Source organism: Catharus ustulatus, chromosome 6, assembly GCF_009819885.2.
Source record: "Catharus ustulatus isolate bCatUst1 chromosome 6, bCatUst1.pri.v2, whole genome shotgun sequence".
Lineage (NCBI taxonomy): Eukaryota > Metazoa > Chordata > Aves > Passeriformes > Turdidae > Catharus > Catharus ustulatus.
In genome coordinates this window covers 14,051,924-14,124,012 of record NC_046226.1, presented here as the reverse complement: position 1 = coordinate 14,124,012, position 72,089 = coordinate 14,051,924, and positions in this window count along the sequence as shown.

Sequence of the window (72,089 nt, the reverse complement as noted above, 5' to 3'; positions counted from 1 at the left end):
AAATCACCTGAGACCATCCAGGGTATCAGTATTCAAGATGTTTTTTGAGCATGGGAGAAAGCCATTTCAACGGAAAAGGATTGTAGAGGTTTGTAATGGAGGTGGTATCTGAGGATGTTTGCCAAATGTGCCAGTTTCACCAGAGGAAAATGATGACAAAATTGAGGGTGCAATCAAGAGACACCAACTCTCTCTTGCATTAATGTAGATTAAGAGGTCTGGCTAACTGAAAAATACAGAACAAAAAATGGAAGCATGGTGATGTTGTCACTGTGTCCAGATGAGTAGTTTTCATTAATGAGTAATCAATTGCTCAGAGAGTAGCATATAAAAAAAATCCGCAAAAAACAACCAACCAACCAACCAAAATCCTTTTCTTTTGCACTTGGGATAGTTTGGAGTACACAAGTGATGGGTTACCAGGACTCAGCTGGTGGATGGCAATGTTTGGAACCATAACTCAGCCTGTATGCTTTCACACAAGTTACTACTAGATTTATTTCTTTACTTGAGCATAAAATCAGAATTAAGCTTTCTTATCCATACTTGAAAGACACTAATGATAGTCTAGGGACTGATTACAGTTCAGATTAAGAATTTTCTACCACCTTCAGAAAGATAATGAAGATTTCAGCTGAATATAAATATAACTCATTCATTGTGGAGTGTGGTTATCTGAATACAGGACTTTGTATGTTGACTGTATCCTACTGAATAAATGTTGAAAGATTTTCAGGCTACTAACTGAGACCTTTTATGGAATATGTAGAGTCTGAGGTTGGAATTTTTCCTGTTACTGTTCACTGCAGACAATAAAAAATAAAATTGTAATTAAAGAATATCAGCCTTTAGAAAATACCTTTATTTGATGTTTAAAATAGTTCTGGTCTCAGTGAAAGTCAGTGATAAAGTTATAAAGTCAAATTAACATGGATTCAAAATTTTTTTATGCTCTTGAAATAGAAAACCATCCTCTGAAATCCCTCTTATCTCAACATTAGCAAAAGCACTGTCTTCTAATGTTGGTTTGTGAGATTTGGGGAGGATGCAGCATTCCTAGCTACCCTAGGTTCACAGATTGATTTTCCCATTCTGCAGTCAGTCCCCCAAGAAGAAAGGTTTCATTCAAGCTAATCCAAGGAAGCTTTCTCACAAAGAGAACATTGGAAGTCATGAAGGACCTGACACATAATAGCCATTTTCTGTCTCTAAAATGAAAGATACAACTGAGTTCAACCAATACTTGGCTTTTCCCTGCAATCACTAGAGAGCGATTGTATGGTATACACACAGCTGGTACTAATGGCAGATTCCTCTCTCAGTGTTCTGCTGGGAATCCAGCATCGATGAATCCCCTGGAATTATGTGATTTGCTGGTACAGCATTTTCCTTGCATCTAAGGAAACACTTCCTAAATGTGCAAGGACAGATTGACGGGTGCTGCAATTTAAAAAGAAGTTATGATCAAAGAGGAAGCACAGACACATGGAAGTAACTTTCCTAAAATTAGTCATCTTATTTTAATCTCTGCTCGTGTTTTTATTTTTTTCTCCTTCTGTCTCTGTCCCTGCTTTAAGACGTCCATCTTTCTTGGAATTCCCCAGAGCTCAGAAATCAGTCAGAAGTTGTTCTGACTTAAGTTCAGAAACAAGTCACTGCCTCCCCTAACATTTCCTGAATATTTTTCCTCTATTCCTGACTTCAGGCTAGTGTTGTAGTTTTGGGCCATAACTCCCACTGGAGTATTAAGGTGTACGGTGATAAAGAATCAAGACAAGAGATAATTGATGTTCTTAATAAACTCCTAGTCTCCTTACTATTAGTAAAAAATTATTTTTAAAATTATTTTACTGTATGTCAAATATATAACATGTCGTACCTTGGTGTATAATTGTTGTTTAATTGGTGTTTTATTCCTTGCATTGAAAATTATGTCAGGAATAATATGCCAATATTTCTCTCGTAATTGACAGCTCATTTCTGTCATATATTAAGGAGGATTAAAACATCAATTTAATGATGATAGCGTGACATTTTAGATATTTGACCCAAGCTTCAAATGATAGAACAACTTGTGGGCGGAGGAATTCTATTCCTCTTATAGAAATGATGTTAATTAGTTGCAATATTTATATGAGAAGAGGAATAAAAGAGAGAAGGGGAACTTGCCCTGTCAAAATGTTTGCAATTTAATATCAGTGTTTGGCAATTATAAAAAAGGCACAGACACAGAAAAGTTTGCAACAGTGGAAATTCAATCAGTGTAGCAGTTGGTACCTGGAAATTGTTGGCTTTTGTCCACCAATCCTGTATTTGTTGAATCCTCTGTTCTTTCAAGTGACAAAGTTTGCAACTTTTAACCCCTGTTGCATAATCAGATGGAGGAGCTTATGACAGGTAAAACAGAACACATCCTTACATGTGTGCAGAGGAGATTTCATTATCTACTTCCATGAAAAGTGCTCATGAGTGTGTAGTGTACCACAATTTGAACAGCTGAACCTTGCTGTCCAGGACGTTAAACATCTATAAATCATAATCTATACCAATTTACCTCTGAAAATGTTTGATTATGAATTTTACATTTAAAATGTCTGAAGGTAACTAGTGCAGCTTTCCTGATTAGCTTCAGTGTTTGCCCAGTCTGAAGGTAGAAAAGATGGAGCATGGGTGATGAGAAAAAGTCATAGTAGACTTCTCACAGAAGATAAAGCAGTTCTGTGTTGGACACTTCTGATGGGTCTCTCCAGCTGTCTGAGAACTACAACCTAAATATAGCTACTGCTCTCCAAGCCAAGTCGAGATGTGATGGAAGGCTCAAGCTCATGCACTGATTTCCATTTGCTGTATTTGGAAAACCTGGTGAAATGGCAAAAGACTGGAATTTCTTCCCTGTGTTACAACAGCATCTCAGTTCCCTGTTGTCACTTAAACTACTTGAATTCCAAATATTTTACAAGTGTCAGATAGTGATATTCTGGTGTTCTATACTATCCGTGTTTTACCCACCTCTGTATGTGAACTCCTCCTCTGCCTAGATCTTATATTCTCCCACTTCTTGTACTGTATTTTCTACCAGAGTGCCACAATCACATCTGTCCCTTTTCCCCAGGTGGTCTCTGCATGGTACAATCTTACCAGATTAATCCTTGCACATTACAACCTGACTCAAGATGTGGGGTTCTGTGCTACATATACTGGAGCCAAATGACCTAAGCATCAATTGCCTATTGTTGTTCCATCTCTTCAACTTCTGCAGTGGTCTGCTGTTGGATGAGGAGCAGTGAGAAAAGAAAACCACTGCTGACAGTATTAGAAAAGCAACCAATCTCTCACAGGTGCCACTCAAACCCAGAAGTCAGTAACTAATGATGAAGGTAAGATGAATTCCCGATCATACCTGATCCTCATGTATGTAGTGAGTTAAACTGTCCTTGCTCGTGCAAGCAGTTCTGTAGATCTGAACAGAATGCACAGCTGTGTGGAACCCCATTTTCCTTCAATGTGTGATATTCCTACAGCTTGATCCAGAGGTCACTGGAAATATTAGGAGTCTTTCTGTTGGCATAAATGATTTCTGGTTTAGATTAACATGAATAAACAAAGTATAAAGGGCAAAGTTCTTATTTGGTAATTCTTGTTGATACAACCAATCCGATTGCCTACCTGAAGCTGAGATGTAAACAAATGCAAACAATAGCTGCATATTTTTGGAGTCAACCTCAAATGCTCCAGCTGCTTACAAGCTGAATTGTTATTTGCAGACCAGTACTGAATTACGTCTGTCTCAAGAATATCTTCCACAGATCTTACTCTCACTGCAAGCAGTGTTTCTGTTACCTAGAGCCCAGGCTGTAAAGGTTTTGAGGTTCAAACAAATGATTGCATGATTGCATGTGCTCCCCAAAGGCAGGTGGCCAGACTAGCTCAGTGCAGAGATGCTGCAAGTCTCATGCTCTGAGAATCACTCTGCTGTATTGCAAATGACACCTTTGTAAAAGACTTATAATTTTTCCCCGCACAGAACTTACATTCTGAAGAAAGCTTGTCAAAACATAATTGTAATTATGTAGCACAATATTTTGTAGATTTAAAGATGTTTTAAAACTTATTATATTTCTGAAGCTTCCAGATTGGAAACTACAGAAATGTGGAACTACATTGCTTTTGTCTTTTTAGCTCTCACGACAATTGTTTAACGTTTTGTTTCACACCTGCACTAATCCTCTGATTCTCCTTGTGGTACTTCTTCTCAATAAACTCTCATCTTTTAGTAAAGTATTACAGTATAGATACAACCTTGTGAACTCCACCAATAAAGCACAGACTAAATCATCCCAGAGTTTAAAGACTGCTAGCTGCATATCTTACCTTTTCTGTACGTACATTGAAAAACAAGTGTCTAGATAATAGGAGGCAAAACTAACTAAAAAGAAGAGAGACATATCTCTAGTCTAAACAAAACAGTGTATTTTTAATTGAAATAACATTCAGTAGAACTGAACATCAAAACATTTAACTTTTTCAAAGTTTTCAGCATTAAAGAATTAAGATGAAACACAATTAGGAAACAGAAAACTGCAACATTGTAGAGGATGGTCACTTTTTGTATGTCATGTGGCTTTAAAAACAAGTCAGATAAATGATGATGCCATTAAAACTGAACTAATTAAAGAAAGCTTCTTTTAAGAACTCATTAACTGCAACCTCATTTGCATAATGATGCATATTAATTAAGTTTTAATGAATCTGAATTTGCACCAAGCCTATTCATGTTGGCTTTGAAACAAATTGAACAAATTAGTTAAAAGCTTTTTGGAATCTACTTTTCACACCAAACAGGATATGAATGCAATCATCTCCACAAAAAAGAAATATTTTTCTTTTAATTTAATTCAAAGGTATGCAGACCCATCTATTAATTATTTTTAAATGCAATAATTTCCACCTTTTCTTTGCAAAATCAACAGTATTACTCATTCTTGAGCGGCATGTATTATAAATGTATGTTGTGGGATAAAATCATTACAGCCAATTTATTGAAAATAAGGTGGAAACATTTGACTTCGGGGTGCATTTAGTTTACTTAATACATGGATTTCAATTTTGTTGGTAACCTTTAGGCATTTTGGCTGTCTGCAGAACAACCACTAAAACTGTATTTTTTATGTTGCTATCAATTTTTCAAGATATATGTAAAATGCTAAATTGCTCTTATAATACCCATTTCCTAATGTAAGATTTCACAGCATCATAAGTCTTATAAGTATTATAGGAAAAAAATTATATGCTTTTAAAAGCTGCATGCTCTTGCTTTGGTGTTGTTGGGTCCTAATTTCTTTTCCCATACACACAGGCATACACACACAAGCAGCAGAATCCAATTTTAACAAGTTTGCTTTCAGCTCATAATAAAAACCAGAATTACAGCAGAAACACTATTGATTGCCTTATACTCCATTGTGTCTTCATCAAGAATGAAGAGATTTATGTAATTACTGCTCCATCTTTTGTTGTTAGAAAGCACTTTTTTGTAAGTCAGCAGATACAAAGGCTGGAATGCTTTTATTGTTGAGATTAAAAGATCATTTTTTTCCTCTTTCTGTTAAACTGTTTTTCTGTGATAGGTTCTTCAGGGAGGCTGACAGTTAGGAAGATACTATACATTGAAACCTCACAGTTTTAACATAATTTTTCCATCATTTTATCTTGTCACCTTCTTTTCTTATCAGAAAAGCAAACAAAATACACTGAACACCAGCCCCAAACAAATTCCTCTCTTTAAATCTCTTTTGTTTCATTGTCCATAGTGCTATCCTCTGCCACTAAGCTAATACCAATGCAGATTTCATGCAGTAAAGTACTTTGAATCCTTTTATATGTGCTTGTACAAATTGCAAGATGTTGTATTATCATCTCATAATGATTTTACTCTTTAGTTTTCATTCCTCTTTCATCAACAATTTATCTTTCCTATTTATTAATAAACTTAAACTCGAATATTTAATATCTGAGAGATTCGAGGACTGTGTTCTAGAATTGTGCTTTTGGCAGTGTAAATCTCTCCTGAGTGTCCATTTGCCTAGTGGGAACTATCTATACTGTAAAAGGCAATGAACCTACTGCCAAGATTTTAAGGAATTGCATGACTGGATTATGGAGGGAAAGAAATGTCTGCTTATATCGTGGTTATTTGCCTCAAAATTAATGAGATAACTGTATGGAAAACTTTGGAGTAGAAAAATAGATTTATATAACGATTGTCAAATTGGGGGGGACTCACTTTGATTTTCTTCAAATTTGTTATCAAAATTTCTACACTATAACCCTCAAATTTGAGAAACACAATGTGCTAAATTTAATTCACATTGTCCTGTCATTCTCTAGGGTAAAAATGTCATCCAGGCTAAGAGAAATGTAGACTTCTCTGTAATTTTGAGGACAACGATTATATTCTACAGTCACTTTAAAATATTTCCCCATTTTAAATTTTTTTTTTTTTAGTTCTTGTGCTTTTATAGTGTACTGTAACTTGAAAACAAAATGAAGCTATTAAATATTTTAAGTACCATCTGATTTCCAAATAGGAATAAATTTTTATGAGATCACAACCTGGAATAAAGAAAAAGAATTGCTCTAAGTTATAGAGTCATAATTCTTCTGAATTTTAGGATCCTGGATTAACCAGTGAACATTAACACCATTATAATAACCTATAATTAAAAAAATAAGAGAGGCAGTGGGGACCTTCCATTATGGTCTCTATTTAAGCAGACAGATATCATTACAGATAATAGTTTTATATTTGCCAGAAATGCAGTCACCCTAACCTATAGGCTGCTACTGTAACCTGTCATGTAACCCATTGCTTTGTATATTACACTTGAATATTCATGTTTCTGGCCTTAAAGATTTTAAGCTTCTTGGAGACATAAAGCACAATTTGCAATGGATGTTTGCTTTGTTCAAGATTACTTTTAATCTTATTTATCTGATTGCAGGAGGCTTTTCCTTTGGGAAGTGTTTTGTGGATTTTTTTTTTTTTTTTAATACAAATTTAGAGTGCCGAGCTGGTTTCTTTTGGGGGAATTTTGACAGAAAGTGTCTTCCTTGGGGGAGGTCAAGAGTCATTGGTATTAAACTAGACAAGCTGGTAGTGCAGTGTTAATGGAAATGGAAAGCAGATGTTTGGTAATTAGGGGAGATGTGAATGACAAGGCTTGAGAGGTACGGTACATGCGCTGGCTGGCACAAAGCAGCTGTTGTTACCGATTTCACTGTCAGAAATGTACACAAGTCAGACCATCCCCTGTGAGTTTGCCATAGCAGTGACAATTAGAAAAAATTGTATTTGATTAAAATAAGTAATATAGCGTACAGAGTAATTTTTGTAACATTTAGGAATGGCCTAGGTTAAAGTCCAGGAAAATGATCTAGATGTAAATGAAGCTTGGTGACTTGACAGTCCTTAAAAGTAGTCGAAGTCAGGATGAGTATTGACAATTGTTTCTAAAGCTCTCTAGCATTCTTTTTTCCTGAAAGAAAAGGAAATTATTTTGCCCTCTAAAGGGTGCAAAAGAGAATATTAGAAAATTGAAAATTAAGAAATAAATTCATTTTTCTAACAATTCTGTATTTAGCAGAGAGTATTCTTATTTTATTTAAGTGGTGCTAATGCATTTATTTAACAGAATTTTCATTAATTTTTAAATTCATTTTCTATTAACAGAATTTTTGTCCCTCTTTTTGTTGTGAACTGTTTAATAAAATTCTATGGAACAATTTTTTACTTTTTTTTTTTTTTTTTTAAACTATCAGAAAGCGACTCAGTTGAGATGGACCAGCATAAACTGTGATAATAGTATAAGTATTATGGCTGATCTTAAATAACTCTTCTCCATCAATTTAAATGAGAAGTTTACCTTGTTTCCATTAGTCATTTTCAAAAATATCCGTGGTAGGTGCTGTGCAAATATGAAAAAGTCATCGTCTCTCCCTACTTTTACTGGATTCAGCATATTTATACCAAGATGGAAGGGTTTTCACATGCAACATCAAAAAAGACTGGGCTTATCTCAAGTTTACTACAGCTTTCATTCTTCCACCATTTGGAGTCTGAGATGTTGCAAGCTGCATTACAGGAATAAAACGTTCCTACCCCTCCATCAGTGCCTCAAATAAAGAAAAAATCCTTCCTTTTTCTTTAGTGTTGAGCGGGAAATTTGAATCTTCTTGGTGGGGTTTTCCCCATATGATAAATTAAGCTATTATTTTCAAAGCAAAATTCTGGTGATAATAATTTCCAGTGTCCACATATGCCTAAAATACTGGCTCATAAAACACTTTGGGGAACACTGGATATGAAAGATATTGCAAGAAAGGGTACATCGTTTTATGAATAAATTCTATTTCAAGAATTCATTTGACAATTGTAGAAATATATTAGGCCAAAGCCAATAGAGATGATTCCTTGATGCATTGTTTTAAACTTGGTACTTGCATAAGGGATATCTGAATTAGATCTCTTTGAATACTTGCAATTAAAGTTAATTATGTTTTAGTATGTCTAATTCATCTGTCCATTTGTGAATGAAACTTTCTTCCCATCCATAGTAGAGTCTATTAAAAGCATTAGCTTTCATAATTGGGATTTAAAGATTTTAGAGCATCTAGAAAAAAATTTCTACTCCCTGACACATACACACATGCAACTACATGCACACATACTTCCCATGTAGTAATGTTACCATTTTATTTAAGGGATCTCCTGGGAAATAAAAGCAACAAAAAATTCAGTATAAAGAAACAATCTCTTCTTTGAGGAAAGGCTCATATGTGAAGTTTGTTATAGCATAAATTTTAAGTGACATTAAAATACATTCCCTGAGTTGAAAATAATCACTTTTCTTTGGACATGTCAAAGAACATAATACATTTGCAATCGTAGACATTCAAATTCTGATAGAAATTGCAACCTCTACTTTTAAATTACTTAATTCCTTATTTTAGTTTTTCACCTTCTTCTGCTGTATAATTTTATGTTATCATGTAGGGGAAAATTCTGCCTTTAGATGTGCCCCTGTAGCTTCCATTAACTTGAATGGTGTTCTGTATCTCCAATCAAAGTCAAATTTTGGTTGATACTATATAACATTTTTCCTCTTATGCCTTCACCAAAATTCAGTTTTAATTTAAAAATAAAAGTGGATTCAATACACCTGAATGGAGTATACATAATTTCATGCTGGTGGGTCAAAGAAAAAGCTCAAATGCCTGGTGAGTGATATAGGACTGTATTTTGTTCAGTTAATGACGATTTTGCCTGAAAAATACTTCACTATTGAACATTGTAGGACTGCCTTTAATATGGGTATGCTTTGTTAAGCCAACTGAACAATGGAATCAGAGATTACAACTGGAAGGGATGTTAGATCATCTAATCTTCAGTGTGGCCTATAATCCCTTTTTAAATATATCTACAGATGGTGTTTTAACACCTCTTCTTAGTGGTGGTTTAGCTGTTGGATTGTTCTTACTGCTGACTGAGCTTATTTCCTTTTAATTTTGAGCAGTTTGCTTAAAGAATTATTGGTCAATTTGAAATTAATTTTAAATAAGAATGAAATCAAAGCTAGAATACGGCAAATTGGATCCAAATCCTCCCTCTCTAGTCATGAGAGCAGAAATTCTGAGATCAGATCTTCATGGAGTGCAAATTGCAGAGTAGTGGCACTGCATGCGAAGAAGGTGCTGTACAATGACTGAACTGGAGAAACTGGTTCTGTGAAACAGCGCAGCTGCTGACAGCTGGGTTTGCAAAGACTTTGCTTGGAGATGCTGTGTTAGCAGTGTCTGCTGCGGGAGAAGAGACAGGGACTGGATGAGAGTGTTTGGGAAGGGGGGTCTACGATTGATCTTGTCCTGCCTAGAGAGCTGTAGCTTACAGGTTTTACTTTAGACTGTAGCTTTTAGTATGATCTGATCTCATGGCAAGCTTGGGTCAGGAAGAAGGAAACTCAGTTCTTTAATTCCTGAGGAAATTTCTCTGTGATCGAGAGTAATTTCCTTTGTGAAGATGCATGGGATGTTTTCTTTTGACATCAGTGTGTAATGTAGTTTTTGGTTATTCAGACTATTTTGTTACTGTAAAATGAGCCATGACAAAGGAATGAAAGCTGAGATTTCAACACTGCCAGTGGTAATTCTCAGTAATCTCTCAAATTAGAGAAGTGTTCAGACTGACTAGTTAGCTTTTGTATATGACATTGCCTCTACATCTGTTTAATACAAAATAGTTGGAACTTACTCAGAAATACAGTCAACATCATTTGTAGAGGAGGGGTAAAACCAGAGAGACTGAAACCTTCTGTTTCTAAGATCAGTATTACTGTTCTGTATCTAAGTGTTCTGCTGGTGCAATATGAGTGTTGAAGTCACTGACTGAAGATTCATCCCTTATCCTTATAAGGGCCAAGACAGGCTTTGGGTTTTCCTGTGAACATAGGAGACACGGATTAGGATCTTAGTGCTGTGGTTTGGGAAGAAGCAAGTGATGTGAAGGACTCACAGTAAGAACAGGTGCCACCACTCCATCCATTACACATTAAACAAGTCGATGAAAAATACTGAAATTAATCATGGGATGTTTTGTTTGAAGGATTTGGGTAGGAACTGGTAAGAGGAGGGGGCTAAGTAGAGCATATGGAGTGAGATGTGCCTTACTATTGAGAACTGGACTCTGACCCTGCTTGCAGTTGATGAGTTGGAAAAAGGCCAAAATGAATATACTGAATTTTGAAAACAATTGCTCTGGTCAACTATAATAAGTGAGAGATTATTTTCAGTGCATTATCTGCATAGCAATGTTCTTTTTAATTGTTGCTTTGAACTCATTCTAGCTACTTTTAATGGTGTGTTGGTTCAGATTTTATTGGAGCCAAGCATACGTACATTTCTTGAATTTTGGATTGACATTTTTCTACCCAGTGGGAACTCGGAAAAAAAAAATCCTAATGTATTTAAAATGTGATATGGTGAAAGGAAAACATAAAGAAATGATTCTCAGTTGGCTTCTACTGCTGTATAAATATGGTTTATTTACTTGATTTCTATAAGAATTAAACTCAAATGTTTTAAAATGCATGCAAATTCTTGCAGAATATATATGAAAAACTCACTATAACTGTAGAAGCACTTCTGCTCCCTTGATAAATGGGACTTCTAGACCACACTTTATTGAGTCTCAGATTTTTAATAATTTGAATCCTGCAAGATTTAATTCTGCATAATTCTGGCTGAAATCAGCTTTTGATTGAGTTGTAATGGCTGTGTTATTGTAAATATCTCTTCATGCTAATGTTGTGCTGGAATTCAATAATATTTAGATGAAATTTCTAGCCTCAAGCAGTGTGGAAGCTGGATTTAGAAAGCCTGAAAGTTTGTGTCAAAAAGTCATTTATTTTGGGAGGCCATAACATGCACTGTAATAAATGGTCATCCCAAGGTCCAATTTAAATATATACAGTAGAAGAGAGAATGGTTGATATGTGTATTTTTTACACCCTTGAGCTGCTGGACTGAATAGTATTGATAGAGCAGGGTTTTGTAACCTTAAATGATTTTGTGCTGTAATCATCTGCAGTGAGGGTAGAGTTGGTGACACCAGATGTGCAGGAATAAATCACGCTATCAGAACAGGCAGCCCATAGCCTGCTGCATTGTACTCTGATGTTATAGCCAAAATAACCTGTCTCCCAAAACCCTTATTCCAGATGTGGCTTTTTGTCACATCTTTTTGCTTCTCAGGCTAGAAAATACTCCATATTAGCACTTTTATAGTTTGTATTATTATGTTTTATTTCTGTATAATGGTGGAAAACCTTAGCATTAGCAAGGGAGGGGTAGAAATCAGATTAAAAGAACAAGTTCAAACAGCCTAGTCAAAATCGCTGAGTATTTTCAGAAGTAGTTATGAGGGGGACAAAAATAAGTCTGAAAATTGGTTGAAAAAGAAAAAAAGAAATGGAGATTTAACATGAAATTCTAGAGAATCAGGATAGTTTACTCTATGTACGCATATATTTGTTCTCACATATATCTGCTTTGGTTTTTGTGTCTCATTATGAACTATGGAGTTCCAGAGGGGCCTGATTCCCTTATGGTTAATGGTCCTCCTTTCTGTAAACTGAGCCTAAGGAATAAAGATTTTCTGCCCCAGTCCTAAATTCTGAGAACAATAAATACATGCTGTGTATGCATGAACACTGAGAAATCTCACCATTAGTATACATACAGAGAATAATAACAATCAGATTTGTACGAGCAATATATGCTTAACAGGTGGAATCCTGGTCAGCTGATATCAGTGAAGCTCCCTCTGATTTTTCTGGAGTCAGACTCTCTTTGTCCCCTAAGTTCTTATTCTTAGTGTTTAAAGAATAAAGTATTCTGATTTATGTGGTTGAGGTTTTTTGATTTTTACAACACAAAGTGCATTTCCTGACATTTTTGTTGAGATTTGCAGTTGATCGCTTCAATTAGGACCACATAATTTTGTCATCAATCGTTTCAGAATATATATTGAATGACCAGTGCACTGCTTTCCAAGAAGGATGTTATTTTGTTTTAACAAACTCTCAGCTGTGTTGGTTAACTCGGATTTTTGTCTCCTCAGTCAAATACCACATATATAATTCATATGTGTCACTACCTGGCTTGTTACGCATCAGAGAAGTTAACACTTAGTACAAAAAGAAAGGAAGCAATTCTCTAAACCTTTCCTCAAGTTCAGATACAAAACCTGACTCAGCAGCAATATTCATACCATCAAACATGGGCAAAACCTGGACATTTGTGGGCATGCCTACCCTGAAGTCACTGCTCTGACACATCCACTCAATCCATTCAATCTGGCTGCTTTGGCTGCTGCTGGCTGTATAGCTGCAGCAGTGTGCAACTTGGCGTGGTCTCTCCAAATCTGCCTTGCAGACCTCCAGGCTATTAGCAGCATTGAGGCTTGGCTAGGTACACCAGATCCATCTGAAAGACTGTCAGAACAAGGACTGCAGTCCAGATCTGTGCTTCAAATAGCAGCTAGCTTTAGTCCAGGCTTTTTACTGGATGAGAGATGTCTTTCATGTACAGTTATTTAAAGGGCTTATAAACTTAGAAACTATTGAATCTGTTGATACTCTTGCCCTAACATTTTGATTGATTTGATTGAAAAGCATATGAAGAGATGAAAGGCAAATTTATCTTCCTTATAATGGGTACAAGTATCTCAGATTAAAACTGCACTTAATATTGCAAGGCATCAGAAGAGAGTTTGCTTCTGCTGTGGAAGTTAATGGCAGAGAAGGAAAGTCACTTCTAGTTATGTAGTGGTCCTAGTCTGGGAAAAAAGAAACAGCACTTAGAACTTCTGTAGACAATGCTAATTTAGAAAGATTATCCGTCTTTCCTTGTTTTACATGGACTTCCAATTTCTCTTTATTTCCCTTCTCCCCTTAAAACCTGAGGTGAAATTTAATCGTCAGCTTTGGTTGTTTGTAGTGGGTTTTCCTAGCCAGCTAGTGTCTAATTTCCTTCTTTTTGTCTGCAAGCAAAAGGTGAGACTCTTTACAAGACTCATCCTAGTTCTTATTCCCTGTATGTTAGGCAGCCCTTGCTGATTATTTTTGCTGTATCAAGCTATAGTACATTAAAAGTGCTCTCCTCTCAAATGAAATGTCTTACAATTTAAATCTCACTAGGAGTGTCAGCATTGCCATGGGACATCTCCATCTTCCCAAAGCAAACAAAATTGACACAGTTGATTTGGTGTATAAATGTCTGCAGCTTTATTAAATATGCATTAAAGTGCAACAGTCATAAATTACATGCACTCAGCTCACTCAGAACATAATGTGTACAGCTAAATAACTTTCTGACTCTACAACCTAAGCAATAAGACCAACCTAAAGATGGACGGGATGCTGAAAGTCAGTTCCCTAAAGTGTTTGCCATCGGAGTATCATTTTATCATGCTGTTAAGCATCTCACCTCTCTTGTGTGGTGTATATATGAGTAGAGGAGGGAGGGGAAGGGGAAAGTGAGATTTCTGCATTGCTTTTACTTTAAATTATCCATTTCATTTGCTTATATGCACTTTCCTTGACATGGAATAATGGGTAGTTTGTTTCTTTGATATTTCTTTGTTTCAGAGAGAGAAAATCTTCTCAAATAAAGAAATATTTGCTGATTCTAATAATATTAATTTATATCTTATATGTCGATTTTATCATATGTTGTTAATATATTTCAAAAGCTGGACATACATAGGATTTTCCTGTGGTATAACACAATGTAAATTGTATGTACTTCTCCACCAGAGTGTATTCTAGGAAAGAATGATTTCTCAGCATGAAACAAAAGGGACACTGTTTTAGAGAAGACAGAATGTAATTACTTGCATTTCTGAATACATGCCTATTATACAGTAAAGTGTTATGATTTGTTGATGTCTGCATCTACTGGAGTACCTTTCAAAATTCTGTCTGAAACCTGACTTTAATGGCCTTTCTGCCTCCCAATATCATGATTTTTCAAGCAGGATGCAAATTGTACTGATGACATTAACGATTACACTTTGTAGTACCTGTGATTTTCTGAACTTCTTTCTTCTGATAACTGCCCAGATCACTTTTTGGTAGTGCTCGATACTACATAAGCATCAGTTGGCCATAGAGAGAACTACACATTGCAGCCTTCCCATTTTCACTCAATTCAGTAGTATTTGGTAGTTTGTTGTTTTTCTTTTGTTTGTTTGTTTGATTTTATCTGGTTTGATTTGATTTTTCTTAAACACTGTATTGAGCAGAAAGAAGATTTAGTTGCCTTTTTCTGCTTCTTCTAACTGAAGTCTTCTCAAATGTCCTTCGGATCAGTGCCATTTTTTCAAAAAAATATTCCTTTGCAAAAATAGCTGAAACATTTATAAGAAACCGGCTTGGATTATGAAAAGCAAGATATCAAGACATTAACGTTCTGACAATATCTCTAATTCGTGTTTATTTTATTTCTCATTGATTTATTGCCATAAGTCTCTTGGCTCTCTCCCAAACATCTCCTGGCAACAGAGTCAACCAAATTAATTTTGTCCAAGAAAAGATCTACTACGGTAAGTTAAAGTCTGTCTTCATCATCTGTTTAATGATCTCTTGTGTGCTGCTCTATACTTGCTTTATTTTCCCTTGCTTGATAAATACAAAAGGAAGATCTTGGGATACATGTTATAGCTGTGACCTTGCTTCTGTCTTTTGAGAGCACTTTTAATCTTCCATGAGCTGTCATGTTGGAAAGGGTCCTTCCTGAAGAATTTTTGTTGTTTATCCGCTGTAGACTAGTTTTTTACTTGTCTAGTTCTGTTTCATAGCTAATCCTTGTTCAGCATTTACAATTTCCTGTATACATTGCATAATATAGAGCAATTTGTTTCTTTTGGCAGTTACTAGCTGAATTTGCATAGCTACTCTGTTCTGAAGTGTGAGTTGATCCAGTAGCTTTAAGTGTATTTCCTTAGTAGTTTACTTTTACTTTCTTGACATTTAAAACTTTGTCCATTTTTTTTCTTTTTAATTACAAATCAAAAGAAGTGATCCTGATTTATAAATTAAGGAATAAGTTTTAGCCTTCTTTCTAATTCTTCTGATCACTTCTAAAATGAAGAAAACACATTCTATCATAGCATCCCTTTCACATCTTGTACTGGAAAGATAGATAGTCTAGAGTTTATTTTAAACTCTGGTTGGTTGTTGAATGGATAACACTGCTTAAAATTAAATCCTTACCAGTTACTCAGTGACAATAACTATACTGCTGTAAAATTTTTTAATAATTTAAGCAGTGAGATACCATTTTAGCCATCTATGCATTATTCTTTGCATGATATACCAGGCTACCATCTCTGTTTCTATTTCTACAGACTTAGTGAAGCACAGTTTTCTCTTCATGAAACATAACTGATAATAAGTAAGTTTTTGGAAATTTTTGTCACTCCACTAACACAGATGCTCTCGGCATTGTAGCTGGGAAACTGAAGGAAATATTCCAAAGGCAAGAAAAGTAGTCTCTGTGGCTTCTGACTATTTTCAAAATCTTTTATTGCCAGCCCTGTACTTTACTACTCTTCAGCTTGCAGAAGTCCATCTGTAACTGTTTGAAGAAGACATGCAAAAGGGTGTTCTCTAAGAGATGACCCAACAGACAATTTGAAACCATGATAATTAAAACTAATCCTGAACCAGATTTCATTGAACACAGGCTATTATGAAGAGTTTGAAGTGGAAAAAAACCAAAACTGCTAAGAAACAGATTTTTTATGAAAAAGGTGTGGTTTACGGATGTTTATAAGGTGTTTTCAGATCAAATCTTTTCATACCTTGTCTTTTGCCAGAAGCCTCACAGTGATGCCCTAAATATATTAAAAAAACCTGAAGAATTTGTGACAGACCCTCCACAATTATACTCCAACACGATAGCCATTGCTGTTCATATGATAGCCATTGCAACCAGTGGTGATGTGACATCAGGAGGTCTGAGAAGACAATTACATCCTTCAGGACCAATAAGGTCCAGTTACCTTTTTACCTTTGTTTAGAGTGTGTGCTTTGTGGTGGGAAGAGGGACATTATTTGACTAAAAGTTATATCTCCTAAATGTACCACTGAGCTGATCTTTCCCATTTTCCTTTTAAACTTTTTGTCAGATTACCTCTGCTGAGTTCTGTAACATTGTGACCAATCAATCCCTAATGTCCAAAAATCTAAGAGAGAGAGGAAAGACGGCATTCTTTGTGTGCAAGAATGTATAACTCATGTTGTATCAAACTATTGAAAATAAAGCACAGTTGCTACACAACTGTTATGATTCTCTCCTGGAAATATATACCTTTTTCCCTTTTTTCTCTCTTCTAACAATAACATTACAACCTGCATGATATTTTCCAGAAAATCTGTGTGCCCAGACTTGGCAGAGTTGAATTATTGTCCTGCTCTTTAAAGAGCTAATAAACTATTTTCATGTATGATGTAGCAGAAAATGAATTCAGGAGGGAGAAATATATACAGATACGTTCAGGCTGCTAGATAAGACTGAATATGATTTTGGGCCCAGAAAAAAAGAAAACTATCTTGCTCCTACTATCATAATATGCTAGCCAACTATCTATGGCAAAAAAGAAAAGTACAAAATTTTGTAATTGCATATTTCAGTTTTGTAATTTGGGTGTGCACGGATGTCCCTGTGGAACATAGCTGCATATATAATACCATTTTTGGCATGGTTGTTGACATGGAAGTAAGCAAGTCATTCAAAGTGGTGAAATTTGCAGAGTGACAGATTACTGATAAAATATGCTTCAGATGGGAAAAACAAACAGATGTAAAAGTTAAGTGCAGGATCCATTTCAATGGCCAAAGGCAGTTTTGTGTATCTAGGAACAAAGAAGTGTAGGACAAAGTTGTGTGAGAAACAACTTCAGCAGGGATTTATTTGTGTTTTTATTTGTGTGTGCTCTACTCTTATTGAAGTTCCATGTATCAACATGTTAATGATACCTTAAAGGCCCAATATAGAAAGTTTTTTTAGAATAAGGGAATACATTCATTTTATATTTGATATAGAAGCAATGGCTCCTGAAATAATGTGTCCAGATATTAATGATTAGAAAGAATACTGATATATGGAAAACTTGAGATAAAAACCACTGCAGGATTGGTTGCGATAATGAAAGACATCTCCCACAGAACGTAAACTAGAAATATTTCAGACTGGTTTAGATATGTGTTTGGGGAATATGACAGGAAGTCTTGATCTATTGAGTACAACTAGAAAAAAACCCCTGTAATTGTTAATTGTTAATAGCTGGACAGAAGATGACAAGGAAATGCATACTCTTCAGCAGCAAAGGTACTCAATCACAAAAGAAAAACCAAGGAGGAATATTTTATTCAAAAGATTATCTGTGAATCTAGATCAGCAGATATGTGGCTAAAGCAGATTTGAATATTAAAAATGCATCACTATAAAAATAATTTTTTTAAATTGGAAAAATTATGAAGCAAAGGTGATAACCAAAACTGATATCTTAGAGTAGCATTTGAAGGTGATTATTCTCTTTTCTTGAAAATATTAAACTACTGCCTATAATTTCAAAGCAAGTCACATATCATTAATGGAATACTGAAACCTATATTAATGAACACAGTGCAGTTTCTTTTTGTGTATACTTTGCATTGATTTATCAAATCAGTAAAATTCATGCTCATCTTGTGTGTTTAATGCTTGCTATATTGGTATCAGAATACTTGGATAAACAAATTAGCTTAAATGTATAGTGAATAATAATTTTAATTATTTAAAAGGGCACGGATATGATGAGCAACAGAATTCTTGTTTTGTATCTGGGACAAAGTTCCAGGATTTTAACTGAGAACCAGCAGTTTCTTGAAGCCATTTACACCTTGCTTCCACAGCTAAGTGTTGCCGCACCTAAACACCTTCAAATTCTTTTCCTGAATCCTGCTGAATTTCCTGAATATCTTACAAATATTTGTTCCTTGAGTTCCTTGATGAATTAGTTCCAGATACTTAAAAAAACCTAACAGATTTTGGAAGGTTTTCTTTTCTGATATATCATTTTAAACTAAAGATTAATTTTGCCAAAATGCATTCTTGGGTTTGAATCCTTTCTCAGCTTGGTTCTCTAATTTAGTCCTTCTAATTAGTCCTTCTAATTTAGTCCATTCACTAACTTTCATACTTTTCTGCTTAACAGGGATGACTACAAGGTGGATTTTTTTGATCAAAGGCAGCTGGACATTTTTCTGTGTTATTTTGGTGAAAAAGAGTCCTTAGACTGAATCTCTACAAATAAGAGTTCCCATAAAAAGAAATGCTACCCACTTTTCACTAAGGCTTCCATGTTTGTATTCTTTAGAAACACGGTTTAATGTTTGTGTGTTATCATAGGAAATGTGTAATGTGTAGCATCGTGTTTCCACAAAACCCCTGTGGAGACAATAATAAGATATAAAGTTGCAATTACCTGTATTATATGGGATCGATTAGAGTAGCTGGGAACACATACCTGCATTTAAAACAGCTCAACCTCATTTTGAGTGCCCTTGATGATAAAATTTCTATAGCATTTTTAATCAATTGATTTCAGTGTAGTCTATCGTTTAGAGTTTCATGTTCAAAAGTGTACTAAGAAAATGAGTTTCAAAATTATAAAATCCCTGTAGCATGGGGTATGGTGGATACTTCTGAAGTTCATGTGAAGGGGAACCTCAGATGATATCACAAGTCAGGCCCATGAACTTGCTGCCAGGAAAGCCAACTTCACCTACACAGGAAACAAGCTGTTCTTGCACTCTGCCTTTGTAATATTTCCGTCTTGTAATACTTGCCCCTTGTAATGCTTTTTTGCCCTGCTCAGATTTTTGTGGGTTTGTATGTCTTTCAGGTAAATATTTTTTACAGAAACTGGAAGCAAAAGAGATGCCCCCTGCAGTGGAACTGCCCAGAAAATCACCATTCAGTTTTAGTCAGAAAATAGAGTTATTTTTCTGTGTTAGAGAGAGAGACATATTCCCTTGAGTTTTGCTACTCTGAGTAATATGGGAGAAAACACTCCAAACAGTTGTAATTGAAAATAAGAACAAACATAGGAATATTTTCAGTACTAATTCTCTGAGATACTTGATGGAGAAAGCCAGACATAAGACCTGATAGTCTGGATCAGAGATGTGAACATTTTACTGCCTGGTCTGTTGCTTATGTATTAAATACAAGGGAATCAAACTTTGGTGTATGTTTTGGTAAATGCATATTTTTGTCATTCTTAAGAAACTAAAATGGTACTGTGGATATATTTTCATGGACTGGATCATAATTTAATTCAAAATATCAGTGGACAAGTAAAGAATGAAAACAGGAAAAATCAACAAAAACAGTAGCAAAACACATGACAGAGACATCTTAAAGAACTTCTTAAATTGTTCTTAATCTAACTCCTACAATTATTTTTTCTTATGTCTCAAGTTTTTTTCTATTTTATTTAAATGCTAATAGATAAACAAGCCATCAAATAAATATGGTAGCAAATATTTTTATGATGCTATTTAGTGCTTTTTGAACACATGCATCATGTATGCTTTCTTTGTGAGAGGGAATGGGAGATGTTTCTGAGGGAAATTTCAGTCATATTTGTAAAATGAGTACAATGTAAGTCCAAAACCTGTTGCAGACGGGTAAAAATTTCAACCAGAACTGGCCCAAGTTTCAGAGGAAACACTAGACTAATATTGTCTTTTAAAAGCTGAAAAGAGGTAATATGAGTTATTTTGTATGTAGTGGCTGCAAACAATGTTCCTGCTCTGTATTTTTATTTCACATTGAGCCTGGAATGACCACAGAACATTACAATAAATTGTATCTTTGCACATAATTTTGGTGGTTTTTTTTTTTTCCCCACTTAACAAAAATAATTATTTTGGGCAGTAATCTCATGAAAATTATAAGTAGTTTGGTTCTTGATGCCGTGGTTTAATAGGGAATATGATGAATCTATAGGTTTTAAAATAATGTAGGATTTTTTGAATTTGTCAGAATGCATTGAGAAAAGGCTATTCCTTGATTTGTTGGTGGTTTGTTTTGTTTGCCTGAAATATTGCACTTGCAAGAGTACCCTTCAGGTCCAATTTTTTTTACAGAAAGCCTTCTTAATTAGCTGCATAGTGCACAAAATATGTTATAAATGTATCTGATTGTTTTACAAGATAGATCAGATACATTTTCACCATCTAAGTGGTAAAATGTTTGGGTTCTAAAAGTCGCATAGAATACTGTTTGAACAAGTATTTTACAGGCATTAGTAACTTATCTGTCACATATAACTGAATTTAGAGCTATTGGTGTGACACAGAATTACAGCAATCTTATTATTGACTTAGCAAAGGAAGATATTTGAGTGACTTGTACAAGATTTTCCTGGAAAAGCAGAATTTTCATTCCAGCATGGGGCCTGGAACTATCTGAAGGAAGATGAAAATTTTGTCTAAGAGCCAGGTGAGAATATTTCTTACAAATTAAAGTAAAATTATAAAAAACTCATAGACCAAGGAAGAAGTGTATTGATGAAACAATTATTTCCTCATCCTTATAGAAAATTAAAAAAAAATTCTTTTAGGGCTTATTAAAGCACTAATTTTAATTTATAGAAAAGTACTTGTTCCCAACCTGCTCATATGGTGACATCAGACTGAAACCTCTTGCACCTTGATCTCCTACAGAGAGTACTATGATAAACGAAGCATATATTTCTAATTAAGAGTCAATAAAACAAACTGGTCAACATGTCCCTCTATTAGTGTACTGGATATAATTGTTTTTAAAATACCGAGCTTGATCCAGTATTTTAATATGATCTGGGGTTTAATCAAAATCACAATTACAGCATATTTTATGATAATGTCTCATTTACTCCAGATTTCAAAACACAGTAGGATAGTACAGGAATAAAGGCGACATGACTGCTTCTGTCTCTACCACAGTTTCCCTGTGTCCAGGGAAAGATGTTACCCCTCTGAACCTCACTTGAAAGATCTGTGAAATAATTGCACCCTTTCTGAACAGTTGCTTTGAGTACTGTCAATGTGCCACATATTATATTATCATCCACTTCTATTTTGTGATGCTATTCATTAGAACTTGGAATTGTTAAGCAAGTTATTAGGTGATAATTAAGGAAATGGTGTCTGAGTATGCAGAGGTCCAAGTGAAGCCTTATGCAGATAGCTAAAAGTATTTTCTAAAGATTTTTAGAGTTCAAGCTGAAAGTTTGTCCTGAGGCTGAACAAGCTTGGGGAAGATTCCTAGATGGCTTTGCTTTGACAAGAGCAGAGAGATGGCTTTGACAATTAATGAGACTAATAGCTTGACTGGTTACTGAAGTAGGTTTATCCTACCCAGCTACATTATCTCTCTTGCCCAGTTTAAGAAGAATCCTCCCATTTCTCTTCCATGAGTATTTCTGATGCCTAAAGACGTGCATATTAGATATGTTTTCTAGGGTAGTATGTAGCAAGCAGTGTGCAACCATTTTTTCAGGGACAGTATTTTTTCCCCCATGTGTGGACAGGGATGGGTTTGCCTACTGTGTCATGGTCATATATGGTCAGCTCATAATCATTCCATAGTATGATTTATTTTGTATGTATAATGAGTTTTTCTCTGAACCTTACAGCTGGCATCTTGTGAACAGTCATGAAATTATATATGCTTTTTTCCTGAGAAGGGAACAAAGTCATAGCACCGTTATGTGTTTGTGCTCTGGTACACTCCTGTGATCCACTTTGTTTTGAAGACAGCTGATAGATCCCACAGTGTCAGTGCTGATGTGAGTCTCCTTCCCCTGGCCATAAGGACACCATCCATCAGTGCCATCAAAGCTATCATCCTGCTTCATGTTTGTGAGGGAGTTGTGTGAAGTGTTTACACCTCATAGTTTCCCAGTAAATGACAATAGACATCAGTTTGTATCTATCTCATGAGTTTGAAACTTTCATGAAGATGAATGGAGTGTGTCACATCAAATAAGCTCAGTGCCCTGCACTACTGTATTGGGATCCTTTCAGAGTTCCACCTTTCTGGAGTGCATTTCACCTGTGTTGAGCATGGATATTGAAGTAGCTGTGCTGTTTCAGTCAAAACTTTCATTGTTAGGAGAACATATTAGCATCATTTACTGCCGGCTAGTGCACTTTTTACAGGTGTCTGTTATCTTTAATCAAGTGGAATATTAATCAAATTACATTCTTTTATAGTCCTGTGTTTGCAAAGCTTATGCTGTTTACCTTTTCAAAAAATAGAAAAGACTGTATTGAGTTAATTTTCTTTTGCATGTATGATTTCACACATTTTTCTGTCAATGTCACATGAATAGATTTGGGTCAAAATTGTGTTAATTTGCTGTATTGGAAGCGAACTTTAGGAACTTTACACAGTGGGAGCTGGTGGGAACATATCTACACACACTGAAACCTTTGCTGCCTTTTTTTAAAACCTCTTGACTTTGGTGTAGTTTAGTTGACCTTGTCTATAATATAGAACACCGTTTTAGTGTGTGAATAGAAAAAATGGTTAAAATTTAAACACTGTTTCTGAGTGGTTTTCTTCTTCTGCATAAATGTACACATAGAAAACCTAGGAACTACATATGCTGTTTCTAGCCACATGATCTGTTAAGATTTTTCAGAATCAGTTTTCTACAAGGCCTTATTTTTAAAGCAGAAACACTAAGCAGTGAGTCCTACACTGAAAACTGAAAATCATTTGGCTGGTAGCATAAACTGAACAAAAATGTTCCCCTCATAGTATGGAAAGCTTGCTAGCAACTTCCTTTCATTCAGAGTCTATCACCCTTTTTCATGACGGATTCTCAGACTATTTTAAGAGCAGATTATAGCTGCACATTTTCTATTTCCTTCTGTGGTGCATCTTTTCTTTCTCAAAGTACAGTTAAATCTTGCCCTTCTGGTTTTGCTAACCCTTATTTTGTCTCACACTTGAAATTGTATTATAAATTCCATGTGGCAGGGCCTATTCCTTCTTATGGTAGTCTAAAGTGCCAAGAAGAATTTCATGTTGCATAGAGGTGATAAATGGTTAAAGACTTTTAAAAAGATCTTTTTGGTTATATGCAATTCAGTGGATGGCTTTGATGCTGAAATGCATGGTTTAAATGAACAGGCTGTGTGACATATTCACATTTTAAATAATCCTAAAAGTGAGATTTTCAGGCCAATATAACAAGCCAAAAGAAAGTAGGAATGAAATTATATGTTTTCATTATAATTAATAGCAAGACAAGTTTGAATTATGATAGTGTTACCTTGCTGATGGAGTGATGTGCTTCACTCATAAGAAAGAAGCAGCAATGTGTTTATTGATGCAAACAAGCAATTTGACAAATTTTGATGGTAAATGCAATAGGGGTTTAACAAGATTCATTGGCAAGGTACATTCAATTTTTTACTGCATGGAGGATAGGGTCAGACAAAACTGCCAGGGAGACAGCTTTCTCTACTGTTGAGCCATGAGTTTCAGAGCAGATCCTCTCAGAGAGCCGTCTAGGTGCATCTGCATCCTCTTCTAGTCTCAGATTTGGTCAGCAGTCTATGGCTAAAGAATTAGATGTGCACAGTGAATCCTCTAGACCGCTTAGCTAAGAGGTTGAGGTTTATCATGCTGTTAATCACTCTGAGGATCTGTTGTGGGGAGGTGTTGTAACCCAATACCCTACTGCTTTAAGAATGGTACATCCCTTTAACCCTGTAACCCCTACAAGACCAGTGGACTGACCCCTGCGATGGGATTGGCCTGAAGCCAAGGCTGACGCCTCCCCTTTCCTGACCCATAGAAAACCCTGAGCCCGCGTGTGGAAGCTCTCTCTTTATCCTGCTCTCCCGCTCGGACCACATGGAAGCCTAAGAATAAAACAGGATACCAACCCTGGGATAAAGAGCCTCTAATATCTTTCTGTTCTACATGAAACAGCATCCCAGGCCAGCTCTGCAAGGTAATTGGGGAGCAGGCGAGGCACAGGGTGCTGTTTCAGGGAGGGATCTCTCAGCTGCAGGAGTAACCTTGAGAGGTGTGTCCCTGCTCCAGGAGAGATCCTGGCGTGCAGCCCGCTGCTGTAAAGGAGAGCTCAGGGGCCGGGGCTACCCGCTATTTATAGAGGAGGATGAGTGACTTATGGCCATATTTGCATTCCAGCAGGACGTCTGGGTCACCATTCCAGAGAGCCCCTGGCTGCCATGTCCAGAGTAAGAGGATGCAGCTATCACAACACCCACTGGTGGTTATGGTTAAGCTGGGAGGCAGGAGCACACCACAATTAAGGAAAGTTTATAGCGGAGAGAGGAAAAGATCTCAACTCCTCTAGATTTCAACTAAGATAAAAACTTTAAATCTTTGTGCCTTATTCTCTGGTGTTCTGTTTTGCAGAAGGGTTTCACTTTGAATACTCTGATATTTTAAATACTTCTACAAATATTTTCCGTTGCTCTTTTACTGAAAGAAATTTGTATGATATTTTTCATGTCTTTAAACAGGAGAAAACAAAGAAAGAAAACTGCTGTAATGTAAAATAATGCTAGTGTTCATGCATTTATTAGCAGTATAAAAATTCTTGGTTCATCTTCTGGCTACATGTGGAAATGTGGTTTGGTAACTCTGGAAAGCCCACACAGAATTGAAATGCGTCTTGGCTATGTGTGTACAACATGGGTCTGCTCTCTTAAAAACCTGAGGTTTGAGTTGTGCTGCACAAACAAATGACAACTCCTGAGTTAATCCTTCTGCAAAATATGGCAAATGATACTTGTCTCTTTCTTAATGAGGCCTTGCTGCATAATAAGGGTTATGTAGTGCACAGAATTATTAACGTTAGATGAAGAGCTGCAACTAGAACTCGTGGCTCACTGCCCATCATATTTTTGCTAGGCCAAAGGGTGCTTTACAGATGTAATTTGCTTGTATACTCTGGATCTCTATATAAATTTTTGCAAGGCATGGAGTATAATGGATGTGATTAACATATAAGGAGTGCCATGGAGCTCCAGGCATGCCTAATGCAGTTATGAGCTCAGTGTGCCAGGAACGAAAACTCAGTTGGCGTGCCAGGAGCTGAGGGGCTCAAGTACCCTTTGTGCCGATTGAGTTCATTCATGGGAATGACTGACTCCTGCTGTAAATGAAGTAAGGACAGAGAAGGGGTTACTCAGACAGTTATTGGAGGATTGTAGACCAAAGTAATAATGTCTGGCAAAATTAAAAATAGAAATCCTGAATTCTATGAGTTGATGGACATCTACTGAAACAGCTCATTCTGAGGCATTTTATATGATTTCTTTGTAGGTAAAATGTCCATGAATATCAATGGTATTTTTTTCTGTGTAAAGAATGCTGGAATATATTGTAGTTAGTAAGAACTGTTTTGCATCAGATTGTTGAGGAGTGGTTTTGATGGGCAAGTTCAATTTCTAAGGACACTCATAAGTGGTACAAGTCCCTGTTAAACAGATCCCTTGTTGGTATGAATCACCACAATTTTGGCAAAGCTGATGGAGATACAATGTACATGCCAACTGAGGAACTACTCCCATGAGAAAAATTCCATCTGAACTCTGCTAATGGGGGTGGAAAGAAAATGGGGGCCACTTCTACTTATGTCTCCCTTGCATTACCTCTTGGATACCTGACATGGTTGATGGTCAGAAGAAATGTGACTGAAGCTGAACCATGTATCTATGGAGAGGGCCAGGATATGAACCATTTATACCTGCTCTCATTTGTCTTCATGAATCAGTGGTAACTGCCTGGCCTTTCTGAAGATGTAGGGTTAAGGAGCATTCAATAGTGAGCATCCAGTGTAATTAAATATCTGCTAGTATGTTGCACCTATTTTGTTTTCATTGGAATTATCAGTAAAGGCCCACATTTCATAAGGTACTAATACAGTATGGCAGAGATTAGTGCATCATAGAGGGAGGAGGAGAACTAAAGTATTATCATATTTAAGCTATTAGTGTAATTGTATTTTTAAAGTGGCACCTTAAATTGGTTACTTGAAGTGAGTTTCCAGTTTGTGTAGAGGCAGCAGTAGAAAATAATTTATATATGAAGGCCTCAGTCTTTTGTTTAAGTCAACAGCACATAAAGCATTTTAAGTTTGTTTTTTTATTGTTGAAGCCCCTTAATCTATGAACACTTGGTCATGAAGTAGCTTGTTATTAAAATATAATATCATGTTCATCTGTGATTATTATTTTAATTCAGTGCTTGGTTGACTTATACAAAGCTGCCTGAACTCTTTCAGTAACCACTCTCCTTTCGCCTACATTACATTTAATTTATACCACGATGATAAAAAATTTGATTTATTTTACAACAGATCAGTAATTGTGCTCTACAAATAAGTCCGTAATGATAATCAACAGCATTTTCAACATAATTTAATTTGTCTTCTCCCGAGAGGAAGTTAAATGCAGTAATAATAACACTACTGTTATGGACTCTGCTGCAGTTAATCATGGCCTGAATATGCAGACAGCCCCAATATTGTATTGACAGAAATTAAATTAACCATCAGCTTGGGCAATCAGTGGCTGTACAGCTATTAAAAGTAATAAAGGCAACAAAACCCAACCATAGCCAATTACATTTTGACATACAAACGAAAAAAGACAGATGTTTTTGATTTGAAATTTTTATTTCACTGAAAGTAAAGGAGATATATCTTTTCATATGCATTATTTCCCATACCTTAATTAACCCATAATACATATCAGAGCCTAAGAATCATACTGACATAGTGCAATATCACAGGTGTATTCTGCATGCCTCCTAACCCAAACATTTAATTATCTCCATATACAGGGGATTTGTATAGCATGTTAATGCAAAGGTATATATCAAAATGCATGGATAAGACAAAGTGAAATCAACATTCCAAAAAGATTTCAAGAGATTAGGAAAAGAAGTGTCTCTGTGGGTTCAGTGTGGCACATTTTGCTTAAATTTCTGCTGAGGTAAGAAGTAAAATCCAAAAATACTGAAAACGTCAGTGACTTGGGTTGGGTTGTGTATTTTCACTATACGTGTGGTTAGCGCTTCATAATTTTTTCTTGTGCAAAATCAAGCATCCATACATTGGTAAAAGTTACTTTTATGTTGTGTTCTCCTTAATATCTCTTTTGTCTAGGAAAAATCAAACGTGTATGTGCACACAAAAGTGACTAGTTACTAATATATTAAATTACAAGGTAAAGTTTAAATATTTGCACCTGTATATGTATTATTAAATTATAAATCTTATGTATATTTAAGGGAAAATAGAGAAAATAGTAATCACAATTAAGGTTTATGGATATTTTATCAGGGAACAATGCTTTTACTTAACAAATCAGAGGAGTTACTAGGTAATAAAATATAATATATGAATTTGTTTTTAATTTACCTTGTAGTAGTTTCTGTAGGTTTACAGCTTGAAAGGTATGTATTTCAGTCTATTGTGATTTATATCTTGTGATGAAAACAATATTTCAGGTGAAACAAGTGAAATAAAATAGTATAATGTGCCATTCTTAATCAAAATCAAACACAGCATATATAAGATTATTTTGAGAACTACAGTCTTATCTGTCTCTTTAGACCGTATTTCGTAATCTTATGTAGCAGTTACCTGGTCTATCAATAACTTTCTGGAGAGTTTGAAAAATTTGGCATTTTTACTACCATGTCATGAATTGACTTTTTTTCAGACTGATGACTAAAGACATTGCATTTTAGAAGGCTGCAGCTTTATAGATCAGAAAGGAATTCACTTGCCTAATCTCATAGGAATCCATAAGCTTAGTTCAGATCCATTGCAAAACATAAATACATGTTTAATTTGACACATACTATTACCCAATGCATATGACTTTTGCAGTTCCAGAGCTCTTCACTGGAAAGAACCTTAGTCAGGAGAAGAAAATAATCTTTCATCTCCAAATCTTTTTTGCTCTGTAGATTTGTTAAATTCAATATAGTTCACTTACATGGGAAAGGAGAATAATCCTGCAGGAACTAGGAGATAAAATCATGTGGCTTTTGTTTTGCAGGTCAAGCTAGGAGCTCAAGGGTTTTAGAAATTCCCTTCTGGCCATACAACCCATGAACTGAAGTTCTTAAAAAGAAATTTGCCCAAGACAAAGATGGGTTTTAGAGAAGCCCTGACTGTACAACTGGAGTGACAGAGATGTTTCCATTTTTTAAAAGTTGAAGTGACTGTGAGCAGTAGAACATGTAAGGCCAGGTTTCCCAAAGCACCTCTTGGATGTTACTAGGCCCTAGTGATGCCCCAGATTCTCTGTTGTCACACTCCTGCAGACTTCAGATCACTTGTGGCAAACCCCCTTGCACATGTAATAGCCAAGTTCCCCCTGCTATTCCTAGACAAAGTAACGAGAAATATTCTTTCTTCAGCTACTGAATGTCAAAAAACATATAGGAATTTAGGAATTTAGTGATCTTTAAAAGTTTTACTCTTCCAAATGTAACTGCAGTTGGCCAGTGGTTTGAAAATGTGCAGAGAGACTGACAAGTATGAGGGAGGGATTTCTCTCATTCCATAAGAAAGCAGCCAGAAGCAATCCTTTCCAGTCATTTTGAAGACAGTGATTTTGTAGTATGTGACAGACCACAAAGTTATAAAGGCTTAATTGGAGCACCTGTGCAATCTTTGCAGACAACATATTCTAGCCTCACCCATTAACAGGCTATCTATAATTAAATTTCTTCAAGGATAACATTTTTGGATATAATTTTGGTGTATAATACACATAGCATGTGCACTCACTTCTAAATATGAATGTACCAATATGCTGTCGGATGTTAATGTTTATATGTAGGATGGGTTTAGATATGTAATGATGAAATTCAGTCTTCTTTAAGTTGTACAGAATTGAAAAATTCATTTTCTAGCTATATTTCTGAGCTTTAACTTTCTTAGTCTTTATAAAGAACTTTCTTTCCTGAAGAACAATGATTTTGTAAATAAATATTGGCACTTGAGGGCCAATACCTATTATGACACTTCTTACCAGGAAAGACAGATGTATCATTCATGGCTATTTCAGTGATGAGTTCTTTCCCCTCTGTAACCATGAAGGTACTTGTCACAACAGAGATCAACTATCATTGTAATGCAATTTTCCTTTATGCAGCATGTGTTGGAAATGGTGTTGATTGCTGACAGAAACTCAGAGGGTGGGAGATATGACTGGTACTCACAGGGCAGGAAATACAACTCAGGGAATATTATAACTGATGCATATTTGCTTTCATCCTACAACTTTCTTCCAGGTTGTCTCCAAGTTTCCATAAAAAAATCCATTGCTTTCAAATGCAGTCTGGAAACATTTTTCCTTCAGACATTGCTGTATGTTCACTCATATTTGTTCAAAAGAGTGAGATACACATTAAAGTAAGCAGCAGGTTGCCACTGTATTAATTGAAAATTGATTCAGCAGGATGGGAATCCTAATATAATTATAAGGATCTTGAGGAAAATAAAACCAATCTTTAACTAGCATACCAAAAGAAAAGGTTCTTCTGGCTCTTAAACTGTAGTAATCTAGGCCAACAGAGATTTTAATATTAAGAGTAACCAAGTAAACTAAGCCAAACTCAAACAACCTAAACTTAAACCAAAAGCCTTCCAACATAATTCTGCTAGCTTTTCATTGTGAAAATTTTCTCTTAACTGTTTTTATTGGATGTGTTACTCATCATAATTACTATTTATGGATAAATAAAATGAGAAAATTGACATTGAACATCCACTACTTTCAACTTTTACCTTCATTCTTTCACTCTGATATTGACACTCTTAATATTATTACATATTCCTCTATCTGAAGTTGTCTTGGACAATTAGTAACTGTTTTAGAAGAACTTATCAAGAAGCATACATGCTGAAAATATTATGCTTGTACGCTTTTCATATACAAATGCACATATATGTTATGTAAATTTCCTGGTTTTGAATTAAAAAATATTTAAATTAACAACATTCAAGAGTGTACCTATGCAAAGAACAGAAAGGTTAGTGTGAAATGAAATATATCATGAGGAAATTGTGAGTCAGAACAGAAAATGATCTGAAATTAAATGATCTGAAATTTTCACTGAAAAATAAAAGCTTTTTTTGTGTTCCTTCTTCTCTTATTTTTTTTCTAGTAGCTAAGTTGTAAATGATACTTGATTTTATTGTGAGAATATAATGAGACCCAATTAATATGACTTCAGTAAAAGGAAGGCTGGGGTTTTTTTGTTCAAAAGGTTTCTAAATGTTCTTACACTTCGCATTAGTTCCTACACTTTATAGTTCTATGATGTTTTAAAAAATAAATTATTTTTTTTATTTCTCCTATCCTTTCTGGAGTTGAGAAGCAATGACCACATATTTGGTCTATGCTTTTGAACTTTGACACTTTCTCTCAATTCAGTGACACAAGGTAGAATCCACCAGACTTTCCTGAATATCCTGGAAAATTGTAGACTGGAAGAAGCAATTGCTTCAGGATGTATAACTTGTTCACATTACTGTTTCTGTCCAACAATTTGTTTTGGTCTAACATTAATGAAAACATGCTGAGGTACATATGTAAGGAAATTCAAAAGCTGTGGACACAAACTGGTACCAATATTTCGCATTGCACCCTCTCAGAGAGATAGGACATAAATCCACGAGTGAACTGCAGTACTGGAGTAAATCAGGCAGTAATTTGGGGGTCAATTTGCTTACAGTAAATGAAGAATCTTATCACACTTTCCTTGGTAGTGAATTTGTTAAGGCAGGTATCACAGCTGCACTTTCTGCTGTCTAGACTGCACTTTTGAGATATCCAGTTACTTGCATTAATATTAACACCTACATGAATGCACCTACCCTGGTGCTCACAGGACAGGAATGGGAAATGGCATTTGACTGGCTCTAGACCTGCAGGCTGGCTGCCCAAAATTACATATAACTTAACTAGTGTGAAGAAACAATTCATTTGTAAGCAACAGTTGAACACTAAGCATCACCCTTGTTATGCTGGTATTGTCTGGAAACCAGAGTGGCAACCAATCAAAACAGAAAACCGTAACTTGAAGAAACAACATGTTATTTTGATAGCTCTTGTTTTAAGAATACAAGCACAGAGCAGCTTGATTTTTTAGTGTGTTGTTGTGTTAAAACTATAAAAGCTAAATGGGGCCTTCTCTGGACAAGATTTTTGTATTACCTGTCAGTTCTGTAACTTCCGTTCACTTCCAAAAAGTATTAATGGACGTGCATCCTTGATAATCTTTTATGGCTAAGGAGTTGCTAGACTGAAACATCTGACACAGGAATCTGATCCTTCTCTGGTATAAATTTTGCCATAACTATGAAACTGTGTTTTCCAATTCAAAAGGCATAAACAGCAGATTTTTCATGTAAACTGTGGAATCTTATAAAGAGGGTTGAGAGACTAGAAATCAAAATATTAAAGGTAACATTCAATGTAAGGTCTTACTTATGGTTTCTGAGTATGAGACTTCCCTGGGGAAGAGAAGCAATGCAGAAAATGCTATGTCAAGCTATTTAATCATTCTTCTTGAAACCTTTTGTTCTTAAAACAATTCATGGACATATTATAAACTGCTGTTTTATTGTTCCCCCTTCTCACTCTGGCTTTGTCTTCTATTCTGCTGCAGTATTTCCTTTCTGTCCATGACATCATCTTAACTCTCACTAGGGGAAAGGGGGAAAGAGACAGAGAGAGAAAGGGAAAAACCCTCCCAAGACTCACCCGCTCCCCCCTGCCAGCCCCCCGCCCATCCCTTTCTTGGCAACAGAAATACCTTTAAGTGTAGCATAATTGCAATCTCTCTGCCCCTTCTCCCCCCTCTGGGACTATTCAGCAAACCCTACAACATACACTTAAATCTTCAACTTCTTAGAGACACTACACGCAGATGGGAAAGATTTGATTAAAATTACAGTGCTTTAGGTTCAACTTCACCTATTAAGAAAAAAAAAAAGATCTGGTGGTGGACTTCTTTCCCTGAGAAATAACTAGGCCACAGTAATTACAGACAGGGCCCTGCTGTGTACCATGAATAGGATCCCTGGGGTGGTATTTTCCTGTAACCTGTCTATGCAGGGCTGTTGACATCAACATGAATGATAACTATGCCAGGCTTCCTTTTTTTGTTGTTGTTTGTTTTACTTTTTATTATTATTATTATTCTTTTTATGCTTTAGAAAAAGAATGGGAGGAGAAAGAAAATGAAATGTGTTATAAGTGTTGTGATTTACATTTTTGTGTCAAGGATGCTTTTATGTATTTTTCTATGCAACTGTGTGATTATTTTCTTAGATTATTTTTCTTAAAGTTGCATTTTGGCCCTTAAGCAATGAAGAAACCATTATGAGGAGAGTAATAGGAACAGAACCCTAGACACTTGGACATTTAGCACTTCTCCCAGAACCCAAATTAGTGGAAGCTTTCAATTTTGAGCACTGTCCCACTTTAGGACAAGTGACTCATATTACTAGATAATGACCACCAAATTAATTTTATTTGGATTTCATGTCATATTAGAACCTATACTTTGTTCTTGTTTTAGCTGATAAAAGCCTGTATTACCCAGAGAAAGCTTTACTTTGCCTTACGTAACACTGGTGAAATGGAGACTAGAATTATAGCTTCTGGCACTCTCCAGGCATTGAACAGAATCAGTTGAAAGTCTAATAAGAAAGGTAAGGAAACAGCACTACTCAAATTATCAATATGTTAGGATGGGTCCAAAGAAGATGAATGGAAATTTAGGTTGAGCTCTGATGATAACCACAAGTACCTATAAGATAGTCACATGGATTTTAGAAGAAAAGGTACTGTTTGGAAGTCTTCAAAAATGACAAAAGCTAAAGTATGAAAAGAAAGAATAACAGAAGGAGTTGGAATGCAACATCTGTAGTATTTTTTGGAAGAAGCAGACAAAAGGCAGCAAAGACAGAGTTCTTCCCTTCTCCATTTATACTAACTGCTTGAGAAATGTAAAGCACCAGCAGTCTTGCCAAACTCAAATGAATCTAATAAGGGAAAGTTGAGGGACTCCTTGCATCCTATGCTCAACTCTACCATCTAGAAGTGCCTTCATGGTTTGGGACTCTGAGAAAAAGACTAGACGGGTGAATCTTTTTTCTACTAATTTTTGACTGATATTTGCCTTGAAGGCATCTACTCTTAGAGGTTGTAAATAAATGCATCCCTGGAGCAGCCTGTCTCAGAATCAGTTCTGGAGTCAGTACAGGTAGCTCAGGATAATCTGGGAGATGTAACCTATTTCCTGACAAAATAATCTTTGTCCTGTCTCAGGAGGATCTTTGAGCAAAAGAGAAGCAGAACTAGTACAGCAGCTAAGTAATTGGCTTTTATAAATATCGAACAAAATCAAAATAAAGCAAAAAGTCACAAACCAACCAACCAACCAACTAAAAAACCCAACCAAAAACTTTCTGAGAATACTAATAGCATATTAATACTAATCATTCATGCTAGAACACCTAATAAGCTTGAGAAGGAAACCAGCATCATGAATCAGTCACAGGTGAGAGCTGACGATTGAGAAATGACAAATAGACAGCATTGACTTTGCTAGTCCATGCAAGGATGGAGATGTTTATGTTTAACATAAAAATAGCATGGAGCCAAACAAGAGCATGCAGAAAGAAGAATGATATGGTCAAAGGAAAAGCCTGAGATAATGATCTTTTCAGCACAACTGTGAATGGATTTGAGCATGGCCTGGCTTTTCTTGTCAAGATTTGAGAGAAGGATGTTGCATCGATTAAAATGAGAGATAAGAGTCTGGATATAATCTCATAGACAGAGGGCCCTGTATAGAAGAGAATTCTGACTTTATGGGCCTGTGTAGTGGACAGGATGAGAATATTGTCCACATTCCCAGTGTTTGGGAAGAATGGGGGAAAACAGCTCTTTCCACATTAAGCTCTAGCTATTTTATATCTGCAAAAAAATGTGTGTAAGAGAGACTTAGATTTTACATTGAACAGAGATAGACTTGTAACAGGGGGATGCATAAGACATCTAAGATCTTGCAGCTCAGCCATGAAGGGATGCTGTTGGGTGGCTTCAAAAATCCAGTGCTATAAGGGCAGAAACTCAATTGGTTTATATTTCCTATAGCCATGATAAAGATGAATTTTGCCATTACAACCAGCTAAAGTAAGGAAAAGATGACCAGACTGCTATGGGAATTGTAGTATTAAGAGTTAAAACTTCATTGTGTTAGAGGTGATGTGTGAAGTTCTTCAGTTCCTTCCAGAATGCCACTTCAAGCGAGGATTGTAGAGAAGGGCAAAGGTTTTGCATGTGGCTTAACTTGCTATGTGCCTCTTATGTGGAGTGGAGATTATTGTTTATGATATTTTATATCTAACTATGGAAAGGGAAGGGGCTGAGAGAAACATGCTTGGAAGTCTTGTGGGAAGGAGCTCACCTTCAGGCATGCTGAGGTGCCCCTGCTTTCTCATGTGGAGCAGCTGTGAAACTGATCTGCACAATTGTGCTTATGAATCACATTCTCCATTTGGTGTTCTTTTCCCCATTCCCCTTATACTTCCAAGGAGTCTTTTGTTGCTGTTTTTATTTTCTAATTATTGTCCTAAGTCCAATTCTTCAGTAGTATCTTTGTGCTGTTTTCTGTCTATTATGAGATTGTTCAACTTTCCTCTTCCTTGTTCCCTCATTTGCCTCAATGGCTGTTGCCATTGCTCTCTTAGCAGTTGAACAATGCTTGAGGTTCAACCAGAGCAGAACCTTTCCTGCCATTTTGTCAGCTCAGAGAGTGACTTATGCCCTTCGAGGCAGTTGACAGATGCAAGGAAACACTTCTGCAGGGCAGGACTTTTGTCATCCATCACCCTTCTGAGTTCCCTCAACCTCTGCCATCCCTCCTTCCTCAGTTTCACAGCAGTAGTTCAAATGTGCCTGGAAGTGAAAGGACTGCTCCTACAGCTCTTGGATCTTGTTCTTGTTTATTTAGTTATTTTATTTCATGCTGAATGTGGAACATAAACCTTCATATCATAGCTTCCCCTCCTGACTGGTGAAAATGTTTTTGGTTCACAATACAACTTCTTTGTCAGAAAGTCCTCAGCAGAGTTAAGGTACCTTCAATCTCCTCACCTTCTCTGGTGGTTTGGACAAGGAATTTACTTTCCAAGGCTGGGCTTTTACAAAGCACTCCTACAGTTCCAATGATAATAAATTAGTATACACTGTGGAGTAATGCTGAGCTGATCCAGTCGTATTTAGTTCATATTAAGCAGATCCTTTTACTCAAAACAGTATAGCTGTGATCTAAACCAGTTAAGCTACTAACGTTTAGACAAAGAGATTAATATGGCTCAGAAAAGCATAACCTTTGTCCATAGAAATATCTTAAGATAATGAGTTTTATTCAGTGGGCTGGATTAATAGAAGGATGTGTGTTGGATGTAGACATCTAACTGTACATCCTAAACCAAAAGGAAAATAAACTTGTGCAGGCGGAGAAGTTTTATCTGCATACGTGAAGATGTAAAGAAGGAATTCTCTCACTTTAGGGCAGATGCTTGAGAATACATAGAGAAGTAAAGACAGAATCCACAAAATGAAGAGACGACTAGACTAACACACAAAGCAGAAAAAAACCAAACAACTTTGCTTGAATTTAAAAATTAATTTTTTTTTTTCACATGTCATGCTGATTTTAAAAAAAACAAAAAACTTCCATTAATTTCTCAAGTTATACTAAAGACAAATATTCTCGTTTCTATTTGGAATTTTTAAGTTGCAGTACAGCCTCACTATGAACAAATCCCTGAACTGTCTGCATCTCTAGGATACCATTTTTAGTTCAGGGAACATATGAACAAGATGAAATGATTTATAATATTTATACATAATAGACTTATGATACCTGACTAGAATTGATATTAGGTCAGCTATGAATTTATAATTGATTAGAATTTTAGTTAGTTTTTGAGTTAATTAGATATAAGTCAAATATTAATACATTAGGTGTTAGCTTTGTGTTCAAATTCAGCTCAAAGAGCCAAAGGTTCAGAATAAGATCTATTTTTGATAGAGTGTCATACAGTGTTAGGTCATTATTATTTGGAGTTATCCTGATTACCTCATTAATTTACTTCAAACCCAAGCACCTCAGCCCATAGGGCCTAGTGTGGTCAACAGGCACAGAAACTGAAAAGCCACTGTGCACCAGTATCCAAGCTCTTGGAAAGGGAGAAAAAAATGGAGGAAATTCCACCTACTAAAGCCGCAAGAAAAGGAAAAAAACCAGTGTGTCCTTACCAGCTTGAGTTATTCAAGAAAGCTATATCAGTCAGGCATCTGTAAATGAAAATTCACCTCGGATATATATTATCTAGTGTGCTTGTCTCCTGTCATAGCCAGTCTGTGCTGATTCAGAACAAGGCAGTTTTCTCCTGCTGCTGAGCACTTGTGCATTTAGAAGAAATAAAGCTTTCCTGACCAGCCAAAGCCCTGAAGTATGGGTTTTGATATTACTGCTTGTCTGAATGCAGAATTTGTAGCAGTTTAATAGAACTCCTTTATGGATCATGCAGGCGTAACACTCGAAATGAAAGTCACCTACTGCATTCTTGTCTGCATCCCTGCTGGGGTCTAAGACCCAGACTATTCTCTGTGCTCAGCAATGGGTTGTTTCCACTTGAAACCTCCACGTAGGTCAAACACTGTCCCCTCCATCAGGGACTGAAGGATTCTTCCCCCCAGGACTACCCCACTCTCCCCTTGGCCCAGGACTCTATTTAAGTCCCCTAGGGCCAGCAGTCCCTTACCAGCCCTGCCACAGCAGTGCTGGCTCCCAGCTCCCCACAGCCATGTCTTGTCCCAGTCACAGTTCCTACCAAGCCACTCTTGTGCCACATTCCAGCCCAGATGTAGTGTGTCTCTGGGGAGGTGCCAAATACTGTGTGCTGGTGCTCTGTGCCCCCTCAGCTGCCCTGCTCCTGCCTGAGGCAGTGGGATGGATCCCCCAGCTCCAGGCTCCATGATCTGAGGGATCAGTGGGCTTCTGCTTTGCCTCCCACACCCACCATTTTTGGGTCACTTCCTGTTTTGAAAGAAGTGATAAAATACACAATCAGTACTTTCTCTTATGGTAAGATACTGGTGAGGGCTTTGTCCCATCTGTCCCCTTGTGATAGAGATATTCCTTCTATCAGGATTGCCAAGTCTCACACAGAAGTCACTCAGAAACCAATTTCCTTTTTCCCACATCAATAGGCTGTGGCTTCAATGAGTGAAATGTCCACATGGTCAAAAGCAGGGGTGGAAGGATGGCAATGTAAGACTTGAAATTGGGTCCTAACCCCAGATTTTTCCCCACTTCATTTAAAAATCCCTCATTTGTTTCTAGCTCCAGACAGAAATCACCTACCTGACGCCTTCTCCCCTCCCCTCTGGTGCCACTGCACATAGAAAACACATGTTCTCTCCTTGCTTCCACATTTCACTATGGTAAAGGTGTTCTACTTTACTGCATACTTCCTCCCCAGTGATTTGGCATCCAACCACTTCTCACCCAGTGACTTTGTAAAGAAATACCAGCTCAAGGAAGTTGACTTTAAGCTGTTACATAACCAATGTAAGTAAAAAATGTCCATAGTTAGATACACATCAATAAATACCTTGTGTTGTGGTGGTTCTATGCCTTGGAATACCACTTCCTATATTTGTTTTGGGTAGATTTTTTCTCTAAGGGCTTTTCTTTCTCCACAGTTCCTTAAACTTAAAAAAGCTCTCTCCCACGTAGCGTCCAGCAGTCCAGGCTGGGCTGGATTGTGCCAGTGTGGAATTTGGTTAAGTACTTGTCATCTGAATTAAATGAACTGCTTGAAGAACAACTTAGTGAGGGCAGAAAAAATAAAATTTCAGTCATATTTGCATTTGTCCGCATTACCTAGACATTGTTGACTTTTAATTCTGTGACTTAGTGAGAGCTGTCTCATCAGCATTTGTATGTTTTCGATCCACTGAGAACTCAGTTGAATTCCTCACACAGTGCTGATCAGTGAGGCTTACACATAATTCTCTGGGTTATACTACAGGTTCTTGGTAAAGGTGCTGTTCACCACCAGGACTAAGTGGTACTCAGTCTGGTCAATAGCAATCCTTTGCTTTAGAAATGAAAATGTGAATTTTTGCACATCAGAGGTATTTATTAATTCAGTACTGAGAGTGAAGAGTCCTGTGAATGTCCACACTTTATGCAAATGAACTGTAAGTTGGTAAATTTGAATCTGATTTGTGTCTAATGAGTTTAACTCAAGGGAAAACTAAGTATACTTGAACCTAGTGCTTGAACTAAGAATCTGTGCAGCTGGATTCAGGATAAAAATAGTATGAATCCATTTTACATTGCATATAGAAGTTGCACAACTTTATGCAAAGGAACTTTTTATTATACTACAGTTCTATGCAATTTACTCTGTAATAGTGTTTTCAGAGGTAGGAACTTAAAATTGGAGGTCATGTTTGCTCCCCATGAATATTAAATATCCCAGGATTATTTTCATAATTATAAAGATTCATAGCATGCCCTTGAACAGAGCTATCTTTCCATCAGGACTGGGTAGCTCCTCAAACCTGTGCAATCAAATGAGTGTCTCTAAGTTGAGAAAAAGCTTTGAAAACAGTCAAATTAGAGGCATGATATGTGTACAAGAGTACAGTAATTTCACGAATACAAGCCGCACCAATTTGACTAAGATTTTGCTCCTAAACCGGAAATGCGGCTAATAATCAGGAGCGGCTAATACAACCTCAGAAGTGCCTGCCAGAGTGCTGAGCCGAGCAGCTGCAAAGTCGGCATTTTGCGATTGTTACAAATCGCTACTTTGTTGCACCGCGGGTGGAGCCTGGCTCCCTGTAGGCAGCACGGGGGCGGGGAGAGAGGCGGGAGAGCTCTCTTTCCTCCTCTGCCACAGCCCAGGGGAGAGACGGGGGGGGGGGGGGCACCGCCATTGCTGCAGCTCGGGGAGGAGAGGGGGGACCCGGGCCGCCCCTACCGCGGCCCGGGGAGGGGGGGGGAAGCCCACACCACCATTGCTGCGGCCCGGGGAGGGGGGGGGAAGCCGGCGCCGCCATTGCTGCGGCCCGGGGAGGGGGGGGGAAGCCGGCGCCGCCATTGCTGCGGCCCGGGGAGGGGGGGGGAAGCGCCCGCCGCCATTGCTGCGGCTCGGGGAGCCGACAGGAGCCCCGCGCAAGCCATTGCTGCGGCCCGGGGAGGGGGGGGGAAGCGCCCGCCGCCATTGCTGCGGCTCGGGGAGCCGACAGGAGCCCCGCGCAAGCCATTGCTGCGGCTCGGGGAGCCGACAGGAGCCCCGCGCAAGCCATTGCTGCGGCCCGGGGAGCCGACGGGAGCCCCGCGCAGCCATTGCCGCGGCTCGGGGAGCCAACGGGGTGCTTTGTCCCTGCCCGCCGCCGCCCCGGCAGGAGCGGGGAAACTCCATCCCTGCCCGCCGCCGGTGCCACAGGCGCGGGAAAGCTCCGTCCCCGCCCGCCGCCGCTGCCGTAGGAGCAGGGGAAGCTCCGTCCCTGCCTGCCACCGCGGGGCAGCGCCGACCCGGGGTGACCGAGCCCAGTGGCAGCGCCGGCCGGCCCCGAGCTGCAGCACCGGGCTGGACCACCTGGCCCCGTCAGCGGCCCCTAGCGGGCCGAGCCTGCACAGCCTTAGCTCAGCCAGTAAACCCCGCCCTGCCGCGGTTCTGTTACTAATTGCACGCGGGTCCTCGCTGCGAACGACAGAGCGGCTTATATTCGTGTGCGGCTTATCTATGGACAAAAACCAAAATATTTGCCAACACCCAGAGATGCGGCTTATAGTCAGTGCGGCTTGTATTCGTGAATTTACTGTACATTTGAAGAGTGGAAAATCCATTGCAAAAACAGTTGCACACCATAAATCTCTTGGATTCTGAGTCCTCTTTCCCTATGATTGGCATGCAGAGGAATTCTGTATCCTTGGACACATCCCTGCTCATGAACAGGTTATGGAACTATATCACACAATTCCTTCTTCCCCTCTCCCATTCCCAGGAAGGATTATCTGTGCCTCTGTGGTTCCATTTTAGTGAACCTGAGGGTTAAATATTGGGATTGTATTAGCATAGTCTCCCCTTCCTTTTGGATTTGTTTTCCTTAAAAGCCAGGCTAACAGGGAGCCCCATTCTTTCAGCTGGCTAAACTACTGACTATATAAGCAAATATGTTTGAGCTCACACCGTAGGAAAGGGAAATGGGCTTCCTTTCCTCTATTTTACAGACAGTCACAAAAAAAAAAAATTAAAAAAAAATTAAAAAAAAGTAAAAAAAAAAAAAAAAAGAGGAGTGGCTCATGCTTCATCTCTTCTTTAAACCTTTGTTTCTATAGTCATTTTTTATATTCTTGTTGCAGTGCAATTTAGGAAGAGAAACATGGGTTACAAGGATTGGGTCTAGACTGGACTGGCTCTAGAGCCATGGTCTGAAGGATTCTGAGGATACTTTTACATGTGTCCTAGTTTGGAGGACAGGTCTCTGCTGAGAAAGGCAGGAGCTTCTCTTTGAAATGGAGAATGTAAACCCCCTCCCTTCAAATTATTATAATTTTGAAATCAAGGGGCTCTCAGGCAAAGATATGAGAATTAGGAATAGCAGTTCTTTTCTAGGGAAATTAAAATAGAAATACAGTACTACAAAGAAACAAACTCCAAACCCTGACAAAGTCAGAGTACAGCCTGACACCCCGTCAGGCAGGGTGTTGGTAGCAGTCCCATTAAATGGTGGCTGCATCCTCCTGCAGTGACAGATGTGGCTCAGTTGGAGCAGTGCTCCTGTAGAAGGTGCAGTTTCCCTCCGGAGGTCCAGTGGTGATGTGGAGAAATCTGGTTTTCCTCTGGAGTCCAGTAGAGAAAGGGGCTCCCTTAGTGTCCCAAAACCTCTGTTTTTATCTTGGTAAGACATGCTGGGCTCTTCCCCCTGGCTGGAGCAACTTCCAATGGGATGCAGTAATTTTATCAGTCTCACAGTGGGACTCAATGGCCATTAGCAGAAAATGACTGGCTGGAGGAAGGATGGGTTGTGAAAAGTTAAAGAACAATGCACTGCCTGGTTTCAATGGATGGCCCATTAGCTGAATATCTCCCGTGGAGATAAGGATCACTGCCCCCATCCTCAACAGATGGTGATAGAATGGATACCTTTTATCACATCCTGTATTGTAACCCTAAACAACATGCAAATGAAAAAAGACGTTTCTGGTTCAGATTGAGGTTATTTCTTAATGAACAGGACAGTTGGGAAAAATGCAGAATTGTTTTCAGTGTAGCAGAAAAAGAAAACCTTTCTGCAGAATGAGTTCTTTGTAAATTCTGTAGAGACTTATACTATGCTGTTTGCTACTGGAGTAGGCAGACTGCAGGATCCATCTAAGATACATTCACAAATACTGCATTTATGAGTATTTGTGAATGTGTCTTAGATATTGTCATGGTTTTAGCTGGGAAAGAGTTAATTTTCTTCCTAGTAGTGGGTACAGTGCTGTGTTTTGGATTTGGGGTGAGAATAATGTTGATAACACGTTTTAGTCACTGCTGAGCAGTGCTGCTGTTACCTCAACACACGTGTTTTCCTCCTTTTACCCTCCTGATCCTCTCTCCCATCCCACCTGGAGGGAGTGAGTGAGAGGCCATGTGGTGCTTAGTTGCAGAGTAGGGCTAGACTTGCCACTCTTATCTTGGATAGCAACTTTATCACATCTTTGCATCACAGGAAATTTTGCAAAACTTTTTGCAAAACTAAAAACATCTTCTATGATGTATGCCTTTATTTCTCTCATCTCCTGCCTGCCAGCTGAATGCAGGAGTTGCAATATATTAGTATGCATTTGGTTTGTATACAATCAGCTGCCTATGAACATATATACACAGAAAGTATTTGGTAGCATTGTGACCTTGAGATATGAGCCATTCCTCATTGACTAGCCTAAGAATACACATCCTGGTATGTTTTATTCATAACCCTATATGTGTGTGTAAATATACACATATATGCAAGTAAATATTCATTTTGTACATATTACACATTATAATGAGTGTGATTTATAATTTGAAAAATGAAAGCTAGTGGGAAAAAATCTTACAAGGGACTACTATTTTCTCCTTTGATACTTTTCCAAATTGATGTTTCCATCTCATTGTTTTTGTATTTGTTTTTAACTTTATCTAAAAGATTTTAAAATGGGGTATTATTTAACAAAGAGGAAAACTTTACCACTTTCTCATGCAAAGCTAATGTGACAATAAAACTGTCAACAAGGAGGCAAGATGCGTCTCACAAAAATCTTGAAACCTCTAAGTGGAATTTGCATAAAATAGTTCTGGTATTATTATTCACTGTTCTTTCAGTGACAGATATGTCAAGGCCTTAAAACCTAAAAGAACAATTATGCTATTGTATCTCTCGGAGGATTCAAGGGGTGTGTCTTTGGTGAAAAAGTGCTATTAGAGCTTTGAAAAGCAGTAAAAAGACAGCCCAAGGGGCTCTTTAGCTAGTCATTTTAAAAAGAATGCCTGGGCTTTAAGTGTCTTAAAGTACATTTATTCAATTCTTACTTTGTGCTTTAAAAAAACTGCTAATAATTAATGGCTGTAACATTTTTTTAACATTTGCATTATCTATAAATAAAAACTCTTGATAAAACCTTTATTGATTAACTTAAACTGTGATTCTTTCATGAATGTTTCTGTATTTCTGTCAAGTATATTGCAAAGAATTATATATAAGCTTTTTGGTTAAGCTAATATTGAGGAAATCATTGAACAATTATAGACCAAAACAGGAACTAATCAGTAAATCCATTACGTGAAGAAGCTAGCTTAACATAACATGTCTGACATTAAAAAAGAGGGATTGATAAGTAAAGTATCATTACAGCTGGATGTGCCATAGAAATCAGCAATCCAAATGTAATTTTATATTAAGCATGCTCTTGATTTTACCTTTTTTTTGTTTGATTTGGTATAAATATATATATTTATATATTTTGAAGTTCTCAGTAGAGAATGAGTTGGAACAAGCCTGTAAAGTACAAAATCACTAACCAAAGAAAGAACACGTAAAATAAGTATAAAAAATGGAGCAGAACTGAGAATATGGAGCAAAGAAACATCAAAAAGAATTTAAATAGGGAAAATCAAGACCTGAATTAGCAAACTTTAATTGTTGTCGACACTAGCCAGCTAATAAATGCATTTTAGTGTGAGATCAAAAATAGCATGAAATTAATTTATTTCATATCCTTCACTGTAGAACAGTGTAATTATGAACTTGGCAGCCAGGTGCTAGATTGGCCAGAGACCAGGTTAATATACAGTATTTGATTATAAAATGATTCATTATAAATATGGCAGGTCTATCTCTTTCTTATCAGGATTGTCATATATCAATATAAAGTAAATGAGGAAAAAGTGCTGGCCTTAGCTAGCTATTTTGTGTTGTAAAAGCATACATTGCTGTTAGATCTAGAGTACAGTGAGAGGCTATTCAGTTTTCACAGTAATAGTCTCTTTACAAGTACTGGGGGTATTTGGAAACTCTTAGAGCAGTCTGTTTAATACAGAGAAAACAAGTTACCATACTGAAAATTTTACAACAGACAGAGTACAGAAACTTCTATTAAAACTCTTATAAATAACATTGCAAGTCAGTAACTTTATTGCAATATTCTTTAGATAGTCTGTACACTAACTGCAGAAAATGCCATAAAAGCAGAGTAATGCCAGGTCTTTGGAACAATTGAGCTCTAAACTTTTTAATGGTGACCACTCTAACAGTGTGTGAGCGGTTAGAAAGTCCGATGAGATATATATAAGGTCCATATAATTTCAACTTTGTCATACCAATATTTAGGTAAAACCAGTAATAATAAATTTTTGAATCTGGGTATTAGTCTAATTGTTATGTGATAGTGCTAGAGTACATATTCTAATTGAACTCATGAGGAATATTGCAGAATGTAGTATGAAGTTATGTGGACTTGGATTTTGCACTATGTGGTTCACTTTGCACTTACATGGCTGGAAGTTTGGTCATCATACAAACATATAGAACCGGGGTTTTTATTTTGTGATTTTGGTCACATGTTTCCTGCATGTGTGCAAATGTGTATTTGTGCATAGATAATACAGCTATGCTTCTGTATCAGAACTTAATTTATTGCAACATTCTGATGCTGGCTCTTGAACCAACATGCATTTTATCACACCATTAGATGATTTAGGATTCTGCAAATATATATTATGCAAGTGTGGATGGATAGCACTTTATAAACCTAAGACTGAACCATACTTCTGATCTGTCCTTGAATTTTAGGGTTGTCATTGACTTTGCCTGAAAAATTCTCTCTAGCTTTCCTCAATGTACAGTAGTATTGTCTTTTAAAGATTAGGATTTATAAAGCAGAACATAATTGTCAGATTTTAAAATACAGTTGGGCTTTCTTTCCAGCTGCATTCTTTGTTAAAAGCTGCTTAAATTCCCATATATTTAATGATGTCTTTTTTAATGACTTTTTCTGATTTAAACCCTTTCTCCATAATTTAATTTTTCTTCTCCTTTTCTTTTTGTCCCCTGCTAATGTAAGAGCTTTCTGACAGGACCATATTTAATTAAGGAAACAGGCCAAATTCTGCCCTCACTTAAAACCCATTCAACTTCAAATTTGATGGGCAATGTGGAGATGGAGACTGAGCTGGCATTTGTCCTGGCTGATGGATTTTGTAAAGCTGCAGACAATGAGCTTGGTCAGAATGGGGCAGTGGTCAAGCACAGACCTTGCTCTGCAAATCCTCAGTGAGCAGGAAGAAGGAGAAGCACCTGCAGCTTTTGCTCTGAATGCTTTAGGCAAAAGTAGTCTCTCAATCTCAATTCCTATCCCAGCATTTTTACCAGCCTTTGCTGCACTTTTTCATGCATTTCATTAAGAAGAATGTACTGACAAGGAATTTAAAAGAAAAATAGGGCAATGGTCTTGCTATTTGGCTAAAATAAGGGTAGCAAAAAAGAGACCATTATTAGTTTGACAGAGAAATAGGGAGTCAGCTGTCAAACCTGGAATTGGTGCCAGAGTGGTGGGGAGGAGGTTCAATAAGGGCCAACTTGAGTAAATAAGCAGAGCAAAGCTTTGAAACAGGGGGAAGGAGCTTAAATGTCATAATCAGGGGATTGATGGATTCAAGGTGTTGGGAAGATACATCAGGTCAGACTGAAAGGCAAGGCAGATGTTCCTTAGTTGTAGAGAACTGTGGAGAGAAGGTGGTGATATAAATATTTGGGAGGCTAGAAATGAAGAGCTGTAGTGGACAGAGTGTTTAGGGTAAAAGAAAACAAAGGCCTGGCCAGGTGTTTCAGAGACACAATTAGAAAAAAAAAAAAAAAAACTAAAAACTTGGCTATTGAAGACACAAGAAAAGGCAGAATTTGGATACAGGCTGCTTATAGGGGGAAAAAAATGAAAGGAAAGAAACCAAAGAACCTATTGAGCTGTGGGGCTGACCAAGAGAAAAGGTGATGATTTTATTATGCACAGTGAATGATGTCAGTGTGAGAGGCACTCATAATAGCATTTCTGAAATGTGACAGTGCTAATGGGTTTGCAGCCGTGTGACTCAGAGAAGTTGGCCCATTTTTTTTTCCTGAAAGAAGACGGACTTATCTAGATGACAGAAATAGCTATTGTCCCAGATGTACCATCCTTGCTCCCACAGAATCCTTTAGGAGTGACTCTTTCAGGCATAGCATTTCTGTTCCCTGGAAAAAAGGTCTTCCATTCTCTAAAAGTCTCTAGAAGTCAACACACATTTTTTAATGGGTATATGTAAGTACAGAATTTTTCCTTGTGTGTCAATAGGTTTGTTTGATTTGCCAATAGTATGCTTGCCATTTGTTATAACCTTTTGTGTTAGAAATAGAGACACATATGGCAGTTTCTTCTCTCACCCCCTAAATATCCAGTCCTCCTAAAATGAAAGGAAAACTGTGAGAAATATTAATTTATATTCAGACTACTGTTTAGATTACTACAGTATGAGACATTGGTTTGTATCTTGTAGCATCTTGTAAGTGAGGTATTTATGTTGGTACAGAAAGTGTATTAAATATCTACAGTGTGTGTCAGCTTACTGGTTTTAGAGCTTTTGGGACAGGGAAAATACCTTACTGTTTATAATGAACAACACCAAGTACAAGAGGGTCTTGACCTGCTAGTCCTCCAGGAACTGCTCTGATAAATAATAGTAGTCGGGAAACAGTTTGTCATTGTAACACATTGCTGTTACCGTTGTAATTTAATGTGAAATGGAAGGACCATCTTGACAGCACTACAAGTCCTGGTCTTTGGTGGCAGATATTGTCCTTGTTACAGTGAATTCAGTAGAAGATACTATGTCAATCCCTGACTCTGGTGGTTGCTGAAAACCCTAAATTTCTAATGAATGCAGGTGTGCTCCAGCTGGTTGTCATCTTTCACCATCAACCCCTATTCAAATACATTCATGCACACATGCTCCTAATGTATATTGGGCACAAAACTTGATCCTCTGTTCATCTGTGAGAAACAACCTGTGGGAAGCTTGAACTGTGATCATACCATCACTCTCAAGTGGGGCAATGGCTAAACAATAATACCAAAGTAGAACTGAGAATGTTGTGGCACACTAAATGTGCTGTGCAGTCTTCTGTTCTACCCCTCTTGGAATAGCTCCACCTCATATTGAATGTCTTGCTGTGCCTCCTTTCAGATTTCTTTACAGAACTGGGCAGTGCATCCTGATCATGTTCGGTTGTGGTGGAGCTGTGGGAGCTGGAGCTGCTCTCCACAATCCAGCTAAGAACACTTCTCTTTCTCCCACCAAAATGAGAGAAAAAACAGTGCTGCTGTGGCTGTGGGCTCTACAGTGGGTCTAAGAGCAAGCTGTGCTGCATTAGCAGTACTGCAGGAGAACCCTGGAATTGGGTTCAAACCCTGGAATAATGTTTAAAAGGAAAGCAAGAAGTTAAGAATGGGACAGGCCTGCAAATTTACCTGCTTTCAATCCAGCTGAATTCTTGCCCAAAAGAGTTAGCAGCATGTCTCAAACTTGGTGGTATCTTAATACTTTCTGGGTGTATACTTTCAGTATTTTGAATAATTCAGATGGTGTCACCTGTCATTAATCTATGCCTTCTCTGCCAGTCAGGATTCTGACATTGTCTGTGGGTGGGATCCAGTACCTGAAAACTTTCAGTGTTCCCTGCTGTGTCACATCTGAAGAAGGGCTTGCATGCCTGAAAGCTCGTCTGTTCTTTTCTAACTAAGTCAGCTGGTTTAATAAATTCTATTACCCTTCTGTACTAACCCTGCCTCTAAGCCATTGCTCATTGCACTGTGCATTTTCCTCAATTACCCTTAAATGCAATTCCTTCCTCTTCAGTTTCTAACTTTTTCCTCTTTTCCTATTTTCCCTCTATCATCCCTCAATGTACATTTATTTCCTGTATCTGTTGCCTTGTTGAAAGACAGAACATAAAACACATTTAAAAATTAGACTTCTGACTAAACTGCTTTTACTCTCTTGGCCTGAGTTGCCTTTCACACCTATAAGGCTTTGTCTTTTTCAATCCATTAATCTTTGCTTCTGAAGGCTTCGGCAATCTCCTAGTAGCAGCCTGTTTTAATGAAAAGCAGCATTGCAGGACTCAGAAAAGCTAGTTAGAGTAAGATTTGTTTTGACAAAAATGACAGGTCAGAAGAAGTTTGACTCAAAAGTATTTTCATCTGAGAATTTGGAAGCAAAAGTAGTATCGAAATTTTAGAAGAAAAAAAAAATTCAGTTAGTTAAATATTGAAGTATATATATGTATTTTTTCCCCCAGTCATTCAGAGATTATTTCATTATGAAAAAAGGAATTCACAGAAATTAGCCAGTCCACAGTAATTGTCTCTCATACTATTCCAATCCGCTATGAAAATGCATAATCAAAAAACATTTTTTTTGTCAGGACTGAAGATAGGAATACGCAACAATTTTTATAACTGGATACCATTCTGTAATTATCAAAATAAAAATCAGAAGTTAAGCTTACATTTGAAATTACAGAACAACACACTCCAGGAATCTAAACACAACTATCTCTTTCTTTTGGAAAGTAATGTCACTTGTTGTACCACATTTATATGCCTTTATATCACTATGGTGTGGGCTTAGAGAGGTAACTTTTATCCATGTCTTTCATCAGAGTTTACACTCTGACCATTAATTCAGATGCAGTTTTAAATACAAGTCAATTTTCAAGACATCTTGAGAAACTTTCTGATCATTCTCTTTCCTGTCTCAAAATAGTTCTTGCCCTCTCCAAGACATCACATAGAAGTTAATGTAGAAATGACCTGTTGGTAGATTTCTAAGAAGCTGTCAAATCAGGAACATAAGTGAAAGCAAATTTCAGCTATTACTGTAGCTTATCACTTCTTCATCATTCTGGAAATATCCCTCAAGAGTGCATCAAAAAAGAGGCATTTAAACCAACTTGCAGTAAACAATGCTGCAGTAAAAACAGTATTATAATATTTTTTGTGACCTTTTGGGAAAAGTGTTAATTTCATGAGGATTTCTAGGGAAAAAAGTGCCAATTTCATGCAAATTCAGGGGGGAAGGTAGATTGGAAGGTTTTTCTTGGGAGGTATAAAAGCTGTAATGATTGTAAAAGATATACGAAGTTAATAATCATGAAAGCAACACTCTCTTACTGGTGTATATGAATTGTCTCATATCATGCTGGCAATATGTAGAAACACGATGCTTTATCACAACTATGATGAAATGCATCTTTACACTAATTTCCATACAGTTCTAAAAATGGATCCTTAAATCAAAGTCTCGTGGAATTCTCTGGGGGCTCAAATAGTTCTTCCTCCTTACTGAAGCCCAGAAGTATCAAGGTCATCTCGAGTTTAGATGTCTAACCCATGTGACTAACAAGTGTTTGAACAGATTATATAGGACTGAGTCTTCTGTTATTGTTCCCCTCCTTTTACTCTGAGGTTTCTGGGGGCATGGACAGAGCACATTGTATGAAAGCAGAACATGCAGCCAGTAGTGGCAACAGTTTACTGTTGAATTTGAAATGAATGTATAATAAAAGGTGAGAAAAATCAGAAAAAGTTTTGTAATTATCTGCTATAATGCAATCAGTGAGAGAAGTGAAAGTGAAAGATATACCATGTGTCCTTCAAAAGGGTAGAAAGTGTGAAATTTGGATTTGTCTGTTTCCAAAATTTCATTAAATCTTTCTCAGTGAGTATTGTCTGCTTCTAGTGGAGAATGCTAATAGCTAGACTGAAATTATCAATATAATATAGAGAGCTTAATATAATTTTCACAAGACAGGTAGTGATAGCTGCTCATATGTGGTATGAGCACTTTACCACCCTTTGCAGTTTAACAGCTGATGTTAAATCATTGTCTGGAGCAATGGTTGGATTTCTGGTATGTTCTGGCAACTGTTTGAGTTCCCCAGTCCAGATTTGAGAAAGCTGCAGATCTGTGGTGTCAGCACCAAATTATTACAATTTCTAAAGTCTTATTCATTATGTTTGTCATCTTGAGATGCAATTGCATGAGAATGAATGATGTTGCATTTTACTAGAATGAGAGATGTGTTGATTTGTATACAACCAAAATAGTAGAAATAGAGAATGAAGGATGTTTACCATATCTGGTATGATATCTTTCTTCCTTTGAAATTTGTTGCTAAATTTCCATTATCTAAATTTGCTGATTACTAATCTCTAGATAAATTGGATTATGAGTTTCTTAAAATAGCCACAAACTACAAGATTCTTTATGGCATTCTAACAAGTTTCTCTGGAGTCACCAAAAAAAAAACCAAAACCAACAACCCCACCCAAAAACAATAGCAACAACAACAAAAATAACAAATAAAAAGCCCAATAAGAACAAAAAAGTCACAGTCAAAACGTGTGACCTCAGCTATCCCTATCCCCAAAGTAGAAAGCACTTTCATAAGAATAAGAGGATGTACTCTAACCTTGGGCATAACATAGAAAGAAACTGTCCTTCATATAGAATGCTTAATAGAGAGCTTTAAAAGGCAGTTTTACTGACTTACAGAATACCTGTAAGTCCAGTAAAAGATTAAATATTATCTCAGAGAAGTCCACTATAGTTTAGCAAGAGATAAAAGAGTTCCATTAATAGCGCAGTAGGAGGCAAAATACATATATATATATATAGCAAAGGTTTATATAGCTCTGATGAGACTCCCCTAGGGAACTGGAAGCGACTCAATAGGTGAGAAGGAGATAACAGTGGGGAAGATGGGTGGGAAATTATTTCCAGTCTAGAAGGGGGAGGCAGAACAAATTATTCTAATGGTAGTTTTTAGGAATACATTTTGAATGCACAAGCTGATAGCAATAATTGAATGTGATAAAATCCTAGACAGTGAACTTTCTTTTAGCACAAACATGTCAAGACAAAAATATCAAGTCATATAAAGACCCTCCACCCCGTTCCTGACATCATGGTTCAACATTAGTCATGGTTGGCAAACTTACCCTGAACTTACTGAAACAAAATTTAAACAAAAAAAGCCATAATGGGAAAATAGAAAAAAAACCTATTACCTATTCTTCAACTAGTTGTGGTGGGAAGGACTTCTAGAGGTGCATCTTTTTTGTAACTCTAATGGAAAAGTGAAGAAATTACACTACCACAGTTCTAAGTTCTGAAACTAATGGAGAGTGTAGGTAAAAATCCAGCTGAGTTAATAGATTAACGCATAAACACTACAATCTATCATGTTAAAACTATAGAAATAATTCAAAATTAATACATTTTACCTTTCATGACTGTTGTTAATGAAATCTGAAAACATTTTGAAATAGAGCAAAGAATATGGTCATTCTCTGTGTCTGAAGATGAAAGAAAATAAAAAGTACTGAGAAACCCAAGAAACTCACCTTGAGTCACACTGAAATTTTGATAGTTCTTTAAAACTGTTCCTGATTTCTTGCTCAAGTCTTGCTCAAGACTGCCCTCTCTGCACCCTCACACTGCACACTTTCCTTCAGGATTTCAGCACAAGTAGTTTCTGAGCCCACGGCTGTGGATCTCTGTGGATTTGAACATAAGAGGAAACAATTACAGAGCATGATTTTGACATGGACCTCCAGGCATTACAAAACTGTTACAAAAAAAATAGCAAGAATGGACAGAAAATTAAGTAAAATAATTATTAAACCAAATAACTTCTTCAAAATTTGGAAGTAACAGCTGAGGTGTCTAACTGGGGAACAAGGACAGACAGGGCCCACTGGGGGTTTTGTAGTCATCTGTGTAATCTTTATTTACTGTATGATACATTGAAACCAAGAGCTATTGGTCACTGCAGACCTGACATACCAAACTCATGGTAAGTTTACATCTGAGGATAAGGCAACACACATCATTGCTACAGCCAGTGCTGAAAAGCTCTTTCAAACAGCAGTGAAAAGGGTGCATACCATCAACTGCATTCAGCTCAAGGCAGAAGCAAGCAAACTATACCCACCATACAAGAAGAAAAACATGTCTCCATTTAAATATGCTATAGACAATTTTTTAGTACTCACAATATTAAACTGCATGGTATTAACTGAACATCAGGATGGCAAGATCTGTGCTTGTTTTCTGTGGCTTTAAAATGTGCATTTGTGGCAAATGATGCTACTTTAGCCTCCTCCTCCCAACTCTACAGGAAAAAAAACATAAAGAAGAAAATCCCAGTGGCTTACTTTCTGTATAACTTTATATACATTGAGTTTTGTTTGTTAGAGAGAATTAGAACCTTTGGCAAATGAATCATCTACCATGTCCCATCTTTTCTTCCTCAAGAAGGTAGAGCCTTAGGCTTTGCATCAAATTGTACATTACACCATTTTTAAAATTATTGGAGTTTATTTCTAGTTAGCAAATTATTTGGTTGAGTCAAGCGCAGTCACGAGGTGGAAAAGTGGTGATAGATGAGTATGATAAATGCACTTTGAAGAAAAGTGCCTCAAGAAAGCTGTGCAGATGTATTCAGCTGCATAATATCAGATTTCCATGAAAAGGGTAGCCATTGATATACTAGAAGCACTCCCACTAATGGAATCATAATTAGTGCAAGCTACTGGCATCCTGTGCAAAGTTAACTCTCCCTTGTCACAGATAAGAGAATAGTAGTATTTTAGTAAATCTTGATGCTTTCTACTTGCATTTTTAAATGCACTTTAAATTAAATCCTTTCTCAGATGGTAATTGGTGATTGGGATTGCCTGCTAGAGCTGTATTTGGACTTTTCTTGCTGCATATGTCACTTATGAGATGTTGAAATTAAGTCTTGGTATTCAGTGGTGTTGGTTGTTTAAGGACCCTGGGCTTGGGCAGGTACTACCATGGACTGCAGGTTCAAGTGCTGCTTCTGTCTGAATTATCTGCATCAAAGTATCATGGGAACTTCACATCGACATCACTTTCCCATTTGCAATCAGGATGCACCCACTGAATAATGAAAGCACAGAGAAAAAAATATAGAAAACTAGTGATGTAAAGGATTTATTCTGGAATATTTTTTTTCTTTCAGTCATTTTAGACAATTTTTGTTTTAGATTTTGGCCTAAGAATTTTCTTTGAAATCTAAGGCATTTTAGAGTTCTCAAAAAGTAAACAAAAAAACCAGAATAGTTTTGATTGAATATACTATCTCTCACCCTCAAGATTGCTTTCTAGCAATAGATGGCTGTGAATGGCTTCATCTCCACTCAGGGCAAGGACTTCTGAACTCCTTGAAGCACTGCTACAAATGAGCAATCCCTTGTAGAACACTGAAGCAGACCTAGTCTTTTATATTCTTGAAAACATTCAACTTTATTCTATACTTTGGTCTATATATTTAGGTCTTAGCTGTGCTACCACTGGTTATAGTATCAGAGAAGACTGTTTGGCCACAATATCAGGGCTGATGGCTAAACAAAGAGTGGTTGCAACAGATTCAGCAGAGGTCCATGTACAGCTGCCAGGTGAGAAATGGGTCCTGTTTGTCAGTACAGTATGAAGAATATAAATGAAATGGGGAATTCAAACTTGGTATGGTGCCAATGAAAGCAGTGGAACTTCTCTGATTTCTAGAAGAGGAGCACCTTAACTGCAATATTTTACTATTTTATTTTAGTGGGTAATTGAAAATGAGGAAACTGTGCACCTTGTATAGATTTTTTTCATTTTTGTAACCACAAAATGGGATTTTACCAAACTTCTAATGCGAAGTCATCTTTAGTGTGCAAATTTCATTATTGTCACAGGATAAATGTGTAAAGCATGACTTATTTAATCCCATAGTGCTTATTTTAAACGGTTCTGTATTAGTTATTAAAGAATTTTCTGAAGTTAACCACCTTAATCAGGAGGAAGGATTTGTAGAAATATTGCTTGGTAAGAAAGGGTTAAAAACCTGAAAGATAAATAGCTCCGAGTGTCATTGTTTTAGTAACAGTCTCTGCTACAGTGCATAAAGAAAATAAAAAATGCTGACAAGAAAAGAAATATCACACTTTAAAAAACTTTACTGAGTCTAAGGAAGGCACTTTTAAATTTGTGCCAGTTACAGTAATTAGTAAACTTGTTCTTAATAGTGTTGTTAAAATGTAATTTTTTCACACTTTCTCTGACTTTGACACTGCTGCTTTTTAAACTTCATTTTGCACTTTGTTCCATTGTTCTTTAATCTTCTGCACTTTGCATTTAGTATCACTGAAATTTCGCACTTACTATGTCAATAACATCTGGCAAAATTGCCACCTATTAAGAGTAAGTGTTCTTTTTTCTCCTGTGAGAAATGTGATGGTGTATTATATTGGTTTCCCTTGAGAGGCTAAGGAGACAATTTTAAAGCAGATAAATGCATTAAAGAAATAACCTGAACTACAAGAGAAGGTTAACGAAAGTCAGAAACTTTTTACTTTTTTTTTTCCCCACCCTTTTTTCTTTGTCTTGATAAAAGCATCCTGTACATGTGGGGAGTTCAGTTATGCAATGTTTTGCACATTTGGATGTATGTTACATTTCATAATGCTGCTGCAGGATATGCTAGGTTCTCATAGGCTTTTATCTACAACTTTTTCTGGCCATGTTGGATATGTGTCAGTTTAGTGATGTATTGCAGCAAATGTGCTGGTAAGATGAGCACTGCCAGAGCATTGTGGAAACACAGAAGTGATTTTCCAGAGATGATGTAGCCAGGAGTAGGCCTGGCTTTGAGTTCTCTACCTCCATGGTCAAGCACTATTCCACATCACTTGTGCATGGAGTGAACATCAAGTTGCTTGTCACAGCAGAAATATTCTACTGAAGGAGGATGTGATGAGTTGGAGGGAAATCATCATCCTAACTTCCTTATCAGCTCAGATAGAAAGTTCCTGACCTTCGACATCACCCACAGTCAGAAGATTGACCCACTTTGTATGTTCTGTCTTCAACAAGGCCTTCCAAGTTGAAGTTAGGACATGCACATGCATGTGTGCACATAGTCTGGCCTTTAAAGTGTACAACCTTTTCCCAAACTGTATAAATATCTTGAGTATACATGTGATACTTACGTATACAGAGCCTGTAAACAAAACTGAATTTAGAGAATGAAGTACAGCCTAAGTTACAGATTTTTCTTTGCCATGGATAATATCTGGGTGAAACGGAGCCCTTCATGCTATACAGATGATGAAATGATGCTGAACTTCACATAATTGCACACAAGGCGAGGAAAGAAAAAACTGCACAGGAGAAAATTCTGTACCACTGTTTACACTGTGGGGTCAATTTTCATAACACAGTCTCCCATGGCATTGCAGGAATGTGAGCTGTGGATGGCTAAAGAAAATATAGTGTATTCCAGGGCCTGTCAAAGACGTGGGGAATCTTTCCTTTGACTTTGGAAGAGTTTTGGCCTGAGTCCTTATTATAAAATCAAACCATATGGTTTGATTGAAAAAAACAGGAGGGATGGGAATACAATGAACTGAGACACAGGGATTTTGGTACTTAGGCGGATTGTGGAAGGGCGTTCCATATCTGCAAAACCTCGTGTCAGGACTCAGTGTTGCAAACACTCTGATATCTGGCTTTGCATGAGGGATGTGAATTTTGCACCCAGCTACACACACAGCCCCAGTTAGCATAATGAGAACTGTGCATATATTGAATCACAGAGAGACACTTGAACAGAAGAAGGTCTGTCCCCATGGAAAAGTGACTTAACAATTAGACTAAAGAAATGGACTGTTCTAAAATTGGTACGCTTGAGCTTTATTCAGCATATTGTTAAAGAATAAATAGATACATTCTCCATCTCTGTACAGATACATGTATGAGACTTAAAACCATAAAGGGCTTGAATATGTATGCCTGAATTCAAAGAAGTTTTACTTGAGTAAAGCAACACAGGGATGAGTTCAATGCCTTAGTGATTTTGATATATACGATTGCCATAGAATGCATCTAATCTAAAGTAATTTGAACTAATAAAATTACAGATTTGCTACAGTCTGACTATAGTGCAATGTATATTTCTATGGTTTTCAATTTGCACATAATATCTGAAATGGCATTTATTAGTTTTTTTCAGTATGAATCTACCCAGGTGATGTGTTGCTGCTTAAACTTTGAATGTACATCTTGGATGACATAGAAATAACAAAATAAAGCATGCTTGAATATTTTCACTGTTTTCTTTCTTCCATGTATACAATTAAGGCTCAGATATTTGCATCTCAATTGATCCTGTATTATAATATGAAGTTTACATATCACTGGTTACAAATAATGAGGTGGTGAAGAACAATTGTATTTCTCCTCCCAGATTTTCCCTTTTATTTGATTTCTCTTCTTCATTCTTTATTGACTTCAATTTAAAAATATTTTCTCCAATATGAATGCATTTTCTTCTGACAAACGGATTATTCAGACTTTTTTAAATTTTAAAATAATTTTATATCCAAAGAATAGTATTCTTAACAATACACAAATAAGATTCCAATGAGCACAAGTATGAATCAAATGCTTGTGTTGTCTGATGCTATCCAGCACAATCATGCAGTGTTCATTGTTAGCCTTCCTTCTCAAACTGTCACCTTCAATTTCTTAATTTAGAAAATATTATTTTTTTCCTTATTCTGAAAGTCCTCCAAGAATTTGCAGTTGTGGTTCATTAGCTTCCAGTTGGAGTCAGAACTGGAGACTCAAGCAAGATCTTAAGGTGACTGCTTGAGTAAACTGCCCAAAAATCAGTTATTTTTCTGTTTAAAGATACATTGTGATAGATTACATGCAGCTAGCTCGTGTGAGCCTTGTTCACACTTTGTAATGATTTTCTTGGTAGGTAGTTCCCATGATTTCCTGGGGAAGATTCAGAGAGTAAGTCAAGGTTTGGCAACTTTTCAAAGTGGAGGTGCCAGATGGTATTTTTCTTTCCCAAATTAGAAGTTAAGCATGCTGTTTGAAACTCAGCAAGAGCTGGGAGATACTGCCTTTCACAGAAGCAAGATGCTGCCAATCACCTTTTTGGAGGTATCATCTTTCTGAACAAAGCTAGAGTTTCTCAGCCCTTGTTGAGGGTGGAAGGTGGGGGAGCCTCTGCCTTTCACAGGTGCCCTGTAAAGATGTGCTTTGTCTCCCAGCTCCTGAGCCATGCTGTGTGCCCTCAAGAGGCTGCCTGTAGACCCCCCTGGCCAACCAAGCTTTAGGTTGATGATCCCTAGAAAAAGAATTTTCTTGAAGGAGCAGAGATGCCTAATCTAACCCTAGTCAAGGAGACCAGTTCAGATTGTCACAGTGGTGCTCCCATCTGATAGTTTTTTCTCTGTGTGCTGTTTTCATGGTCCCCATGCTGCTGTTTTTGAGGTAGTTTTTCTTCAAATTCAGTTTAAAATAAATGACTAAAAGGTCAGGCCTTCTGCCTATAGTATATATCTTTAGGCAGTTATGCTCACAGTAGGTACTTCAGGGAAAACAAATTTGTTTCAGGTAGGCAAGTGATTTAGCTGCCAGCACCCATTTTCTAGCACCTAAATGTTGGCACACATCATAGTGTACTTCCCTGTTCAACTGCAGCCTGTCAGATGAAAGCTGCTGCATTTTACATTTTTGAATCTCTTTAATGTCACCAGAGGTCACAATCCCTTGTCTAGGAATCACTGAACTCGTGAATATCTTCATGGCACTAGGCCCTTTAAGTCTTCTGCTTTGTGAACTAACAGGAGCAAGAAATGTTAGAAAAGTGACACCTTTTATAACCTGTTAAGTTAGAGGTTGCCTTGTACTGCTAAACTAGAGCCTCCACTCTCTGAAAGGGCAACACAAAGATACTTAAAAAGTGGGGGGGACTTTCTGAAGCAAGTAAACAGATCCAGAAAGGTGGTCTGGCTTGCCCTTCAGTCCAAACGCAGGCTCAGCACTCCTCAGCTGTTTGCATGAGGTGAGTGCAGCCAAGCTGTGTCTCTTGAGAGGAGTCTGAGTAAGTGAATGCATGGTGCCAGTGGCAGATATCTCACATGAAAATAGTAGCCCTGCTGTGTTATCTGAGTTCACAGTGGCAAGAAGAGCTTTGGAGGACAGCATCCCTGAACTGTTCTGGCACCTGGGCTCTTGTCATGCAGCACAGTGGCTCATTGGCTTCTTGGGCATGAACGTGGCATTTCTCATGAGTGTGAACATCAGCAGATTCATATCTGACTAGAGGCTGACAAGTCAGAGGATTGTCATCAGAAGTCCAGAATCTCTTGGCTACTAACCAACTGATAGCTCATCTCCTGCCATACCAGAAAAAACAGAGTGCAGAAACCTATGTTGATTCTATCTCCATCAACTTACCAACTTAACACCACTTTTAAACTAAAAGGAATGCAAACCAACTTGACATTTATCAAGATAGCTCAGAGACAACAAATATGTTGCAAGCCTGAAGACAGGTGCATTACTACTAAGAAGGATTTTGTTATGAATGTTCTCATTACAATGTGTCATGGATAACTAACAGCATAGAGTTTGTGCCTTGAGGTTCAGCTTTGCTGTTGTTATATTGCTGTCACATGATTTTATGCTAATCTTTTAGATTAAATGGTAAATATAGAAGTCTTTATTCAATTAACAAAGAAGTAGTCATTAAGGGATGGTGATTGAAATAAAATGGTGAGAAATATTATCCTCTTAAACAAGAAATTACTGCATGAGTGGACACAAGCAGTACAGCAAGAGATGGAATAAAAATGGAAAAGAGCAAAAGCAATACTGAGACATGCCTCAGCTCTCTGTTTAGAAGGTAAATGTTCAGAATTTACTTAAGCTTTTTTATCCACTTTGCGTGATATATGTAATGTATATCTTAAATTCTGCATGTGAGTGTTTGCACACATTATGTTTGGTATTTACTCTCTCATTGGTTTCAATTGTTCTAAAGTTTGCTGCTGGGTATAAATCTCTCACTATAGCTTTTATCTGAAGTAAAATAATGGACTCTTTTCAAGTGATTATCTACCTTCCTTATAGTAAATGTCTGAGTTGAGGGATGTATTTTAGTCCTGGACTTTTGTTTTAACCTGTATACTTATCAGATCTGAATGTAATAGTTATTGTTATTATTATTGTTATTTAAGTGATTTCAATAGACTTCTGACAATTACCTGGAATAATATAGTCTGTGTATGACAGTGCCAGCCAGCAAGGAAAAAGGGAACCTGCCTACAGACCCAAAAGAGCAAACACCCACCACTCTACCTATAAGACAGCTAAAAAATGTCTTCTCTATCCTTATAGAAGGTAGGCAGATATGAAGTGTGGTAATTACCTGTCCCTTATCTTATCAATAATTAATACTTTTCACTTTCATTATGTTCTTTTCTTTCTGGTTACTACACCTTGCTCATCACCACACTTGCTGTGTGTCTTGTTCTATGCATTTCCACAGCTGTCATGTGTTAGTTGTCTTGTGCTTTTCTTGGACAGAAAAGCATACAAAAATTTTTGGATTAATTTTTATAATCAGTATGTATCTACATATATATATATATATACATATAAATGTTCTGAAAGAAATTAAGATAATGGTCATTATGATGGAATTGGAGGGGACGGTTTTCTCTGCCTTACTCTGCCAACATCATGTCAGCTGCAAGTAAAAAACAGTAAGTGCTAGAAGCAGAAATCTTTATTGTTTTGCAGGTGTTTTGGTTATATTGACATTTTTCTTTTAATAGTCCTCTGACATCTCAACAGTCATATATTGCAGTTGCACTTTGCAGGCAAGTGCAATCTTACTGTAAATGCCCAGCAGATCATTCAATTGAAGATTTTATTTGCCTAATCCTCAGAAGTACTGAGGGTCTTTACTTTTATCCTGGCTGTGATGGCAGGACAAGGACTGACAGAGCTCAGATTTCCCCTATCTTCCCATCACAGACAGAAGCCATTGAGGAACCTCTATGACCAGTGTAACTTAGCATAGCTTGGCAGCAGCTCTGTGCTGCAGCCAGACAGCCTGTTCTGGCTGCAGATGGTACCCTGATTTCTCCCTGCTTAAGCATCCCCTCAGCTCACACCCAGGCTCCTGCTGAAAGTTACTGCCTCCTCAGGTCTACTGGCATGAGTCACAGAACGACTTTCTAGTCCAAAGCAACCAAACTGATGCAGGTTAAGGAAATAGTTTCTATTGAATCAGGCTAGGGAGCAACTAGGTGAGCAGCTGTGAGGACTGGATAAGAGGTGAGCAGGTGAGCAGATTTCATCTGCAGTGAGAAGAGGGTACCTGAGCACCACATAAGTGATGTCAGAACCCCTGCCTGTCTTCTGATATGGGAAAGGGAAGAGACTTTTTGTGCCCTTCCTTCCTTTTTCCTAAACCAAGTTTATCTGTCATATAGAAGCGTATCAAACTCAGTGCTAAAACCCTCTTTTTTATTATTTTAAGGAGTTGAACAACTATTACCCCAGTCAGTGAACAGTTTATCTAATGTTTTAGTCACAAATCAAGTATAGAGAGTAGAATAAACTAAATTCTCCCACAAGCTGCCTTTGTTTGAAGCCTGCCCTTATATACTAGGTTAATTTATTAGATATTTTTAATTTTCCTGTAGCTGGTTAGTATCTAAGGCCTAGATGTGTTACAGATAGCTCACAAAAAGTCCATTTTGAGCAGTGATCAGCTCCTATCTCATATGAAAGCTATACATAGGTCTGGTCATAAACACAGCAGTAACAGCTTTAGGAAAAAAAATTATTATAGGGAGTGATTGATGTACTGACTAAATAGGTTGCAATCTTCCCCTGCAGTAGGTGGTGCTCACTGCTTAAAGAAAATTAAATAGTGACAGTGATGGGCATACCAGTTTTGGTTGAGTCCTAAAACCAAGGATGGATGAATTGTGAGGGAAAAAAAATCTATGAGAGAGCAGAGCCTTGTTTCATAGGGTGCATTTTCTCTAGCTAACATTTCCTTTGCAGTTTCACTGTCAAGTACGCTTGCTAAAAAAAAGCCCTCTGCATGCTTTCATGCTGCAGGGACACCTGGTATACTTTAGTGCACAGTATACTTTAGTAAGGTCTCAGAATACCAGAAATGTTAAATTTTTATATAAACAGTGCAAATTTTGGTGAGAAATATTGATTGGTAATTTATAAAAATGCTAACTTCACCTGTTCAGCTGCTGTTTGTAGCATCTCAAGGAAAATTGTAGCCAATGAGAATTTGGCCCAAACGCATTTGAAAAAACCCATAACTGTCTGTATGTGTTTTTGGCACCAAAGTAACTTCCAAAATCTGTTTTGTCCTGTGTTGCCTGTGTGGTGCTGTGGAGGTTTAGTTTGCTCACAGTCCCGATGCTGTGGCAGGGATCCTGCTTGCAGGTTTTGCCTGTGCTGCTGCTGCAGGTGCCTGCAGATGCTGCACTCTGCACCTTGCCCTCTCCTCCTCCCCTGTTTCAGCCCCCTCTGGGGTCCTGACACATCCTGGGGCTTTCCCCAGCAGCACAAGGACGTAGCAGATAATGTGCACATAAGCCTGTCTCTACACCTCTGTGTTGAACAGAAGCAGTTATAGGAAATGAACCAAGCCCCACGTGTTCCTTTGTAGTAACATTTTGGAATTCATGCCGGAATTTTTGATTCAGTCAGTTCTTGAATTTTTGGGAAAGTTTTGACCAGGATCTGAATTTTATGGCTTATTTCTATAACGGTTTTTAACTGTATGCCAAATTTGTGAGCTCTTCTCTGTCTAAGCACTTGGATATTATTGCCTTAAAAGCTAAGAAAAAAAAAATTCTCAGTAGTGAAAGTCTCTATTTTGAGACTTTTTTCAAAACAGCTGATCTGGTTATCCAAGCAGAATAAAAATGGAAATTACATGAAAAATGTGTGCTAAAATTTTTGTATTTTGGTTTAATATTTGTATATTTGCAGTTTTTTATTAATGTTCCATAATAATACATATTAATTCCTTCATATTTCTAAAGCCCTTTGAGAACCTAGAGAAGTGCAAAGTGTTATTAAATGAGTTTAAAATTCCAGCTGTTTTCCCTGCAATAGATTTAATCTTAAGTAAGATTGAATATTAAAGAAAAAATATAAATTTTTCTAAAGTGGATCCTCACGGACCACCTGACAAAGTACATTTATTGCTATGCTTTCAATCTCTTTTTCTTGGTGATATGTAATTTTATTTTGATTTAGCTATTACTTCATTACTTTAAGAATAAAAGTTCACAAGGCTGGCACTTGTCTCTCAAGGTAAACTTCCTCTCCAGTAAAAGTGAAGTAAACCTCTCCTTTCCAGTCAGAAGAATATTCTCCTGTAAAGCTTCTTTCATAAATATTGGTGCAGTGCTTAATAATGTCTTCTGTATAGAAATCTTGTCTCTCTGGAGAAATACATTGGTCTAAGAGCCCCAGAGATAGAAAAGTAAAATCCTTAGCTCACTACCTTAAACCTGGCATTTTCTAGATGCAGTGTTCTTACATGGCTTGATTTTGTTTTGTTTGAAACCATAGTATTTCTATTACTATAGAACCTGTTGAAATGCAGACTGTTAACATGCTAATGTAAATTCTGAAAAGGAAACTAATTTGTACTATTTTCTTAGGCTACAACCAAGATATTTTTTTTGTATTTAAAAAAAAGAAAAATTATGATGATGTAAAGGTCCGCAAGTTAAACTGCAACCCTTCGTGTAACAAGGAAAAAAGACACCTGAAAATATGTGAAAAATGTGTTTTGAGCTGCAACAATGAACTCTTTCAAAACAATGCTGTCACTGTTTCAGTACTTTAAAGTGACACTATGATTTCCAAGTATTAATAAGCATCCAGGGGGAGCTAGGGAGTAACAATTTTGCTTTTTCTAATGGTATATAAGGAAATATGAATGCAGAGAGAAGTAGTATAAATGACTAATTCGTATTTTGGGGTTGGGGCTTTTTTTACTAGGAACTTTTGATAAGAAACTGGTCAGCCATTCTGAGAGTGGTGGAAAGCCTGTCAAGGTCACTGCCAAGGACAAGAGAGTCAATTAGTATGCAGATCAGAGCCAAGGAGTTCAAAGGTATTGTTCCAATTCAATCACATTAGCCAGGCCAGTAATGAACAAACGGCATGACCTTAATCAGGGAGCCTGAACCACTCATTGAAGGGTAGTCTGTGTGTCTCTGTGTGTATTTGGGGGGGACCAGGAGGAGGGGTTAGGGTGGCAAAAAGGATGTGGTTTCTTTTGTTGTTGTTGTGGTTTGGCTTGGATTTTTTTTTCCTTCTTCTTCTGCCTTTTTTTTTTTTTTTTTTAAAGGGACAGAAAGCCCAGCCTGCTTAATTACCCACCAGTAGTGGAAAGTTATTTCTGGGTTTCTCTGTTCTGAAGCACAAAACTGCTTTTATTTTTGGGTTATAACTGAAACAGCTTCAAATGGACAGGTGGCTTGAATATTTTAATAAAATGCATTCAGTGATATGCTAAAGGGTATGCAGGAGGAGGGAGATAACCTTATGTAAAACACCAAACCAAATTTTGCAATTACAGTTTTTCTCACACTGTTCTAATTTTCTGAAAGTCTACACACAAGGAATACTCTGTGTGATTTTTTTCCCCTTAAACATAACATAAAGTAATCCACACTCTAGTAAATAATGGAAAGAGTGCTTATTTAGAAGAAATAATTCTTTAGAATTCTCAGTCAGATAAATATTGCATCATACATAATTATATTTTAGATATACAAATTGCTAAGTTGTTTCATGCTCTCAGCACAATGCACACTGCGTGTTTCGGTGTACTCGATTTAGTACAGTCAAAAAACAGCATTTATATTCACCTTAACAAATGCCCACTTTATTATAAGCTTACAAAATATATTTCTCTGCTATTTTTCATGTATACATAAGCGTGTTCAACTACTTCTACAGAAATGTGTACATAGTGAGGACACAATAATAAAATGACAGGATATATCTGTATTCATTTATATATTATAATGTCTGCATGTTTCTGCAAAGTGGTTTTTGAATGCATACTTAGGACTCCATTGAAATTTCTACATAAATCAGGTCTATGTTCCCTTTTTTATAAGCTAATGATTGAATTTGGTAGCCAAAAATACAAAAATAACCCCTCAAAAGGTAACATTTTTCTGCATTTGGATATGTAAACACATAGTTTCTCCATGTGGAAAGACTGAAAAAAAACCTCTGCAAGAAATCAATATTAACCATTGAAAATATGAATGATGCTTAAAATACATTCTCATGGTTTACCTGCAAGTTTTGTGTTCACATGGTTTACTTACAAGTTATTGTTTTGTGTTATGCATACAATAAATTATAAGTTTTCTGTATCTCTCTGGGTAACATTTACTCAACAGTTACTTCAATTGGATCAGATTATAAAAGAAAGCTGCAGGCTTCATTGGGGAGACTGCAGAAATCATTCATTTCTCTGTAAATGAATTGTGATAGGCAACTAAGATTTTAGGAATCAAGGGGCACTTGTTTGGTTTTTGGCTTTGTTTTTTTTTTGTTGTTATTTTTTTTGTGTTTGGGTTTGTTTTTTTTTTCTTTCACTCTCTTCTCTCCTCTTTGCTGGGGAGGTACTTCATCATATCTCACTAAAACGGAAGATGCAATACAGAAATGAAACTATTCTAGGCTATGAAGCACCCTAGGGGTTCATGAATGTTGGGGGAGGAACACTGATTATACAATGCAATAACATATTGAGACACTATTTCAGTTTTACACTTGGTATCAAGTAAATACAGGATATCTCACCCATGAAGGGTGATTATCTTTCATGAAGGGAGGAAATGAGTTATTAAGGTCTTTCTCAGGAGCAAAACAAGGATAAGAATCTTTATTAATGTAAGAAACATTTTTTCCCCCTACAGTAATATGCTTCCTTTTCAGCAAAGATATGGATTTTTTTTGTCTTTAAATTGTCTATATCTCAGAATGGAACACATATCAGTTTTAGCTGACACCACTGCAGTGCTTGAGAATATTGTTATAAAACATGTGCTCATTTTTTTTATCTAGATCACAATTAATAACATTTTTAAGCATGCAATGTCTATCTCTCATAAAAACACTTGTAAAGTATTTGACATTTGATTTGAGGATATTAAAAGATTGTTTAAAAATAAACATACACCAGCAGAGCAGAATTTTCACACGATTATTCAGATAGTCAATAGGTCCTCTTTGATCATATTATTATGATGCTTGTGCTGGATTTCAGTCTAAGACAGGCGTATTTTTTGCTCTGTCTCTCTGTCTCCGTCTCTCTCTCCCCCCCTGCCCCCCACCAAACAAGGTCATAGATTTTTTTAAATGAGGACTAGAAGTTCCAAGTACAAGATTAAGTAAGTTCTAACAGTGTTATAAAAGTAAGTGCTTTTTTCTATAATAAAAGGTGTTTAAAAGGTTCGCTACAGCTTTAAACAGAATTACAATTTACTTCTTTCAAGTGTCCAGGCCATAAATTCTTCTCAATTCCCTCTCTCTCTCCTTGTCGGAATTAATGAGATCAGATTTGATCAGGGCAGTGATGTGTTCAGAGCCAAATCACACAACAGCGCGCGTGCGGTAATGGAATTTGCATCTAATGCATACATAAATCAAACATCTTTCTGGACATTTTCATATGCATAATGTCATTTCATCCAGTTCTCTCTGTGCAGAGGGGGAGATTTTTCTCTCTGAGAGAATGACTTTCTTTAATGCTTTCATTTTATTTTCGCTGACTACAATCCCCGAGAATGCGCTCGGTCGGAGAATCTTTCGGGGCGCGGTTGACAGTTCCTTTTCCAAGAGGGGTCCTTCACATTTATCATGCCTCTTCCTCGGGGGCTTTGTTATGCAAATGTGGCTGAAATTGATAATTCCAAAGTGCTTCATTTCGGTTCCTTGGCGGTTGGAGATGGTAGATAAAAAGAAACTGACAAGACACACTGATTGCCCTCAATGCTTGTAACTCTCTTGCTAACAAGGCTCGATATTGTTAAAAATTCCTATTGTTATCAGGGTGGCAGTTCCATTATGCAGGCCTTGCAAATTTCTCATTTGAATATTAACCCTTTAATCACCTAGCTCTGCTCCCCTCCCCCAGCCCCCAGCCAGTTGCCCTCCAGTGGGTCAGAATGCAAACCAGGAAATTATTGCCCTATTATTAGTGAAAACTATGTATGTGTGTGTTTTGTTCTGTTTTTTTATTGTTTCTTTTTTTTTGTTCCCTAAACTGCATCTATTATTTTTTTTTTTAATGAGAATTTTTTACTGTAAAAAAAAAAAAAAGGCTTTAACAAAACACATCTAGCAGGGACAGAGAGAACATGATTGTTTAAAGTTAGGTTTGGGAGAATATTTACATTGAAATATCTGTTCACAGAAGTCAAATTCAGTGGCTCCTGGAGACTGGAGAAGTTTCATTATTTTTAACTTGTATGTACTTGCACTTTATGTTCTAACTTAGGTAGGCCTCAGGGAGGGGATAGCGTGTCTTTATATACCAGAGATACATGAGATTTTTAGCTGCCAGTCCTACTGGCTGCACCATCCCTGTCTCAGGTTCGCCAGCAACTAACTTCCAGCCTACAGACAGGTGGCTGAAATAAAGGAGGAGAGAAAAAGGGAACTTGAGAACCATGAGGATTTCTGGACCTGCATTTTTTTAAATCTTGAAGGACACATGCCCATAGCTTCCACTGTTGAGCATATATTATTATTGACAGATTTCAGTTATATAATTACAAAATACTGTTAATAAATAGAAGGGGAAGGACTGATTCAGGGGAAGGACTGATTCAGGGACCTGACGCTGCATCCCCTATGATTCACAAGAGTTTTGTTTGTATCTTCAGTGACCACTGCATCAGGCCCTAGAAATAACATAAAATTAGGAAATAGCAAATTCAAGCTAGAGATTAGGTCACACAACAAAAAAAGCATGACTGGTTGCTAACTGATTTACTCATTGATTAATGAAATTCTGAGGTCTGGAATTTCAAATATCCTTGTAATATTCCCTCATGTGTGTGTGTCCATAGAAAGTGAATTCTTTCCCACCAAATGCATGCCTTCAGGCTCATATTACAATTATAGGTTAATTTTAGTTTGTCATTTTTCTGGGGATACCTGACAGAGTTCCAGTTAAAGTAAATCTTGGTGTGACAAAGGTAAGTACTGCAGATGCTGAGAGGAAGTGGAGAAAGGAAGAACTGGCACTGTAAAATGAAGCACAGCTCACTGCTATCACCAGGCAGCTGCAACAATATAATGTTTCTCTACAATTACTGAGAAGATGCATCTCAACCAGCTCAAGTCAAAGGAACGTCAAAGTTTTCCACTTTCTTAGCTCTGAAGTCTTGCAGAGATGTGTCTGCCAAATTACAGTAAATAAAAAAGACACTTGCACAACAGTAACTGAAGATTTCTCTCCCCCACTCTGTAAAAAAAAAAAAGAAAAAGAAAACCCTCTTATGTTATTGTAGGAACTCTTGGGAAGCTATTCTTCTTTCTTTCATTTACAGGTGTGATGGCAGATTAAATCCATGACAGGAAACAGTGATAATGCCCACTGTAGAGCTGTGTGAGTTACAACAGCTAAATTTCCCATGCCGGTGCTTTTTCTTTCAATTATCTGAAAACACCCTGTTAATTTTTAATGTGTTCATACCCTCATTCTGTTACCAAAACTGCTACCTTACCCCCCCTTCCTACTTCAGAAATAGATTTCACTAAACCTGGCTGCTGTAAACTCATTATATGATTCTATCATTTATTCTATCCATTAGAGTAACCAGTGTTAGTGCTTTTCCCCCTACTTGAGTCTGTCAAATGCTGTTATTTATGCTCAAAGGTATTAATATCTCTGGTTGTATTATGGTTGTGCACTCAAAATCTCTAATACAATCTAAGCTTGGCTATAGTGACTGCATCAGCTATCAATAATCAAAAAGTCTCATGTAAGTTGTAGGTATTAATAAGACTCAATATTACATAAATATAATTAACATCTTCTGCTTCCTATAAAGAATAATCACTAGTACTGATGGTTTTAAAAAGATCCTCCTCTTCAGAATCAGAGAGCGTGCCCATATTATGAACAAGAGAATTAAAGATTTGACAGTATGATTTTGACTGTTTCTTTTTTTCGGTTACCCTTGGCAATGACTCTGCTGTAACCTGGCTACATAATGTTATCTGCTGTCTTTAGGTGGAAGAGGGCTTAAAAGTTGATTTTTTCTTTCCCTGCTCGATTTCAGTGGGTTAATTTTACTAACAAAAGGATTTCTGTTTTTCTGTAACAAGAAAACCTCTTAGGTAATTTGTGACCGTAGAATTAGAGCAATACAGCTAAACTAATATATATGCAATGGTTTCATTATGCATAAGAGCAGGCACTCTTTACTTTGCAGCCCAAAACACACAAAGCACCCATTAGAATGAAGAGGCCTGTGATGTCTCTTCATGTGCAGAGTGTAAAGGTACATGAATGTCCTTGCTTGTTGGCATTTAATTTACCAGTTGCCTCTGTAGTGGAGCCTTGGCAGATTCAGCTTGAATCTGAAAGACAGGCTGTCATACTGAGAGTCTGCTGCCTACTGCTGAAATTGAGAGGCTTGGCAGATATGCAAACAGTAACTGGGTTTGAGTTGTTTTGATTACAAGTTAAACAGAAAGTCATTGGCAGGGCCAATATAAATCTGCTGAGGTTTTTTGGCAAAATCTGTGGAGGTATTTCTATAGATTCTGCAGAATTCTGTAGCACCTTGATTTCACATCAAAGAATGTCCACCTCTGAACCCGTTCTGCGGATAAATGTGTCAGAAACGTGAGTGAACATGTTTAAGTCGCTGAGAGCTTCCAGATTCAGAAATATAAAGCACTTTAACAACATGCTGTACCACACCACCTTTGTACAGTTGATAAATTGTGAAACCAAATGTTTCACTGAAGTTCAGGTGGATTTTTGGAGAAGTAAATTAAGGTAAGTTATAAACAGCTGGAACAGGAAGGAAAAAATAGATTTTAATTGAAGTTTCAGGTGAAAAAGAAAAAAAAAAAAAAAGATTGGATCGTACCCTGAACTCAGCTATGTTGGTTGAAACACTAAGATATTTCACCAATACATTTCTTATCACATTAATCAAGATTTCCTGAAGCTGCTTCCTGCATGGCATGCAGTGCTTTAACAGTGGTTCGACTTGGTACAATTCAGTCTGCAAGTGGCTTTTTTTCTCCCCTTTTCCAATAACTTTGCCTGAAACACCATATTTGACTAAACATCCAGACCTGATAAAATCTAAATGCTCACCCCAAATTTATTTTCTTACAGAGTTCATCTCCCTGCCTAATCTGCAATGCTGAGTTGATAAAAGTAACACAAACTGACATTGTATAAGCAAAAAAAGGAGGCTGTAAACTTTAGTTATATGCATTTTTACAGTGCAACCTCTGCTCAATTCTAACTTAGTGTTTTGAACACTAACACATCCTTTAATAAAATTGCCTTGCAATTTTAAGGCAAAACCACATTAATTTTGGAGGGAGGAAAAAGAGTACATATAATTGTCACTCCTATTGTTTCTGTCTGACTGGCTGTAGACAGATTTCTGCAAGGCTGGCTAGCAACAATACATTGATTTACAGAGGCAAGAATATCTCCACAATTCAAAGGGCTAAGACACCTTTATTTGAAAACTGAGAATCTGCAAAATGTGGTAAAGTTCTTGGAAAGGACCCAAATGTATGGAATCTTTTTCTCATCTTCTTTTTTTTTTTTCTTTTTTTCTTTTCTTTCCCTTCTCTACTTGTATCAGCTACTTTGCCTATTACAGCTTTCTAGGCAGGAAAAAATGCTACCTTTGAATTTACACAAATTATTACAAACCTCATGCTAAATTTTACAAGAACCTAATTTGGGCAAATTGATTAAAATGAACACAGCTATCTAAATGCTCTTTATTTTCAGTTCTGACAAACTGAAAAAACACATTATTTTCCCATGAGAAGTAAATGTTTGTTTTCTTTGGAAAATACTACACTGATATTCTCTTTCTCATACTCAATGTCCCTTTCCCTTGAGCAAACAGAATGAAAGCGTTTATGTGAATGGACCATATTTCACTCTGGTTAACGGATAACAATAGCATTTTAGGAATTTCATTTTTGGATGTAGGTTGAAAATATATGCTGACTTTTTGCCTTTTTTTGTGTTGCCTTTCACTGTTCCATATACTCTTTAAAAAAAAAGTGAATTTAGGAAGCTTTAAGCAGCATACTCACCCAATACTGCAACTCGATGCAAATTTTTAGAGAATGCTTACAAATGTCAAATCCCTCTGAAAGTGATATACTTTATTACTGTTCTTTCTTATAATACAAACATTTCAGTGCACCTCGGAGCTTATTTTTCAAAATATACAGGATTTTGATATATGGACAACAGGAGAATATGTATTTTAGATATAATGCCATAAGTGCTCAAAAGTTATTTCTGAGCTGATTTAACATGGAAAATCTCCAGGTAGATTAATTTTATAGGCTGCTTTTATGGGTGTAACATTTCAAGATGAGAAAGCCGTGCTTCTGAAATTTAGTTTCGGCAGATTTCATTGGCACCTCCATCTCCATCTTTTATTACCTTAAAGTTGAAATTTAATCTCTCTCCTTATTTTTTTTTTATCCCCCCCGATTTTTACTTAATTCCTTACTGAAATGGCTGGGCCTGTCTTTTTGTTCTCAGATTCTGTTGTGTCTATTGCTGTCTAACTATTTACATTCTGAAGGAAGAAACAAAATAATTACAAAAGAAGCACTCAAATAGCTATGCTTAGAAATTGCAAGACCTGTGATGTAGAAAATTTTTACTGGGACAGGCAGCTATAAAAGGAGGCTAAGCCAAAACCCTCTTTCCAATTACAGTGGTAAAAGCAAGTTGCCCCAAATCCAGCTGCAGTATTGTGGTAAAGGCAGAGCTTGAAACTGCAGCCCTTGCACACAAAAAACTTGTGAACATGACTTTTAAAAGAAACACCTATTTTTAACATCACCAACAGGGGCTATGTCGCAATGAAAGGAGAATGTGGGCTATACACAAGCATGTTTAGCAATGTTTCTGCATGACTCAATATGGATTCAATACACACTTCATATATATGTCCAGAAAAAAAACTATGAAACAATAGTGCACATTTGTGTAACATGTATGTTTTCCTGTTTCTGAAACATAGTACTGAATGCATCCCAACTGCATAGGGAAAGAGACTTTCATGCATGTGCTAAGGGTGTTTTATAAACCTCAATACCTCAGCCATTTGGTTGTTTGTTGTTATTGTTATTTGTCTCTTTCACTGTAGCACAAAAATAGTCAGCATTCTGGCCTGATGGCCTGCAAAAATTGCTAAAAAAGGAGGAATGCATTTTTTAGACTTCAGGAGTGCAGGTTAAGGGAAAGAAAAAGAAGCAATTAAATCAGAAAATGTGTGTGTGTGTGTGTGTGTGTGTGTGTGTGTGTGTGTGTGAGTGTGTTTGGAAATTCACAAACTAACACTTTCAGGCTATGATCTCAGTTTTTATGACTGGATTACATACCTTAAAAATTGGTCTCGCTAATATAAATGCTAAGAAACTCTCAACAATTGTGGTGCCTACTGTAATAAAATTCTCTATGAGAGAATGACAGAGATACAAAACACTAAACAATGATGATTTCCTTGCTACCAATGCAATTGCATAAATTAGGTGTGCATAAAGTTGCCAATGATTTATAGCA